General features: G+C 37.6%; 3 protein-coding genes across 3 annotated transcripts; all 3 read left to right on the top strand.

Moving 5' to 3' along the window:
• The first annotated feature begins 1,126 nt into the window (after window positions 1–1,126).
• LOC110727217 lies at window positions 1,127–10,679 on the top strand. Its single transcript, XM_021906782.1, has 2 exons — window positions 1,127–2,041; window positions 9,685–10,679. The coding sequence occupies exons 1-2, from the start codon at window positions 1,484–1,486 to the stop codon at window positions 10,390–10,392; spliced, it is 1,266 nt and encodes a 421-aa protein (XP_021762474.1). The 5' UTR covers window positions 1,127–1,483; the 3' UTR covers window positions 10,393–10,679.
• A 9,530-nt stretch (window positions 10,680–20,209) lies between these two features.
• Window positions 20,210–20,995, top strand: LOC110727269. The gene is made up of 2 exons (XM_021906836.1): window positions 20,210–20,476; window positions 20,585–20,995. The coding sequence occupies exons 1-2, from the start codon at window positions 20,210–20,212 to the stop codon at window positions 20,993–20,995; spliced, it is 678 nt and encodes a 225-aa protein (XP_021762528.1).
• Window positions 20,996–31,131: 10,136 nt separating this feature from the next.
• LOC110727271 lies at window positions 31,132–31,710 on the top strand. The gene has a single exon (XM_021906837.1). The coding sequence runs from the start codon at window positions 31,132–31,134 to the stop codon at window positions 31,708–31,710; it is 579 nt and encodes a 192-aa protein (XP_021762529.1).
• The last annotated feature ends 40,379 nt before the right edge of the window (window positions 31,711–72,089 follow it).

Consider the following 72,089-nt stretch of genomic DNA (forward strand, 5'->3'; position numbering starts at 1 on the left):
CTATATTTCTAAATATTTATATTACCAGTATTCAATTTATTTAGATTTTGTAATTAGAATAAATTCAACATAAATGAACTTATTATACCGTGTAATTGCACGGGTATCCTTAAGGGCTATCTATATCATTACCCTGTAAAAAACGGAGAAAATACTATTACTCCCAAAACAAAAAACAACATGTTTTGTGTGCGGCTTGTCACACCATGTGACCGCTTGTAAAAGAACTAAGTAACCCCTATGACACTAACCAAGTAACTCCTATAATATTGACTTAAAACACCTGTAATACTCACTGAGTAACCTCTATACTCCATATATTGACGAAATAACCCCTATAACACTGACCGAGTAACCCCTATAACACTAACAAAGTAATCCCCATAATGGTTGGCTACACAATGTGACGAGCCTCATATAAAAGTCCCAAACATAATTTTAGAAAACGAACGCAGTTAAAAAATGAGTAATCAATTACTCTATTTAAAGAGTACTCCATCCATTTATATTTAAGTGCCCTAGTTTGACTTTGACTCTATTCATATGCATTGTTTTTTTCTAATGTTTTTGCTTATAAATAAAATTAAATATAGTCATGTGTATACTTGTTAGATCTGTCTTAATACATAGATTCCAAATGTCAACTTATTTTTATTTTTTTATTTTTTTTATGATTTATAGTAATGAATAATCAAAGATATCATTAGTCAAAATTATTTATCGACAAATGTGTCGATTCGAATAGGGCATTTAAATAAAAATAGAGGAAGTGTTAGCTTCGACCTAAATGCCGAACAGGGTTTTAATCAAGTTTTCAGTAAGGTCCTGTTCACTTCATCTTAAAAAAATAATATTAAGTAAAAATAATTTTAGTTCAGTAAAAATAATTTTAGTTCAGTAAAATTCAGTAACTTTAAAGAAGAAATATAATAGAAAATCAGTAAAAATAATTTCAGTTCAGCAAAAATAAATTCAGTTTAAAAAATTTAATTTGAGTTCAGTAAAAATAATTTTAATTCAATAAAAATAATTTTAGTTCACTAAAAATACATTAGACTGAATGGGGCCTAATTATGAGCTGGTCATGCGACTAAAATTGGGAAATTTATCTCAAGTTTTGCACAGTAAACTTTAAATTCAAAGATTCTTCTTACCAATCCACAAACAACAGAATTTCATTGTAAAAGCTCTCATCAGTCATCACATCAGATCTGCCTTTCACTCTTCCTCAATTCCCGGCAATCTATTCACATTCTTTCATCCAGCAAAACCAAACTTCACTACTCCAATTATCAATAATTAAACATAATCATTCAATTTTACAATCCCAATGTTCTAATTCCTCAACTCCCAAAACAAACCCAATAATTCTTGCTTCAAAAACATCACTTGTTCTTGCAATATGCAAATAACCCAGATCATAATCTGACAAAATCAGCCAGATTTCAGCACAATTTCACAATCTAGCTAAAAAAAAATCCAAATGGGTTCCAATCAATCCGTCCAAACTCTAGAAGATGAAGAAGAAGATGATGAAGAAGAAGATGAAAATGGAGTCACAGGACAAGGAGATTCACACACTGTAAAGAAGGTTCTAGAACAAGAACCAGAGATGTTGCCATGTTATGCTTCAGCTTCCCCTCTTTCTCCTCAGCTTTCCTCTCTAGGGACCCCAAGGATGGGACCCTCTATCAAGGTGTGGGACCCTTACAATGTTCTTGCGCCGCCGCCTCCGCTGCCGCCTCCTCCGCCTACTGTGAGTTTCGGTAGGAGTTATTCGTCGGATGGGATGTTATTGATTGAAGATGATAGAGATAGGGGTAGTGTGATGGAGGTTTATTTGATTAGTCATGGAGAAAGTGAGATGAGTTTGAGGCCTGATTTGATTAGTGGGAGATGCCCAAATGCTGGGTTGACTGCTAATGGGAAGAGGCAAGCTAGGGCTTTGGCTGTGTTTTTGAATTCTCAAGGTGTTAGGTTTAATGCTGTTTATACTTCTCCGTTGGATCGAGCTAAAGCTACTGCTGTTTCTGTTTGTCAGGTATAATTTTCGGATTTTGTTTGTTTGTTTAATGTTTTTGCTGCAATTGAGTGTTATTGATCATTGCGGAATCGTTTGCATTATGTTTAGTGTTTAACAATGTGGTATATGGGAGAAGTTGAACTTTTACCATTTGTTGAACTTGAAATTTATGGGTCGAAATATGGTTTTCAAATTTATGTTCGGAGTTAATATAGGCTCTCAAATGGAGCGACGATGCCATATGGTAAAAGGAAGTTTATATGATGAGGATTCTTTGTAGGACTTATTGGAGTTCTTATGTGAGCATTTATTGGCCATCTCTGAATAATCCAAGTATATGCTGTATGCCTGTATGTATTGTATCTGCAAGGGCCTTGGTTGAGTATAACAATAATGAGAGTTTGTCGAGCTAATTGTATTTTGTAGTTAGTGGAGTACTGTACATGGCAGGAAAGGTGGGAATGGGGGTTAAGACTAAAAAGGATTTTCATAGATGTCGTTATAGAATTTTGAAACGAGTTGAAGCGGGTTTCGTCAATTTGTGATGGTGATTGCTTAAGAGCATTGAGCAATAAATTTTAGCTGTGCCTGTATATACACACATACTTCAATAGGGTTTATCTCTCAAATGCTTAAAATTTGGACTTGGGTATATTCCTTAAGATAGTTGGTTTATGACAACTGACAAGGGATCCATATACCTCCTTCCTGTGGACCATGGGTCTTTTCTATCTTGTTTGGTTCTGGAGTTGCATACTGAGTTACTGACTGCTGGCGTGATGTGCACTTAAAGCAGCTAATATTGACTTATTTACAAGCAAGAAGCTGCACTCTTGAGGATATGTTGATGTTATATTGATTAGATTTGCGTAGTAAATGTCAAACCTTGAGGAAAGCAGTAGAAACATTTAAGCAAATATGACAATCAAATATGATCTATCCTAATATGTTCATAGAATAAGGAGGACTATATCTTCTTCTATGCTAATTCTCATGACGAGAATTCCTTTTTTTTAAAGGCATTATGTTGCTAGATTGTTTATGCATTATGTGTTTTAGTTACTCTTACTCAGTTTAATACTTGGATGCTTTAACAGAAACAAAATCAAAAATTTCTAGGAAATCAATGTGAAAAATGTGAGTGTTGTTGTGAAAATATCTTATTATGAGCAATGTAAAGTGCATGCATATAGGTTTTGTGTTTTACTCAAAACGATTTTCTCTTTCACTCTTCGGTACCTCCTCCTTGGTAATAGTTTAGTAGATGACCTCAGATGATCAAATCTATTTGGAGTGATTCTATCATTTCTTGTGACATGTAAAAACCATTGTTCTTAGGTCCTTATTTGAAGGTTTTGCCTTATTATCATTGTGGAATCAAGTCTTCACATTTTACATTCTAAACCAGATTAACCTCTAATGCCTTTTTGGAAAGGGAAGGGGTTGTTTTAGTCCTTCCAGATAATCCAGATAGTGCCTATAATGGAGATTGTTTAACCTTTTTAGTTCCTATGTCTCACGGGCTTAGACAATTATTTGTGTGACATTGGTCGAGTCATAATTATTAGATTCATCGGCAGGCTTCGAAATGTGATTGTGATTTGTGAAATAAAGAAGAGCACAATAATTTTATGTGTGTTTTGTCTAATCAGGGGGTGTGTTTGAGCATTTCATCGCAGTGAAAAAAAAGTAAAATTATCTTTCTTCCACTTTAACTTGGTATTTTTTTGGAAATAGGGATGAAAATTCTTGACATTATTGGATTCTTTCACTTGTTAAACTTTGTTCTTTGGTACCAAATTTGAGCTTTACCTTTCCTTCCAGAATCTAGACACGCAAGACAAATAGTCAAAAACAATCATTGTGAAAAAAACCACTTTGATGCCTTAAACAGGCTAATGAAGTCCAAGTATTATTAAAAAGAAGTCTAAGATCTTAAATTGTCTCAAGTGAAAGTTTACAGGAAGTTTATAGGACAGATTTTAGCACATACATTATTGGCAACTAAATGTTTAGTGATGACCTTGGACTCTACTGAAGCTAAGTCTTTGAGTTGAGAGGCTTTAATAACCAATGAAGGTGTTCCATGTACTTCCTCCGTACCACCAAAATATTTCACACTTTCCTTTTTCTTCTGTCCCAAAAACTCTTTACACTTCTCTTTTGGGATTTGTCCTGCTACTTTTTATAATCAATCTTCCAAAAAAGGAAAAAAAAAGAAAGAAAAGTTATTGGTCAAAATTTATAAATATAGAATAGTCAAAAGATGCCACTCAATAATACCAGTTCATATTTCTGTTAGTTTGTCTAACGGAAAATTACCAACAGTTTCCCGATTTAGCAATCAGAATAAACTCCAATTACATTTGTGTAAAAGATTATTGTGGAAAATACATTATGAGGCTTACATGTTTATAGAGGTTATAATATAATTCGTACTTCCTCCGTTCTAGTAATATTGCAACAATTGGACTTTTGCACTATTCATCATGCTTGTTTGACCCATGGAAAAAAAAAAACGCGATTGCGGTAACGGTCGCGTTGTCGCGAAAACGGCTTGTAACGGTTAAATAAAACGGATCGCGGATTTCGCGGTGTGATTTTTAAAAAAAAATTCACACAAGTAGAATTTTGAGCTTTTTTATTCGTTGTCTTATTATTTATACCATATTATGCTGAAACTATGACAATAACACTTGTTACAAGGTTTTTTTTATTTTTTATTTTTTATTTTTTTTTAAAGGATAAAGATGAAGTACTTAAGTAACTCACCACAAGAGAAATAAATAAAGGGGTAAAAAAAGTGATGGACACAACTGTCACAACTATAAAAAGGGATTTATTTTTTTTTTTATTTTTTTTTTAAAAACCAATAAAAGGGGGGAATACAGCTGTAAAGCACAGACTCTTTGACTTTCTGATTTTTTTTTGTACTGTCTTTCTTCTTCAACCTCCCGCTCCCTCAAATTTCTTACTTATCCATAGCCATGGCGACACTGATGAAGGGCTGTTTATAGCATCTCAACATGTCTAAACCGTTTAGTCGCGAATGTAACGGTTTCCAAATGGCGTTCTACCGTTACGTAACGGCCAACTCGGCAATTTGGGTGTGAATTTCAATTCGGCGTTATATAACGGCCTTTTCCGGATTGGCAAGTTTGAAACCCCCTACAAAGCGGGCGTTACACAACGGAACGGCTGAGTTTTATTTTTCCATGGTTTGACCACAAATTATGATTTACACGTAAAGTAAAATATAGTCATGTGGGCTCTTCTTAGATTCGTCTCGTAAAGTACTTTCACAATATCAACTTTTTATAATTTTTACTCTTATATAATTATAGATATTTAACATATAAAATGTGCTTTGGGATGTGTAATTTCATCCTTGTTGCAATATTTGTGGAACAAAGGAAGTATAAAATAAGGGAAGGAGGAGAAGGGGGAAATTGTATAAGAAAGATTTTAGGGGAACTGTTTTTATAAAGACTTTTGTCGATAACTACATGGAAAGAGTGATTGAATATAGGCCGAGGGCATGCACAAGCATTTCGGATAACCAATTTGGTTTTATGCTTGGGAGATCTACTATGGAAGCAATCCATTTGATAAGACAAATGATGGAGTTTTATAGGGTAAAGAAGAAGGATCTTCATATGGTCTTTATTGATTTAGAGAAGGCATATGTTAAGGTGCCAAGAGAGGTACTTTGGTGGGCAATGTTGAAGAAAGGTATCCCACGAAGGTACGTGGACCTGGTTATGGATATGTATCGGGAACAAGTGTGAGGACATGTAGAGGGTTGACAAAAGATTTTCCTATTACAATTGGATTGCATCAAGGGTCTGCATTAAGCCCTTTTCTTTTTGCAACGGTCCTAGATGAAGTAACTAGATCCATTCAAGATGAAGTTCCATGGTGTATGCTGTTTGCGGATGATATTGTTGTGGTGGATGAAACTAAAGATGTGGTTAATGCCAAGTTGGAGCAATGGAGGCAAAGGACGGAATTTAGAGGGTTTAAGCTAAGTCGGAGTAAGACTGAATATTTGGTATTTCGCTTTGGTACTCAGAGGGGGACAAACAATGATGTGGTGAATTTGGATGGAAAGGACTTGACCATGAGTGAATGTTTTAAATATCTTGGGTCGATCATCCAAAAAAATGGTGACATTGATCAAGACGTGGCCAATAGGATTAAGTCGGGGTGGCTTAAATGGAGAGCGGCCACAGGAGTGTTATGTGACCAAAGCATTTCCTTACAGTTGAAGGGAAAATTCTACAGGACTGTCATAAGACCAGTGTTGCTCTATGGTACAGAATGTTGGGTCTCTAAAAAGGAGCACATTAAAAAGATGGAGGTCACGGAAATGCGCATGTTAAGGTGGATGTGCGGGAACTCTCTAAGAGATAGAATCAGAAATGAGGTTATTCGTAAGAAAGTAGGTGTGACAGGCATTACAAACAAACTAAGGGAAAATCGCCTGCGTTGGTTTGGGCATGTAAGACGGAGACCCCGAGGGTGCACCGATACGAAGAGTGGAAGAGTGGGACCTTGGAGGGGTTAAACGAGGGAGAGGGAGACCGAAAATGACTTGGTTAGAAGGAGTTAGGAAGGATATGAAGTATATGGATTTGTATGAGGATGAGGCATTGGATCGTAAGGGATGGAAGAGGAAGATTTTTGTCGATGAATACACGGAATAATCAAATTTGGTTCATGTAGCCGACCCCACTTATGGGATTAACGCTTTGATTGATTGATTGATTGTCTATGACTACACGGAATAATCACTTTTGGTTCATGTAGCTGACCCCACTTATGGGATTAAGGCTTTGATTGATTGATTGGTTGTTTTTATAAAATCATAAATGTGACTTGTATTTAGAGGATTTTTACTTGTACTTAGGACTCCCAAAAATGAAAAAACCACTGATCCTATCACATCCACCATTCCAATTAAATAACAATTGATAACTGGGGTTGTGATTTATCAAAACTTGGTAGTAGTATGTGGATTTATCAAAACTTGCTGGCTGCAAGGTTCTACTTACTCTACCTTGTCTCCCTTGACTATGTTTGCCCTTTAGATGGGAGATTTTCCCTATGGCTCGTAGGACTTTTGCACTTTTATGTTAATTGTTTTGCAAATTGAAGTTCACAGCCTGCTCATTACTTGGCTACTTGTTGCTCCATCATCCCTGAGACATCACTTGTGAAATTAGGAATGCAGATAGGTGGGGGCTCTTGAGGCCTTGGCATATGAACCTCCCGTCTCTAACTAAAAAGGGCCCTGAATCAAAATTACAAGCAATAAGTCCAGCTGGCAACTTGCTATCTAATAGCCCTAATTGCCATACCACTCTTAACTCTGAAGTCCAATACCCTCCTTTGTAGGACAACCCCCCAATAACATACTTTTCTTATCCACTGTAGAAATGTGTAAGCATTGTGCCCCTGTAGCTTTTAATTTCTCATATATGATACACTCATTGTCTCTTCCTTGACCTTTCACCTGTCAATGATTAGGCTTTAGATTGACTTCTTATCTCTCACCTTCAAGCCTAGTTGTTTGTAAACGGATGCTAGACTCCATTTCAGCCTGATAATATTATCCAGAACCAAACCAGGATTTTAGAAGCTTATTCATGAAAGAGCTTACCTTTTCTATCTTTCTCTGTCTTTTTTTTTTTTTTTTATTTATTTATTTTTTTTTTGGTTATTGTAAGCTGAAAGCCTCACTTATTGACCAATTTTATTGACAACCCAATCATATAGAAGCTAAGAAACCTTTCTGGTTTGAAGACTCCTCAAACAGCAAGGAGTTCCATTCTTAGCTTACATGGAGTCAATATGAAACAGTTGTAACAATTATTCCCTCTGCTCTATAGTGTTTACTATAGTTTATTTAAGGAAGTACTATCAACCACTAATCAATTCTCTATTAAGTAATTAATACCTTGCAAACATTTTCGGACAGTCTGATGTTGTATACGTTGGCTTGTATGGACAAGATGCCCTACCTTCTGTTTTCAATCGCTGTATGCTCTTGTTAAATGTTAATGTACAAATTATAAGTCTATGCTGTGATTTAAGATTCTGAAAAAAGCATTTACCTGACTATTAAGCTGCTTGTGCTGTGTTTGACTCTGTGCCATATTTTATCTATTAGATAAAGGCCCCACTGCTCACTGTCATATGCCTTGAAGAGAAATTTCTGAACTTAAATAAAATAATAAAATAAACATTCAAGTTTAATGTTGGTTGCTAAAGTACTTCCCTTTTGCACAAATTTTAAAGCTTGAGATAGGTTGAATAGATAGAAGTAACTGATGAATTACTTTCAAATTATACATGTATTCTGCTTTATGGTTTTTGGGGTGTATATGTCACAAATGCACTCATCTGATTGTCATGTGTTTGTGATGTGGCCAAAAAACAATTACATTTACTCTCTCCCTCTCCAAATGAAAGTCCCATTTTCCTTTTGCACACATTTTTAAGAAGTTAATAAAAAAAAAAAAAGATTGTGGGGTTTGGTTAATTAAAGGTGATTACAAAAAGAAGTGGGGCTTGATTGATTAAAGTTGAATATAAAAAACTAATTAGTTGGGTTTGTTGATAATAGTGAAAAAATGGGGTTTGGTTGATTGAAGTTGATTTTAAATAATAAAAATAAAATAGTAAGAAAGAAAGTGGAGAAATAAGAATTTTATTTATGGACTGGTCAAATTGGACTTTTATTTAGGGATAGAATGAGTAATTCTTTGAATGTTTTTTTGCTTCTGGAAACCTAGATTTTGCATACAATGGAGTTTTTCAAAATTTATAGTCCAATTACCGGATTTCAGTTAAACATTGTGTGAATACATATTAGTATATGTGGATTATCATTGACCCAAATTAATTGCTTGCTTCATTAAAATCTACCACTAAAGGATGTAATTGAAGTGCCATAAATCATATTTTAATAACTGTGCACTCCATCAGTAAATCATATTTTAAAGGATGTAATTATAGTGCTTCATCTTGGTTTGTTGATCATATTTTATTGCTCTCCATTTTGCATTACTGAAAGCACTCTATAAATAATGCTTGATGGACTATTTCTGTTTTAACTTTTATCACATAGAATAACTGTGCACAATTTCGTGGATATCCAGACAGATCCAAGGATAGTTAGACCGTGTTACAGTATTCTTTAGGAAATATGCTTGCCACATTCTTCATTCCTTGAAACTGGGTGAACTGCATTATTCTACATCTTGATGGCCCTATTTCAATTTATTGAGAGAATCAGACCCTGACCCTGCTTTTCATTCTCAATGTCCTGTATGTCATTCATGGGACCTTTGGGGCATCATATAAAGTGGCAAATCTGGTCAGTTGTACTGCTACAACATCACCTTGTGAGGAACACAATTTATGGCAGTGATATCTGCTTGTAAATTTATGGATCGATTGGCTCAATTAAATACATCTTCAAAATTCTATCTTAACAACTGCATTTGCCGTGAACAAGGTTTTGACTGCTTTATACCAAGAATATCAAGTGACATATAATGCATCTTGGTCTGCTTGTAGTTTTTGTATGCCATTTGAAATATGGCTTTCTGAAAACTCATATTTTTGGAATTTATTTCATCAATGCACCTGTGCAGGAGATGAGTTTTCCTGAACAACAGATACAGTCAGCTGATGCACTCACAGATATGAGCCAGGGCCATTGGGAGGGCTGCCCGCGCTCTGAAATGTATACTCCTGACATACTGAATATACTAGACAGACTTCAGCCAGATTTCGCTGCACCGTCTGGAGAGTCACTCAGGCAAGTGGAATTCCGAATGGTTCAGTTCCTGCATGGGACTTTACTGGTTCTGCCTGAAAAGCTCAGATCAGATTTTCTCTCTCCTCGCACAAATGATGGCGGGTTTTCCCAACAGAGCTCACATGCTTATGCAAACTCTATTAATGATCGAGATGGACAGTCTTACCCTGTACCACAGTGGGATTTGCTTTACAGACACCGACAGTTATCCAGGAAAAAATCTGGAAAAAGCAGACTGCAGGTGGTTATTACAACAGGTGATAAGACTGAAAACTACCATGAGGAGGAGATGTCCCCCAAGGAACCAAGCCGACAAAACTCTATTAGTGATTTAAATGCTCAGAATTCCTTAACTTGCATTGGAGTCTTTAGTCATTCAGCTCCTATCAAGTGCCTATTGCTGGGCATCCTCGGTTGCAGCCCAGTGATGTCACATAAGATTTGTGTAGAGGATTCTTCTGTGACTGTGTTACATCATTCTTGGAAAACTGGTTGGCAGATAAAAAGATTAAACGATACAGCTCACCTGAGGCTTCTTTAGTCCTCTGATGCTTTGGATTTGGAGAAAGCAATATTGCAAGGAGCCACTGTTTTGTTTCATCATTTGCTTCCCAATGTTTTGCATATGTAATTGTATTTTTGTTGTTTATTGTAACCTTATATCCATAATTATTTCCTGGTTCCTTAACCCTAGATTAAGCAATGGATTTGGGGTCAGTTTCTTCAGTAATCCTTGTAATCTGTAAGCATTGACACGAGTTGTACGTTATACAGACATGTATTTTTCTGAATTGAAAATGAGATATTTTCCATTCTTTTTGCGACTGACCCTAAATCGAGTGCTTATTTTTGGATCTTGTTCAGCAGTTCAATTGTTGAATCTCAAAGAAAGATATACATTGGTTACATTATGGAGCTTCTGCCACCTGAAATAAGGTAGCCTCCCCTCAGATTCAATGCAACTCTTATGCTGTATCGAATATTGATCTGGGATAACAGGCCGAGGGATGGACTCAAACTCGATATAAATAGGAGCGGCGATTTTAAGTTGTACATTTCTTAAATGCCCCTGCAGTCAGGCTATTCCATGATTCTATCTAAATCATTTATCATCATCTGTGGTCTGTTCATTGCATTCATACAATTTACTCCGTATCTTATTCCAACTTTGTACCAGGTTTTGTCATAAACTCACAAGTAAACAAATGACAGCATCCAATTCTATTTCAGCTTTAGCCCGCCCATTCAATATTTTTTTTTCTTGTCCAAATAAAAGAAAGTTATTCAACTTCTGGCTCTCAACATACATACACAATGGGTGACTCAAAACCCTGCCCACAACACTCTCTCCTGTTTTGAGGTTGTTCACCATTGTGAATGTTGACTCGTGAGGTGAGGCTTCTTCTTCTTCCAAGTCATTGACTGCCTCGGCACATGAGCCCAGTGACAAAGAAGAAGATGAGAAGTGGCAAAATTTTTGCATTTTCATGTAATTTTATGCCCAAATTTAGCATAAAATATATTTTTAATTGTAATGAGCTAGCTCACCATTGTGGAAAAAATAAAAGGGTGATTCATAATAGTGACTCAAGTTAGTGGAATATGATGTGGAAGAATTAAAAGTGGAGAGAGAAATTGTGAGCTACTCCACTAATGTGGATGGTGAGACCAAGTATAAATAGGGAAAATTTTAGTTTGGCCTCTACATAGATTAATAAATCAGTACATATAGGTAGCTTTTGTTGAGAAAATGCCAAAATGAAGTTCACATAACTTGTAGCATGGTAACTTGTAGCTCATCACATGAATTTATTATGGACAATAATTTGTCTAAAAGTACAATCATGTATAATATTTTAATGGCAATATTTGCCTATAAATAAGTTCACTATCTTGTGAACTATGGAAGAAGATGAAGTAAAAAATAACAACCGACTCTTTTATTTGTTCTTTTGCTCTCTTCTATTTCCACAAACATACAATACCATCCCATAGTTAGAAAGTCATCTTTTAACACGTTATTAGCACCAATTCCTAATCAGGTAGATTTATATCTACTTCTCAAAATTATAACAAATAAATACTATCTACTTCTAAATGTTTTGAGGAGTATGCTCTATAGTTGCCCATATTTTGGGATCCTCTATACCAGAAACTCAAACATTTACTGTATTATATATATCACAAAAAAAAGGAGGCAAAACATCGGTGAAAAATATTCTCTTATAACTTATGAATTCATTACTATCCCCCCTTGTTTTTATTCATGTTGTTATCTCGGTTTTTGTTTGATTCATGCATGCTGATATTACATACTCACCTTTTTTTTTTATGTAAAATTTAATTTTAGTTATTATAATTGCTTAGTAGTAACTTTGCGTACATATTATTAACTAAATTGACAAAAAAGACGCAATGATGAGTGACATTTATGTTACCCTTAGGGGTAGTGTATTGGTCTCTTTTCTCCTGTTTTTCTTAGGGTTTCTACCTCTTTTCTCCTCTTATGGCTTCCTTTTCTTTTATAGATGAAAAGTATGCTTATTTGCGCTTGTTTTGATAATCTTTATGCATAATTTTATCATCCCCATGCTCTCGTGATCTTTGCTATCTTTTGCAGGTTCCATGACGGTCCTAAGCACGGTAGGAGGCCCCTTGGCCAAGTATGGAGGCATGGGCAAAGACTAGAGGAGCAAAAGGGAAGAAGAGGAAGCAAGAAGAGGAATTTCAAGAGGAGGTGTGGCCGAACCTTTAAGAGGTTCGGTCGAACCAAGGTGTGGTCAAACTTTTGAAAAGTTCGACCGAACCTCCAAGGCAGTTTCAACCAAGTTTTCAGCATGTTTACAGGAGGGGTCGAACCAGGAAAGTTCGACCAAATAAGGATTAGGGAGGTTCGACCGAACCTACCCTGAGTTCGGTCGAACCTACCCTGAGTCCGACCGAACCTACACAGAGTTCGGTCGGACCTTTTCCCGTTTCAGCTGACTTTTTGCGGAGCTTCCTAAGCAATTTTGTAAGGGGTATAAATAGATTTTTTTTGCTCATTAAAAAAAAAAGATTTTTCAGTTTTAGAATAGTTTTTAGGTTAGTTTTAGGTTTTAGAGAGAGAAACTCTCAAAATTTTAGAGAGAGAAAGTGAGGAGCACAATGGTTTTCATGGATTTTGGATAATCAAATGAGGAATTTGAAGATCTCCACCTTATATCAATGAGCATTTCTTACTTTCTCTTCTCTTATTGCTTTATTTAGTTGCTTTCATTATGCTTGAGTAGTTTCCCTTCTACTAGGTGTTGAGTGAGACTTTGTAATGATTGTTTGAGTTATTTGAGATAAATTTGATGATAATTGTGTGATTAAATTGATTGAATTGATGTTGGCATGTTGTTTGTTTTAGATTGGATTGATCTCCCATGATAGCACACTTAATTGCATATTGGTTTTAGTTTGACAAGGGATTGTGAATTAGAATTGATATATTTGATTGCATTTTGGGTAATTTTCTTCTATGCACCTAGTCAATGAGGGATCTAGGCTAGGAATTTGAGAGATTACTTTTGAGTTTAGTTAATTCTCATTATAATTCTTTCTTTGCATGATTGATTATCAAATGGATTCTCATTAGCTTATTAATTGTTCTAAGTGGATCTTTTCCCCTAGTAGACTTTATCATACCTTGTTCTTTATATGTGTTTTAGTGTAGTTGTAGTGTCCACTATCCATTAACCGATTTCGGCGTAGCTTAAGCATTAGATCGAGAACAATCCAACATTACCGTTCCTTGTGGTTCGACTCCGAACTTACCACTAGACTTGTTTAGGGGTTAGTTTTAGGATTTACAAATTTATTTGATTGAGTGTGGAATGTGCGACCGTTCTAACGCCCATCAAAATGGCGCCGTTGCCGGGGAACGGTGTCAATGCTTGATTGTTTTTGATTGCTTGAGTCTAGGTCTTTGTGTATACTTTTCTTTTTATTTTATTTTTTTAATTTTTGCTTGTTTTTGTAAAAAAAATGGCAAGTAACTCGTTTCCTCAATATGACAATGAGCCTTTTTGTGAATATTTCAATAGACTTGTGGGATATTTGGATTTTGATTGTTGTAGTCTTTGGGAGGCTTGTGAGATTTGTTATTTTGGTTTGAATGAGCAAACTAGGGATGAAGTTGAATGCATGCATAATGGTGAATTTAGAGCATTATCAATTGATGATGCTTGGGATTTTTATGTTTGGTTTGCTTGTGATGTCTATAATAAGGGTAATCATGATTCTATTATTGATATGCAATGTGTTGATACTTCTAATATTAGCATGAATTCCCATGATTTGTTACATGATCCATTAAGTGAACCTAAAACACATGATTTCAATTCTATTTCCTCTTTTGTTCATGATGATGAGGTACATGCTCAAGTTGATGCTAATGGTGTGTTTCAATATTCTTCATTATTTACCATGCCTTCTTGTGATGTGCTTCGTTCCCTTAATGATGAATCTCATGTGTTTGATTGTGCCCCCACTCCCCAATGTGATGTATATGCTCATGATCTTAATGTTGATTTTTCCAATCTTGGTTGTACTTCTTCTTCTCTTGTTGAGCCTCAACCTTCAACACCTTTTGAATCCCTTATTGCTACTTTTGAATCTCAAATTAGGTGCATTGAGCTTGATAATGAGATTGGGCCTAGTAAGGAAATGATTCTTAATTCTATGAGAGGTCAATTAGAGATAATGAAAAAGAATGAGGAGCGTCTTGAGGAGGGAAGGAGAAGAAAAGAAGAGTTAGAAAGCCAATTGTCACCCTTGATGCTTGTTTGTGAAAAATCCCAATTTAATGTGTGTGTTGAGGATGATGATGATGATTTTGAGCAACCAAGAGAGTGTGAGGATCCCATTGGTGAGCATTTGAGTGATGGTGAAGGAGTTGAGAATGAAGAGAGTGTTGATTTTGAAAATCCTAACCCTTTTTCCCATCTTGATGAGTCTCAAGTGCATGATTGTGATCCTTTTATCCATGAGTATTTGGATTCATTTAAGGTTATGTCTAATGTGTTTATTGAGTGTCAAATGAAAACCCATAGCCTTTTGAGTGAGTTCATTAAGAATGCTTCATGGGAGAGAGACCATTTTGAAATGAATTTGCATCCATTCATGCATGGCTTTGAGATTTTAGGCTTTAAGGAAGTTGAGGGAGTTGTTGTTCATGATTGTAGTGAAGGGGATTATGTAGTTCCTCTTGGAAGTTGGATGTTTGAGGGAGATCATGATCATGAGTGTTCTTCTTTTGAGGATTCTATGATTGATTTTCATGCTCAAATTGGTGATTTGAGGAATGGTGGTGAAGAAGAGACCATTTGTAAGACCATTGCTCCTATCCCCTTCTCTCATGTCCCTTTTTCAAGGAATTTCAACCATATCCCCTACACTCCTATATCCCTTCCTTCCTTTGTTAATGAGCCTATTGGGGACCCCCTTGCCTATGAAGATTTTTATGTCCCTCATTCGTCTTCAATTGAGGAAAAGGGTGATTTTGCCACCCAAAAAGATTTTTGTGAAGAGAGTTTGCCATTCTATTCTTCTTCTTATTTTCTTGAATTTTCTTTTGATTCTTCTTCTTCTTGGAAACTCCCTCTTCACCTTCTTTTGCGTGCACTAATCTTGGTGCATGCCCTTCTTATATCATTTGCTTACTTGTTATCTTATGAGATGTGTAGTAGTGCATTTGACAAGCTCTTGCGATCGTTGCAATATTATTTACTAGAGCGGTCAAGCTTGGACCTTAAGCAAGCCTTTCTCGGGAAGTAACCCGTGTTTTATTGCTTTCATTTTCTTTTCTTTTTAGAATAGTTTTTGGCCTCATGGAAATGTTTGTGTGCTTGGTGCTAGGCACATAACTTAATATACTCTTATGCATTGGTTTGGATCAAGAATCAAGGAAGTTTGACTCCACTTTTGCTAGCACATGGAAAACAAGATTCAATTTTAGAGGTAGTCGGCTTCAAGAAGGTTTAATTGGGTCATTTGCGAGTACTATACCCACCTAATATCCGGTAATATCCTTCCTTGCTCTTCCTCTAATGATTTGTGACTTGTTGGACAAATGTTGGTTGGTTGGATGACTTTCTTTCTTTTCTCCTCCCATGGATTCTTTGGTTTAAAGTTTGAGCATGTTGCCTCATTCAAGCTTGGGGGAGGGTATTCTATCATGTTTGGTGGAATTTTGATTCATATATGCCATGCACATTTGTATATGCTTTTCCATTTTCTATGTCTTGAAAATCACAAAAAGATTTTTGTTTCTATCAAGGCAAATTTGCAATGTATTTTCTTTTGTTCTTGCTTTGGACATAATACTTTTGGACTTGTATTCTTGAATGCCTTTCTTCCTAAATTTTAGAGGTGTGCACGGTTTGAGAATGTGTTAGGTTGACTCTAGGATATGGTATGCTAAGGTAGTTGGCTAAGAACTTTGGGACCATGAAGCTCTAGTTCACTTGCTTGTGGTAAGATGAAGTTGCTCTCTATAGTGGATATGAAATCAAGAGTTAGTTATTGCTATCCCTAGTGATGTATAATTGTTCTAGCCTTCATCATACTTTGTTGAGCGGCATATTTGGATCCTTGGCTATTGCATTCTCATATCTAGAACTTGACTTTTAGCTCCCAAGATCGCGACCGTGCCACTTTAGGGGATGACAAAGGAATTTCTCTTTTTATAGGATAGATTTTCTATTTTTGAGTTTAGTTTATATTTGCCCCTCTTGCTAGCCCTTTTGAGCCATATACCTTCTTTTCTCTAGCCACAATACAAGCCTTGAAGCCTTGGTTTCACTTTAAATCCTACCTTTAGTTTGTGAAGCAATTTTGTTTTGGAGCTTGTTTTATTGTTTATGGTGCAAGTTTAGAATTATAAGTTCATTTGCAAAGCAAGTATGTGTTGTATATAATTTTTTGCATAAAACCAAATACATTTTGAGAAAAAAAGCCGTCCAAAGTTAAAAGAGGCAAGGACATTTAAAAAAAAAAAAAAAAAAAAAGCTTGGAAAAAGGAATTATTGAAAAAAAAGGTAAAGAAGAATGTAAAGCACAAAAAAAAAAGGGGTTTTGTTATTGTTGTTCTCCCTATTTTTGTTATTTTGTGTTAAATAAGCTTGGGGGAAAGTTATTTAATAAGCATACTTGGCACTTTTGTTTTGGAATCGTTTGGATCTTGTGGAAGAAGTTCCACCCGTGCTTCACATAGGTTTACCACCAATTTCAAGAGTTCTCCACACCTTTACTCTCCTAGCTTATATGTTAATACCTTGAAAGTCCTTTTGATCCTAGAGGGTTAAGTCATTCAATGATGGCGGGAAATAGGAATCAAGCCTATAGAGCGAGTTTGCATAACCAAGATGTCGGGTAACCTTCTCAATGTTTTTAATTTCTTATTTATTTTCCGGTTTCTTCGTGGAATCATGAGAAGCTAACTTGAAAGTGGATTTGAAACTAGTAGAGAGAACGTGGTTTGATTGGTTGAAACAAAAGGTGGAATGTGTTTCCTTTAGTTCTCTATGCTTAGCATATGTTATGTTTCAATCAACCTTGGACATCTTAGAACGTGCATACCTTTATTATTTTAGAAATATTGACATTCATTAGTGTTTGTTCCATCATAAAAGTCCACTCTAGAACGCTTGTAACTTTTCTCTTACTTCGATTTATTTTATTTTATTTATTTATTGCCTTGCCTTGATTTTTGTCAAGAGTTATGGGTTAAACTCTTAGGACACCCTTACGAGAGCTTACTCGTCCTTTAGAGCGATCTATGGGGTTTAAAGTGCTTGATGCATGCTCTAAATGCATTCGTGATTCCTACGAAAGTGAGTTAGTGTATATTCTTTCTCTTCTAGTTTTATTTTATTTTATTGTTTTTTTTTAAAAAAATATACATCGTTTTCCGTTGTGTTTGTTTTGTTTTGCTCGAGGATGAGCAAAAGTTAAGCTTGGGGGTGTTTGATGAGTGACATTTATGTTACCCTTAGGGGTAGTGTATTGGTCTCTTTTCTCCTGTTTTTCTTAGGGTTTCTACCTCTTTTCTCCTCTTATGGCTTCCTTTTCTTTTATGGATGAAAAGTATGCTTATTTGCGCTTGTTTTGATAATCTTTATGAATAATTTTATCATCCCCATGCTCTCGTGATCTTTGCTATCTTTTGCAGGTTCCATGACGGTCCTAAGCACGGTAGGAGGCCCCTTGGCCAAGTATGGAGGCATGGGCAAAGACTAGAGGAGCAAAAGGGAAGAAGAGGAAGCAAGAAGAGGAAGTTCAAGAGGAGGTGTGGCCGAACCTTTAAGAGGTTCGGTCGAACCAAGGTGTGGTCAAACTTTTGAAAAGTTCGACCGAACCTCCAAGGCAGTTTCAACCAAGTTTTCAGCATGTTTACAGGAGGGGTCGAACCAGGAAAGTTCGACCAAATAAGGATTAGGGAGGTTCGACCGAACCTACCCTGAGTTCGGTCGAACCTACCCTGAGTCCGACCGAACCTACACAGAGTTCGGTCGGACCTTTTCCCGTTTCAGCTGACTTTTTGCGGAGCTTCCTAAGCAATTTTGTAAGGGGTATAAATAGATTTTTTTTGCTCATTAAAAAAAAAAAGATTTTTCAGTTTTAGAATAGTTTTTAGGTTAGTTTTAGGTTTTAGAGAGAGAAACTCTCAAAATTTTAGAGAGAGAAAGTGAGGAGCACAATGGTTTTCATGGATTTTGGATAATCAAATGAGGAATTTGAAGATCTCCACCTTATATCAATGAGCATTTCTTACTTTCTCTTCTCTTATTGCTTTATTTAGTTGCTTTCATTATGCTTGAGTAGTTTCCCTTCTACTAGGTGTTGAGTGAGACTTTGTAATGATTGTTTGAGTTATTTGAGATAAATTTGATGATAATTGTGTGATTAAATTGATTGAATTGATGTTGGCATGTTGTTTGTTTTAGATTGGATTGATCTCCCATGATAGCACACTTAATTGCATATTGATTTTAGTTTGACAAGGGATTGTGAATTAGAATTGATATATTTGATTGCATTTTGGGTAATTTTCTTCTATGCACCTAGTCAATGAGGGATCTAGGCTAGGAATTTGAGAGATTACTTTTGAGTTTAGTGAATTCTCATTACAATTCTTTCTTTGCATGATTGATTATCAAATGGATTCTCATTAGCTTATTAATTGTTCTAAGTGGATCTTTTCCCCTAGTAGACTTTATCATACCTTGTTCTTTATATGTGTTTTAGTGTAGTTGTAGTGTCCACTATCCATAAACCGATTTCGGCGTAGCTTAAGCATTAGATCGAGAACAATCCAACATTACCGTTCCTTGTGGTTCGACTCCGAACTTACCACTAGACTTGTTTAGGGGTTCGTTTTAGGATTTACAAATTTATTTGATTGAGTGTGGAATGTGCGACCGTTCTAACGCCCATCACGCAACCTTTTTATATTTATTATTTTTCTTTCTTTTACGCATTTTTTGTGTTTCTTTCAGTTTTCGAACCCATGATCTTTTGTAGATATTAGGGCTCTCGGACCACTGTGGCTTGCATTCCCAGCGTGATAACCTTTTACAATTATAAATACTTATATTTGGACCATAATATTGCCAGTACATTAAACTATTATATGATATTTTTACAATTGTACAATACAGTAACAGATAAACCTACCTCTATAAAAGGTAGATTTCCCCCCGATTTTCACCACAAATCCCTTATCCTTTCCCATTTTTTTCCTTTATCCAAAAAATCACCCAAAAAATTTTCACTCCTTCTTCTCCAATATGTTCCCCGACGGCAACCAAAACACTCAAAACACCCACACCTTCACCTTTAAAGAAGATTTAAGGAAAATAAAACAATATCTTCTTCTAATTATGGCGCTTGTAGTTATGTTAGTAGCAATATTAATTTTTGTCATGATGTACAAGTGAAGTTTGTTTATTTTGTCGGTTTAGTAGATTAAAAGCATGTTTTTGTTTTATTATGTTGTTTTGTTGTTAATCATCATCGTATAATATTACCATTATTATTATAATTATAATTACTACTGTTGTTGTTGTTGTTATTGTTGTTGTTGTAGTTGTTGTTGTCGTTTTGCCATTTATGTGACTAATATGATTTATTTTTGCCTAATTATATAATTACTCACAATAATAAACCAAGGGGGAGAAAAGAATTATATTATTTATGGTTTATTATTGTTAAATAAATTTAATTATCACGTGTTTCATTAACAAACTATAAATACGGAAGAATTAAACATATGTGTTGTACATATGATTTATTTTTATAAACTAATCATCACATGATTTGTTGTATTTAAAATGGGAGATCTTATGAAAAGACAATTCAGCATCCTAGATTTATCTGGAAAGAAATTTTTGGAAAGGAAAGTGGATGCCATGATGAATTTAAAAGCTCAAGGGTTGGAGCACACTGTTAAAGATAATAAAAGTCCCTCTGGTCAAACAATTGATACTACCACTTCTACAATGATGGTTGAAAAACCTGTTACTGAACAAGAAAAGGCAAAAGTCTTAGTGTTACTAAGGCATCATTTACATGAAGACCTTAAAACTAAGTACATGATGGTTGAAGATCCCAAATAATTATGGGATTTCCTTAATGAAAGATTTGGACACCACAAAAGGGTGCTCCTTCCTAAGGCATTATTTGACTGGACAAATTTACGGTTCCAGGATTTCAAATCCGTAATTGATTACAGTTCAACCATGCATGAGATAGTATCTATATTGAGATACTGTGATCATTCAGTCATCGATGAACAGATGATTGAAAAAACACTCACTACCTTTCATGCAAGCAACATACTGTTGCAAGAACAATATCGTGAAAGAGGTTTTAAAAAGTTTAATAAATTAATGAGTGTATTGCTTGTTGCGGAACAAAATAGTGATCTTTTGTTGAAAAATCATAATCTTAGACCAACTAGGTCTTTGGCCACTCATCATGAGGCAAATGCAACAAGTTCTTATCCACCCGAGACAAATGCTACACGAAGAGGTGGACGTGGAAATTACAATGGCCGTGGAAATTATCGCGGACGAGGCCAAGGAAAGGAAAAGACACATGTTACAGATGTGTCATGACAGGGCATTGGGGACGTACTTGTCGTACGACCAAACATTTGGTAGACCTTTACCAGGCTTCTGTAAAAGGCAAAGAGAAAAATGCAGAAGCAAATTATGTTACTGAAGAATGCTCCATGTCCTACCCTTGATGTGTCCGATTTCTTCATGGACAATGCTGAAATTGGGAATGATTTCATCTTTGGAGAAAATAACAATGCTTAAATAATCCATCTACTAATGTAATATATACTATGTTTTAATGTATTTTCTGTTATGTACTGTATTTTAAATGACTAGTCATGTACTCTTAATTTCTATCATCAATAAAAGTTTGTATGATATTATTCTAAACTAATCTCATATTTATTTTATGAAGATATGGATATGCCTGAAGTTGGTTCCGAATATCAGTGCCTTTTGGATAGTGGAACAACACACACTATCTTAAAGAATAGGAAATATTTTTCACAACTAAAGTTGTTTCAGGCAAATGTAAAGACTATTTCCGAGTCAGCAAAATTAATTGAAGGATCTGGAAAGGCTTGTATAATGCTTCCAAATGGAATAAAATTGATGATCAATAATGCTTTATACTCGAGTAAATCTCGAAGAAATCTCATAAGCTTTAAAGATGTACGTCAAAAGGGTTATCATTTAGAAACAATGACAACAGGTCAAAAGGAGTATTTATGCCACGGCAGGAAAATATGGCAAGAAACACATTTATGAGAAATTGCCAACATATTCTTCGGGGTTATATCATATAAACATATGACCTGTGGAAATTAATATGATATCTAACTAGAAGTTAGATAACAAACATCTGATTATTTTATGGCATGATCGTTTGGGACATCCAGCAACTGGGATGATGCAAAGAATAATAGCGAATTCAATTGGACATTCAATAAGAAATGTCAAAATTCCTCGATCAAATGAGTTGACATGCTCTGCATGTTCACTTGGCAAATTTATAATAAGACCATCGATGAACAAAATTGCTATTGAATCTCCAAAATTCTTGGAAAGAATTCAGGGAGATATTTGCGGGCCAATTAATCCGGCTTGTGGACCATTTCGATATTTCATGGTTTTAATTGATGCTTCTACACGATGGTCACATGTCAGTCTGCTTTCAAGCAGAAATGTTGCCTTTGCAAAATTACTTGCCCAAATTATCAAATTAAGAGCACAATTCCCAGATCATACAATAAAGAAAATAAGACTCGACAATGCTGGGGAATTTACATCCCAAACATTTAATGATTATTGTATGTCAATCGGAATTGATGTTGAACACCCAGTAGCTCATGTTCACACACAAAATGGTCTAGCTAAATCACTAATTAAGAGATTGCAATTGATTGCAAGACCATTATTATTGAGGTCAAAATTGCCATCATCTGCTTGGGGACATGCTATAATACATGCAGCAGCACTAATTAGATTGAGACCTACAACTTATCATAAATTCTCACCATTACAACTTGTTTGTGGTCGAGAACCAAGTATCTCACATCTAAAAATCTTTGGTTGTGCTGTATATGTTCCCATTGCTCCACCCCAACGAACAAAAATGGGGGTCCACAAAGAAGGATGGGAATTTATGTTGGGTTTGAATCCCCCTCTATAATTAAATATCTTGAACCATTGACTGGTGACTTATTTACGGCTAGATTTGCCGACTGTCACTTTAATGAAGCAGTATTCCCAGCCTTAGGGGGAGAGAAAGTGGACCCACGCAAAACAGAAATAGAACTTATTTGGAATGCAACACAACTGTTGATGTTAGACCCATGAACAAATATGTGTGAACAAGAAGTCAAGAAAATTGTTCACTTACAAAGTGTTGCAAACCAATTGCCTGATGCATTTGTAGACACAAAGAAGGTGACAAAATCACATATACCAGCAGAAAATGTCGCTGCACGTATTGAAATCCCAACTGATAATAAGGCCATTGAGAATGAATCCCAAGCACGCAGAAAGCGTGGGAGACCACTTGCTTCAAAAGATTCTAAACCAAGGAAATTGAAAAGATTGGATGGAATAGAAAATGAGATTAATGATATTTCCCCGTCAGAAGGTCAAGAAAGATCAAATATGGATGAAAGTAAAGAAAATGATGATAATCCAAAAGGGGACGAACACGAAGACAACCCTACAGGGAATGAACAAGATGTTCAAAACGTCGATAACAATGAAATTTCAATGAATTACGTCTCTACCAAGACTCATTCGAATAGGAAATATGTTATCGTGGATGAAATATTTGCAAATTCCATCGCAATCGACATTGTGTCTGATGAAAATGATGTTGAACCAAGAACAGTGGAAGAATGCCGACACATGAGTGATTGGCCAAAGTGGGAGGAGGCAATGCTGGCTAAGTTGAAGTCACTTGAAAAACGAGAAGTTTTTGGAAAAATAACTCTTACACCAGTAGGTGTAAAACCCGTTTGGATACAAATGGGTATTTGTGAGAAAACGTAATGAAAAAAATGAGATAGTTAGATACAAGGCAAGACTTGTAGCCCAAGGATTTTCTTAAATTCCAGGGATCGATTATGAAGAAACATATTCTGCAGTAGTTGATGCAACTACATTAAGATTTCTGGTAAGTTTGACAGTCACAAAAGGACTGCAAATGCGATCAATGGATGTAGTGACTGCGTATTTGTATGAGTCACTCGATACAGAAATTTACGTGAAAGTCCCCGAAGGACTAAAACTACCAGAAAACCACTAACCTAGACAATTACTTTCCATAAAACTAAAAAGGGCACTTTATGGATTGAAACAATCTGGAAGGATGTGGTATAACCGTCTCAGTGAATACCTTATGAGAGAAGGGTTCAAGAACAACCAAATTAGTCCTTGTGTTTTCATAAAGCGATCACAATCAGGATTTGCTATTATTGCAGTTTATGTTGATGATCTGAATATCATCGGGACCCCAAATGAACTCGAGAAAACTGCAAAATACTTGATGAAAGAATTTGAGATGAAAGACCTTGGAAAAACTAAATTTTGCCTTGGATTGCAAATTGAGCATTTGAGTCATGGTATTTTTGTCCATCAATCAAACTATACAGAAAGAGTTTTGAAAAGATTTTTCATGGACAAAGCAACCCCAATCAACTTCCCAATGGTTGTTCGTTCTTTGAATATGAAAAACGATCCATTCAGACCCCGAGAAGAAAATGAAGAAATTCTTGGTCCAGAAGTACCATACTTAAGTGCAATTGGAGCCTTAATGAACTTAGCTAACAACACTAGACCCGACATAGCTTTCTCTGTGAACTTGTTAGCCAGGTACAACAATGCACCGACATACAGACATTGGAAAGGAGTTCGACACTTACTCCGGTACCTACGAGGGACACAAGACCTTGGTTTATATTATGAACCGAAACAAGATGCTGCACTCATTGGATATGCAGACGCTGGATACTTATCAGATCCTCAAAATGCCAAGTCACAAAATGGATATATGTTCACTTATGGCGGCACAACAATATCATGGAAATCAACAAAACAGACATTGACCGCGACATCCTCAAATCATGCAGAGTTGATAGCCCTTTATGAAGCAGGACGAGAATGTGAATGGCTGAGGTCGAAGATTAGTAATTTCCAAAAGGAGTGTGGAATGAAAGCAATAGCAGAAAATCCAACCACCATCTTTGAAGACAATACTGCATGCATCGTTCAAGTAACTGAAGGATATATTAAGGGAGATAGAACAAAACATATATCCCTAAAACTATTCTTCACACATGATCTGCAAAAGGATGAGGAAATAGATATCCAGCAAATTCAGTCTTGTGACAACCTTGCCGACCTGTTCACCAAATCACTTCCTTCTAAGAAATTTGAGCAATTAGTTCACAAAATTGGAATGCGTCATCTTCGTGAACTAAGTTGAAATCAGGGTGAGTATTATATACATTGCACTCTTTTTTCCTTCGATCAGGTTTTTATCCCACTGGGTTTTTCCTGACAAGGTTTTTAATGAGGCAGTATATCAAAGCATATAATATTTTTCTTTAAGGCAACCCATACCCCATTTCATGCGAACTTCAAGAGGGAGTATTGAGAAAATGCCAAAATGAAGTTCACATAACTTGTAGCTCATCACATGAATTTATTATGGACAATAATTTGTCTAAAAGTACAATCATGTATAATATTTTAATGACAATATTTGCCTATAAATAAGTTCACTATCTTGTGAACTATGGAAGAAGATGAAGTAAAAAATAACAACCGACTCTTTTATTTGTTCTTTTTCTCTCTTCTATTTCCACAAACATACGATACCATCCCATAGTTAGAAAGTCATCTTTTAACAGCTTTAGTGTTTTTTATTTTTTATTTTTTATTTTTTTAAACAATCAATTCTTAGATACAGGAAACTAGACTATTTTGACCCCTTTTTCTTTCTTTAAACTATACTGTTAATAGTGTAGATTTTCCTGTATCCTATGGTGGAGTTGGTGGTGCCGTGGTGGTTGATGTAGAGACTAGAGAGTAGTTTTTTGTTCCCTTGGCAAATTATTGTGGGTAAGGATTTATATATAAAAAAAAAACTATCATCTTATGCCTTCGTGGTAAAGATTTGTACAAGATATCAAAGTTTGTCAAATTTTCAAGTACGTTCATATGAATCAAATGGAATTCATTTTCTTGTACAAGGAATAGTTAGACCATCTCTGTGAAAAACCTGCATGTTCAAGCGATGTGTGCGAGGGTCGAGGGATGCACCACAGTGTAAGACTTATTCAATAGTTGTAGTTTTAATGAAGGAAACCTTTGTCTGACTCAATGTTTTTGTACTTGGTAAATTTAGATTTTATGAGTAAATGTCATATGCATTTTTATATATGAGTAGAGTGTTAATGAGTCTAGCTAGTTCATGAGTAGTTTAAGCCCAATTGAAAATATTCATGAATTTAAAATCTACCTAAGTATTTCAATTGGTCTAAGTTGCACCCTTGTGCAGCTATTCTAGCTGCAACACCAGCCCACAAGCCCAATTTCAAACGCGCCCCATTAAAAAAAGCCCCAAACCAAAACGAGCCCACCCAAAAAACTGAACATATCTTTAAAATGCAGCCCATCCAATTGTTATTTATACAAAACCGTCACTTTCAACAATTATTTTTTTTAAAAAATATAATTTTTTTTTAAAAAAATCATCACTCTCAAACTTAAATTTTTGAAATTTATTACTGCTCTCTTTGATTTTCTCTCTCTTACAATCAAACACAATTCACTCTCTCTCCTCCAAAACAACTATGGATATTTGAGATGAGATGAAAATCAAACGGATTCTCCCAATGCAAAAAAGGTAATTTTATGTAAATTTCACTTAATTTTGTTTGAATATTGTTCGATACTTTGTTTTTCAAAATTTTTATTGGAATTGTTAAAAAATTTAGTGAAATCAAACGGATACCTTATGTTCATGAAATGTTTTGAAATGTTCATAATATTATTATTTGTTGTTCATATGATAAAATATTCTTAATAATAATAAAATGTTCTCATTTTGTCTATTGTGTCTGTTTATGCTTATGTTCATATTTTGAATGCTTATGTTCACTTTCTGAAATGCATATGTTCATATTTTTTATGCATATGTTCACTTTCGTTCTTAAATTGCTTATGTTCATACTTTGAATCCTTTTGTAAACTTTCTAAAATGCTGATGTAAACTTTCTTAAATGCATATGTTCACTTTCTGAAATCCATATGTTCATATTTTTTATGTATATGTTCACCTTTTAAAATGCTTAATTATGTTCATACGCATTCAAAAAATGAACCATGCATATGTTCATATTTTGAAGGAAATATTGCCCAGAATAATCCCACCTTTGGGTTATTTTTAAATAATCCGACCTTTATACCCAATCCGCTCTAAATGGTTCCAACCGGTCATGTAACTTGTTATAACAAGTTACCTTACATGTGGCGGCCTGTGATTGGTCAAAAAAAAAAAATTCAAAAAAAGTTAGATTTTTTAAAAGAAAAAAAAAATTTAAAAAACCACCCACCACCCACCAGGTGCCTGAGCCTGTTCCCTCCCGCAGCTCCGGCCACCCAGCCCCCAACCATAGCACCAGCGCCGACGTCGCGACCGATCCCCTCCCCTGAACCACCAACCCCTTCCCTCCCTCCCTCCCTCACGCGGCGTCCCCTTGCCCTCGAAAACCCCTTTCCCTTCCCGATCCCAGCCCCCTCCCTATCCCCCGTCCCTTAACAGGCCACACCAACCTTCCCTGTCCCCCATTCCGACCGCGTCGTCCTCCCCCGACGTCGATTCTTGCCGCGCCGACCTCCCCAACCAGTTTCATGGGGTCTAGTTTGGTGGGTTTTTGATTTTTCGAAGGGGGTTTTGGGGTTGGCTTAGTTGGGGTCTGGTTTGGTGGCGGTAGTTCCAGGGTCTGGTTTTGGGTCTGGTGTGGTGGCGGTGGTTCCTAGGTTGGCTAGGGTCTGGTTTGGTGGCAGTGGTGGTTCCGAGGTCTGGGTTTGGGTGGTGGCGGGGATGATGGTGGTGGTTATTTTTTGTTATTTGATTTTACTTTTATTTTTTATTTTTTTTATTTTGGACAAATCAAATTGTGACACGTGTAAATTAAATTTTATAAAAATAAAATTTCTTCTTCAATCGGTTACTGGTCACTTGGACCATTTAGAGCAGATTGGTTATAAAGGTCGGATTATTTAAAAATAACTCATAGGTGGGATTATTTTTAGCGGACGACCTAAAGATGAGATTATTCCAGGCAATTTTTCCTATTTTGAATGCGTATGTTTATTTTCTAAAATGCATATATTCATATTTTTAGTTCATATGTTCATATTTTTAATACTTATAATGCGTATGTTTCATAATCATTTTATTTTTTATTTCTTCAATTTTCTTATATTCATAATTAAAGGCCATAAATTCAATTCATATGAATTGCATGTTCACAAACCTAATCAAACTGATCAAAATTCATTACAAAATCACCACAAAAAAAAAATCGAAATTCATACATAGATCATATTGATAGAAAACAAAATACAATTACAATTGAATATAACCTAAAAATAAACCTAATTACAATCAACAAAACAAAACACTAACCTGCATTGACGATCTCTTAAGGAATAACAACTAATTCCATAGTAAGCAACAAAATCAATTCGAAAAAGTGAAACAAAAGAGAAAAATAAAGAAAACAGAGGAGAGAGAAAATGAAGAACAAAAGAGGAAAAACAAAGAAGAATAAATTTTGATGAAAATTATGATCGAAATTTTGATGAAAACTTTGATTCAAATTATTATAGGAAAGAAAAGTGAAAAGAAAAGTACTACAATCAATTTGTGTTCATCACCTATTATAAATTGGCAAATTACCCAAAAATTATATATGCAATATCAATCACAAATTCAGAAAATATAACCAATTAAACTAAATTACAAATCAATAACATAAACTAACTTATATCAACAATCTTTTCATGATTCCAATTAAATCCATCATGAATCAACGAAAATACAAAAAATAGAGAAAAGAGAAAATGTTAAAAGAAGAAGATAATGCCAAACATAGTGGAAGAGAAAATTTCAACCAAAATTAAGAATTTAGTAAAAAAATTTGGAAAAAAGAGAAAAATTTATGTAAAAATTAAGAAATAAGGAAAGAAATAAAATAGGAAGAAGATTGAGGGAAGGAGATGAAGTAATATATACCAGTAGTCCAGTAGTACAAAGTATATATGCGTGTTTGGAGTATAAAAAGGGGTATTTGATTAATGGTGCAGCCAGCTTAGTTGCACAAGGGTGCATCTAAGAATATGCGTATTAAAAATGGGATAGTTTTCCAATGGCTACAATAAAATTATGGTCATAATATTAAATCAAATTGCAACCATTCATTTTATATTGACTAATATGAACCGTTGATAGGGTCAACTTTTTTATTTTTTGTATAACAAATTTTGAAAAAAAAAGAACTGTCAGATTCTCTTGATTTCAAGTAGTTATTTTTTGGTTTTTCTCCTCAATCTTAATGAAATGGAGAATAAGATTTCCCGCAAAATTTGTTCTGCAAATTCTTTACTTTACTAGTTTGTATACAAATTACGGAAAGAATTGAAATCTATCTATAATACATGGAAGAAGATGAAGTTAGTTTTCCCCAAATTGATTGATTCGGAATACATACACCTGCATAATAGTTTCCATCATAATGCTGAGAAGATTAACTAACAAATCATGAACCTACTGTAAACAAAAGATTGAGAAGCAAAACCTACTGTAAACAAAAGAAACTAACAAATCATGAACCTATTTTTCTGTTTTTTTTTTTTAAAATAAATGGTAATCTATATCAACCATTCACATTAGTCAACATAAATGAAAAGTTGTGATCAAATTTAATATAATGATTACAATTATATTGTAGCCACTCAAAAGTCATCCTTAAAATTGCCCTCATCACCTTAATGTTTAAATGACTTAAAAAATTATAACAAAATAATATAAATATATATATATATATATATATATTATTTAAAAAAAAAAATTTTGTGTGTATGTGCGCGTGTGAGACTATCCCGAATTTAGTAAGAACAAATCAATTAATCAAACACATAAATATTGTCATTTTAAAAAGGGGAGAGCGTCCCTGGCATTCTGGCAAGAGTCATGCATGCCCTAAGAGCACCCACAATGGTGGACATTAAGTTTGCTCATGGGCATTTTGGTGGGCAATCATGTCAAAAATTAGGTCACATTGGTGGGCTAAGTATTAGTTGCCCATGGGCATGTCTAAAAATGTCTTAAGATGGTGGGCCACACATATTGCTGATTTAAAATTAAAAATTTCGGTGGAGGCAGCATCAAAACGATGCGTTTAATGGTGTAGTGAAGAAGAAGGCAAATCAAAACGCTGTGTTTTGACCAAGGGGTTCTGAAAAAAAAAATAAAAAAGTTGACTAACGCGCGTCAGTCAATGGACGAATGCTGGAGTGCCACGTGGCAGGTGCAGGAAGCTGGCCAATAGGAAAATTCTGGCTGTTGCCAACAGTAATAATGTTTGTAATGTAATTTCTGAAATAAATATTTATTAAAAAAAAAAAAAAATTACCAACGGTAATAAAATTTAATTCTCTATAAATAGACATGCATTTTGGTATATTTTGGTATAATTTCAAAAATACCAAAAATCCTTCATATACTTTATTCTTCTAAATATTCCGAAATTAGAAGAAGATTTTTGCTGTATTTCATCGATTTTCAGGTAAATATTAATTTTTTTTTTTGCAAAATTCAGTTATTTATTAAAATTAGTATATATGTGATTTTTTTGCAAATTAAAAAATGTAGTTCATGTAATGTAATTGCAATTATATATATAACTGTATTTAGAAAGATGTTGCTATTTTGTTCATACATTAATAAATTTGAAGTTAATGTAATCTGAATTTATTTGCTAAGTTTTTGGAAATTGGGTTGTTATTTTGTATATGTGAAGTAATTTGTTATGCTAAATTATTTATATGTTATTTTTGTATAGGTAGTTAATTTCGTTACATTATATTATGTATTATATGTTTTGTTGATATATTGTTGAACGTGAATGTTGTATATTTAATAAATTAAGTGGTATTAGATTATATTTTTTGATTTGTTGTCATTTTAATTGTTGTTTGAATGTAGTTAAAATTGTTGCAAGTTGTATATTAGTAAATTAAGTGTTGTGAAAGTTAGGTTATGTACAAATGTTACAAAAATTGGCTAAAATAATGTTGTGAATGTCATGTCTTATTACAATCTTTTTAAACATATTTATTTTTTGTTTTGTGATGTAGAATCTTTTAATGGATCCGAACAACCCAAATTTCCATCAACAATTTTCTGGTTTTAGTGATGATTTCCTAACTAATCCCGAGTTTCAATTGTTCTTGCAAAGAATGGGAAATACGTCTTTGCAACCACCTCCACAACATAAGACACCCACTGAATTTCCCCTAGAAAGCTATGATAATGAAGAACGTTCACCTATAACTGATCATGGTAGCAACACCCAATTCGATGATAGTCAAGAGGAAAACGTACCAGAGACGCGCAGTATCCTCCACAAGTTCCCAGAATGCAGGGCAACCAGGTTGCTGCACAAGCGACTCGTGTTTGGTTCTTTACGGAAGATGGCGCTCTGATTGAGTTGTACTTGCAGATTAGCGAAGATGCTATTAAAGGTACGGACCAGAAAGCAACTGACCTATGGCGCAATGTACACGCAGCATATCAAATGGCTCAGGCGGAGAAGCCGCATATACTTCCGCGAAGAAATATGAAGAGTATGTCGTTGCACTGGAGAAGGTTGGCAGCAGACACACTACAGTGGATATCTTGCTATGATGAAGCGGGTAGACTTCCGGAGGGAGGGAGGGGTTACAACGAAGCTGACCGTGTAAAAAGTGCATTAAAGCTTTTTCATCTGGCCACCGTTCACAATTTCAGTTTTCCTCACGCAGTTGAAATGCTTAATAAAGATCCAAAGTGGAGGCCAAAGCTGGGATGGTCCTTGTCAAAGGAGGAAACAAAAGCTGTTTGTGATGTTGAGGAGCAAGGTAGTGCTGGAAGTAGGAAGAGGTCGAGAGATGATGTAGGGGATGAAACCCCTACAGATGGTTTTTCATTGGAGGAATACGACGACCCGATGGTGTGAAGAAAGCAAAGGCCAAGCGTAAAGGGAAAGCAGTGGCTACAGAAAGTGGTTCGTCAGACCTTGGCGAAAGAATAAAGGAATTCGCTACAATTTGCGAAAGGGAGGCCATTCTGAAGGAAGAGAGGATAAAAATTGAAAAGGATAAGGAACAGAGGAAACGGGAGGAACTTGACATTCATAAGATGAGAACCATGTTTGATATGTTGCAAACTCTGAAGAATTCGCATACGCCACTCACTTCACAAGAAGAGGCGTACAAGAATTTTTTACTTGGTAAATTACAAGGCTTTTAAGCATGTTATTGTTGTTGGTCTACGTTTGTATTACTCAAGTTTTTAATTATGCTATTGTAGTTGGTCCATTTTTGTATTAGTTAAGTTTTTAATTATGCACAATGTAGTCTTTTATTTTTAACTTGTATTAGTGGTGTGTTTAATTTCAATGTCAGATGTAAACTTGTATTCTGATTTTCCAATATTGAATGACAAGTTGTTTAACAAGTTGATTTCAATTGTCATTGTTACCGACATAATTGCATTCACTTTTTTCATTGTGTAGTCACTTTTTTCTGAATTCACTTTGTCAGAATGCTTTAACTTTTTATCATTGTTACCGACATAATTGCACTCAAGATTTGTCATTGTCAACTAGCATAGTATACCTATTCCGCGGCTGAAAATTTGATTCCTTCAATTGGTGTGGTCATTCAGATTTGTAACCACATATTCATTTGATATATTTTCTATATATAGTAAGCATGGCACATATCCACAACCACACCAATTCATAAACTTACATTATTAATACAAGATGTATTCCAGACCATCATCAAGTTCAAGTTCAAGTTCATCTTCTACAAATACTGAAGAATATGATCAACTCGTTGATGAACTCTTCACATTCCAACCCCCAACTTTCCTCATGCCCCAAACACAATCCCAACCCACTACAGAAACACCCAAAAGGGGTACGAATAGAAGAGATAGGGAAATGGGACATGCCAGGGTGTTTAATGATTATTTTTCCACTACAAGAAAACAGCTGATTTCCGACGGAAAAATTCCGTCGAAATCATAGGAAATTCCGTTGGAATCAGGCTTTCTGACGGAATTCCGTCGGAGAATGTCTATCGTAACAACCCTTGTCGGATATTGGACCTTTTCCGGTGGAAATTCCGTCGGAAGGCCTTATTCTGACAAAAATTTTCCAACGGATATAATTCTGTCGGCGTTATTTCTGACTTTATTTGAAATTCCGTCGCAAATTTCCGACAGAAATTTCCGTCGGCATATTCCTCTTCCGACGGAATTTTCCGTCGGAAAAGTCAGTAAAAAAAAAAAAAAACAGCCCCCACCCCACCTTCCCAGACCCCCCACCCCCTCCCACACCACCCACCCAGACCACCCACCCCCCACCCACACCACCCACCCAGACTACCCACCCCCCACCCACACCACCCACCCGCACCCACCTAGACCACCCCCACCGACACCCACACAGACCACCCAAACCCTCACCTACCCAGACCACCCAGACCCACCCTAGACCACCCCCACCCACACCCACCCCTGACTACCCCGACCACCCCAAACCACCGTATCGATCTCCAAAAACCAAAAAAAAAAATAACAAAATCGAAAAATGCAAACAAAAACCGATACTTCAAAAATAAAAAAAAAACGAAATCAAAACCATAAAATCGAAACAAAACCACAAAATTAAAATAAACAATTATATATTACAATGTCCAAAAATCCGAAAAATTACAAACTTATAATACAAAATTTAAAAACTTATATTACAATTTCATCATAAAAATTAATTATAAGCATAAATTTGTGATAAATAAACCTAGATCTACAAACTAACCCATATTTATTCTATATTTCCAACCTTCTACGGCGGTTGACGGCGGACGACGCAACGACTGGTGGTTGAAGGAGGTGTTGAGCGGCGGTGGTTGTTGCGGCTGTGCTTGTTGTTGTTGCGATTGTTGATGTGGTTAATGCGATTGTTGATGTTAAGAAGGAGAAAGAGGAGAAGGAAAAGGAAAGAGAAAGGAATGAAAAGAACGAGAAGAGAGGAGATGGAGAAGGAAAGAGAAAGGAATGAAAAGAAGAAGGAGAAGAGAGGAGAGAGAAGGAGAAGAGAGGAAAGAGAAGAGGAAGAGTGGCGGAGAGGAGAGAGAAATGAGAAGGAAAGGGGGATCCGGGTTATGTTTAGGGTTTTATGGGTTAGTTTTTTTTTATTATTTAATTATTTTTCGACGGAATATTCCGTCGGAAACTTTAAATTCCGATGGATTATATTTCTGTCGGAAATTTAATGTTTCGACGGAATATTCCGTCGGAACCTTCCGACGGATTTTATTTCCGTCAGAATATAGATTTTTCGACGGAATATTCCGTCGGAATGTCCATATATTCCGGCGGATGTTTATTCCGTAGGAAATCCGTCGGAAATTTCCGACGGAATATAAATCCGCCGGAATATATGGACATTCCGACGGATTTTTGTTTCCGTCGGAAGATGTCCGTCGGAATCTGGCCTTTTTCTTGTAGTGTTTGATAATCTCGTGTACAACACCAACCAATTTAGAAGAAGATTTCGAATGCAACGACCTTTGTTTTTACGTATAATGAACAAGGTCGTTGAAGGTGATGTTTACTTCCAACAGCGTAGGGATGCAGCTGGAAGGTTAGGCTTATCACCTCTGCAAAAATGCACAACCGCGATAAGAATGTTAGCCTACGGCTTGGTTGCAGACTGTAGGGTTTCGTAGTGACCCGACACTATGCGGAAGGAAACCCACCAAGACCCGCCCCTTAATTAAAACAATTAACAAGCATATTAACTTAATCAAACAAGATTAAGAACAAGAATTACACCTTTGTCGCGTGCTTCGCTCCCAAAGAGCTCTTACTTCAAAATCCCGAAAACACGAGATCTCCGACGGATCGTACCCTCGACCCGACCCGAGCGTCCTAAGTCTTGAAGGTTAGTCAAGACCCGGACAAAATAACTATGAGTTTTACGAATCAAAGGTTTACTCTTACTTAGAGTTGCCTTTTTAATTCCACTCAAGGTTGTATTCTCAAAATCCCAACCAAGTGGGTATTTATAGAGAATGGGGACTTGAACCCCCTTTTCATGATCAATGTGGGATCATGTGCAAATGCAATAATTTATTTAATTCCAAAATAAATAATTAAGCAAAAGCAATCACAAGGCAACAAGTTGCAAAAGGGTAGAGAGAGTTAGGTGAGGAACATGAACCTTGGGGGGGGGGGGACCATTGCCTTGCTCCCCAAGGCATGGCTCTAAGCCTTGGTCCCCACTATCTTCACAAAACCGCCACTAAGGGCTGTTGGGCTGGCAGCCAGCTAGCGTGCCAGCTAGCACTGCCAGCCAGCCCAACCAGCTAGCACAAGGCTGCCTAGCAGCTTCCTCGCATGCACAGCACGCCTAGCGCTGCTGCTTGCTAGCTAGCCAAGCGATGCAGCCTGCTAGCTAGTGCTGGCTCCTGGCACGCATCACCCTCGCCATCGCACACACGCTAGCAAAGCCAGCATGCGTGCTACTAGCAAGCCACGCATGCTGGCCCCTTGCCTTGCCAGCCATGCGCGCCAGCCTCGCACACACTTGCATGCTTCTGCTGCTGCGATGCCCTCCACGCACATGCACACGCACACAAGGCTTACCATGGTGCTGTGCTTGTGCGTGGTTCCTAGCACCCAAGCACGCATGCTGCGATGTAGTTCCATAGCCAGTGTGGTGCTAGGGCTATGTTCATACTTGTTGCTTTGTGATTTCGCGACACTCGGTCTCGACGCCCTAGGCTCAATATCCGACGTCTGTATTCGTAAAACCCTGCTGACTCATTAAATCCTTTCGGATTAATTCGTCGTCTCGGATCGGTGATTCGATTGGGTTTGACCCGAAGGTTTCAGTTAAGATTAAGCTGTAACATCAATTATACATTGATAATACTGATCGGAAGTGGCCTCCACCTAGGCATTGCGATCACTTGACCTTACTGAAGAATTAGCTCCGTAATAATTCTGAACCCTCTATCGGAAGAATACACTTGTTGGAAGGACACCATTCCTTTCTCAGACGCCGTGGATGAATACGTTCAAATCAGTCAGTCAACCGCTCGTGTTGCCCTTCAACGTTTTTGTGCCGGGGTCATTGATCAGTTCGGAACCGAGTACCTGTGAAACCCTACAACTGATGATTTGGCCCGAATACTGCATCAAAATGAACAGCGTGGTTTTCCAGGCATGATAGGCAGCATTGATTGCATGCACTGAGAATGGAAGAACTGTCCAACGGCTTGGAAAGCGCAGTACGCCGGTAGAAGTAAGAAAGCAACACTAATATTGGAAGCCGTTGCGGATCAAGATTTATGGATCTGGCATTCCTTCTTTGGTATTCCCGGATCTTGTAATGATCTTAATGTGTTGTACCGTTCACCAGTGTTCGATGAGGTTCTGCATGGTCGAGCTCCTCCGGTAAATTTTACAGTTAACGGCCATGAATACAACATGGCTTATTACTTAGCCGACGGGTGACATTTATCCAAAGTGGGCAACTTTTATTCAGGGTATCACATATCCTCAAGTTTAGAAGGATAAAATGTTCGCTGACCATCAGGCTGTTGCTCGGAAGGACGTTGAAAGAGCTTTCGGTGTATTGCAAGCTCGATTTGTAATAATACGAAAACCGTCACTGGCGTACAATGAGGACATACTGCGGGACATAATGAAAGCATCTATCATTATGCACAACATGATTTTTGAAGATGAGCGCCACAACTACACTCGAGCCGAAGTTCTGAGAAGCTTCTACGGAGAAGATCAACAAGATTAAACAACAACATCAACGTCTACAACGCCCTCGTTTGAATTCAACGTAGGCCGACCTACCAACTTTGACTTTAACTCATTTCTACAACGAAAAGCTTCCCTCCGTGATAGAGAAACTCATCTATCTCTGAAAAGTGATTTAGTCGAACATATTTGGTTACAATACGGGCCAACTAATTAGGGAAAAATTAGCACGACTTAAATAAGGCCAACTACTATGGCCTACCTACTGTTCCGTACGCAGTCGTGTTTTTTTTAATTGTTTTGTTTATTTTATTCCCTAAGTTTAATTACGCATGACGTTTCAAATGTAATCGGTTTTTAGTACTGTACCGCTTTTTAAAATAAATAAAAACATTTACGAATTTTTTAGCGTTTTGTTACAATTATTTCATCTAACGTATATAATTTAACGACATATTTTACCGATAAAAACGACACAAATAAAAAAAATAAGTTACACAAATTTAGACTAGTTTTTATTTATTTGGAGTAATATTGTTAAAATATAAATGAAATTAATAAATAAAGAAGTGTTGTGTAGGAGAGAGAAAGTAATAGTGGGGTATTGAAAAAGTAAGAGAGAGAGTGGTGGACAATCATTATTTTTGTTCACCGTTGGGAGAGAAATTGTGAAAAAAAATTGCCCATGGGCAAAATTGATTTGTTGAGAGAGAAAGTGGATAGAGAGATATGGGGCAAGCATTATTTTTGCCCACCATTGAAAGTGGTCTAAACGAAGGAAAAAAGAAAAAATATGAGCAAATTCAAGTTTATCAATATGAGAAACACGTGAAGTTTATCAAGGGACTTTATTGTACTTTCATTGAAAAGTGATGGGCATTAGTGATATTTTCGCTGAGTTAAAACACGACGACGTTAGAAGGCTTTACTCTTGTTTAACCATATCAAAGAATTAACATTTTCTCTCTCCTCCTTTAATTTTACCCATAGCAGCCATGACTCCATGAGTGCCTTTCAATTGCCATAGCAGCATTCTTGTTCCACCATAGCAATCGACCATTGCAGCTGGGCAATTAGTCTACCATAGCAGCAATTTATTCTTTGTTTACTTGGTAGAAGCTTTGGCAGAATCTAAGAACGGCAAGCTCATTCACAGTGAAGTCGGCTTTCATCTTCCTCAACTTTAATAGAGAAGGAAGCATACACATACTCTCAAGCATCTTTGATGGAGGAGAATGGTAAACCTTACCCTTTAGGGTTAACCATACCCTTAATTTCTCTTAGGGTTTTCGTTTAATCAGAAACATGGTGGTGGAAATGGTGGTTGAGTTCACAAGCAACTTCAATGGAGGAGATGGATGGATTAGAGAATGTGGGAATGGTGGTTGTCCAACATTGTTTGTCACAACTGAAAAAGTAACTCTTGGTTTCTAGAGTCAACAAAACGACGTTTGGTTGCCGTTAACAAGGGTATGTGACTGCTAACTTGCAATGTAGCGAAAATAATATATTTTTAAAGCTATTACACGGAAAACAAAGCAAAATAATTACAGAATTGCCGTTTGATAAACGAAACAAGTTTATCAACATGATAAACTTGAGCTCCCTCAAAAAATATATTCAATTAAAATTCTTTTTAATATCTCATATTCTAATATTTGATTCTCAAACAATGATCTTATACTCTCTTTGTATCTTAATTTTTTTTAATATCTCGTATTTTAATATTTGATTCTTAAATAATGATCTTATACTCTCTTCGTATCTAAATAAGTTGTATATCGATACGTGTTCTAATCGAGTTGATACACTTATTTAGATACAAAGGAAGTATAATTCTACTCCATAGTAAACCTTCACGCGAAATCTAGTGTGTCACTAAACTATGAAACCGAAGGAATAGATGTTAACAAGTCGAGCCGAGATCAAGCCTTGGTAGGCTAGGGTCGAGCTTGGAGCTTGTTGAGCCTGGAAAATCTCGAGTTCGATACTCGACTAAAGGTTCAAAGCTCGATCATGGCTTGTCAATCCCAAAATCAGCCAAGCATATAATGGTGCCCATAGGCCGTAGCCATTGTTTCATAGACAATTAAATTTTGCTTTTATAACTCTTACTCTCTCCATGTTTTTATAAATGTTACACTTTGACCAAACACGCATGTCAAGACACGACTTTGACTATTAATTTATCTAATTATATGTTAGTAAAATTATAGGAAAAATGATATTATGAAAGTATACATTATAATGTATCCAACAATGTATTATACAATAACATTTTTTATTTATTTTATATTTTAGTAAATTAATTGAGTCAAAACGATTATTTGAATAGTAAAAAAAGTTAAAGTATAACAACTATTAAAACACAGAGAAAGTATATTCTATCACTTGCTCTTATCTTTTGATGTGAGACTATTTACTCTCTTTCTTTTGTTAGTTCTTCTTCTACCTAAACAATAACAAAAACCAAGTACCAAAGCTCCAACACTTAGCGTGATCGTAAACTAGAGTTTTGAAAATTATTTTTAATTCCTAAGTCCAAATATGAAACAAAGTTAATATTATTTTGATTTATTACAAAAAAATTTAATAATATACAAAAAAAACTCGAGCTTGATCATGACCTTTCAAGCTGAATCAAAGATAGCTCAGACTTGGCTCGTTAAGATCTCGAGTCGAGCCTATACTGAGCCAAGTATCGAACAGTTCACTAGCAGCTCTGCTCGTTAACAACCTAGGAAGGAGAATCATACAAAGTACATTAAACCGCCCATGTGACTAGCTGGTAATCCAACCATGTGTCTGAAACAAAATTGTTTGTTAAACCTGCCAACTGAGTACCCATTGGATCCCACATCAAGAAAAGACATCACTAAAAACCAAAGAATCTCTAAATGCAGAGCCCAACACCGCACACCAAACCAAAATCTTACCACAATTTGTGGGGAACACACCAACTCAATACATGCTACACTACTCTACACACTACACTACACTACAGTTTCTCGTGATACCAAAATCAAATTTCTACTCAAAAATATTATTCATCCATCTCCCATAAAATTTTGCATCTAAATCTACATTATTTATTTATATAAGTGTAAGCAAAGCAAATTGCATGTTATAACTTAGAAGTAGTCAAGCACCAAAAATAAACAATACTAAGCATAAAATGGCAACTAGTATGACCAAAGTAACAAGTGTTTTGGCAATCCAAGCTATCATACTAGTAATGACTATCATGGTAATTGGTATGAAGGTGGAGGCTGTAGCTACTAAATCATCAATAAACATGATTTCGGCGTCACCGGCTGTGCTTCCGTACCCAACTACTACACCATCGGATTCCACTTCTTCAGCATCACCCACTATTTCCTCATTTTTCCCTAAGGCAAATTCGCCGAGTGGTCAAGCGGAGTCTCCCTACGGCCCTAGTGTGATGGCATATGGTCCGGCACCAAGCTCCGGTGAGATTATTGGGAGGGCTACTTCATCTACTAGTCATTCTGCTAGTGTAAGCTTGTGTTATACTGTTGTCTCATTTTTGCATCTTGTTGTAGTATTATTTTATGTAGCGAATTAAGTAAGGTCCTTTAGTCTACTTTATCACTTGAAGTAAAAAATCAATTCCTAGCTATTTCCTTAATGTGATATTGTGATGTAATATAGATTTGTCATATTGGTTTTTTTTTTTTTTTTTTTTTTTTTTTTTTTTTTTTCCTTTAATTTTTTTTTATTTTTTATTTTTATTGGGGTGAACTTTACCTTTAGTTACTCTTACAAACAAAATAATTAATCCTGGGCACCGTGTCGGGCCGTGCCGCCGCGGGCCGTGCCTGGCGGGCCACGGGCTGGTTCGTGTCGTGCCGGTCGTGCCGGCGGGTCCAGGATTTCGTGCCGTGCCGTGCCGGCCATTTTCACAGGCCACCCCACGGCACGGCACAACCCTCGTGCCTGGCGGGCTCGTGCCGTGCCGGCCACGTGCCGGCCTGCGGGCTGGTGCAGTTTTCAATTTTTTTTTTTTTTTTTATATATGACAACATTATAAATTAATAAGTTTATAATGTATATAAGTTATAAAATTATAATTATAAGTTTTATAAGGTTATAACTTATAAGTTTATAACTTATAAGTTATAAGTTATTAAGTTATGAATTTTATAATTATAAGTTGAATATTTATGTTTTATAATTTGTATATTCAATATTTATATTTATATATTTACTTTATACTATTACTTTAAAATTTAATGTTTATGATTTATTAGTAATTGGTATAATTTTATTTTTTTTTAATATGAATTTACAAATTGTAACAAAACGGGGAAAAAAGGCAAATTGGACTTTGGATGTGAATAATGCGTACTTTATATTATTATTACTTGAGTTGAGAAAATTGTACAATGATAACAATGATAAAAATCATACAATGATGGTATTAAACAAAAATTGGAAAATGATAAAATTGATATTTTTAAAATCGTACAATATACAATAATTGTCTATTCTTCTTCTCCTTCTTCTTGCTCGTCTTCGTCTTCGTCTTCGCCTTCGCCTTCAAGGTCATCGGCTAGTTGCATAGATTGGGAACTAGCCGAACCCGAACCGGAAGCGGAGGTTCCTTCTTCGTTGTCGTTGCGGTCGTAAGAACGGTCTTGTGAGCGATTTTCCGCATCCAACCAATCTTTGAAACACACGCACATTTCTAGTGTTTCGGGTTTTAGACTTGTTCTTCTATCGTCTAAAACCCTTCCGGATGCGCTGAAAGCTCGTTCGGAGGCGACGGAGGAAACTTGGATAGCAAGAATGTCTCGTGCCATTGCCGCCAAAGTTGGATGCTTCGAGCTTTGTTGTTTCCACCATGCAAGGAGGTCGAGGCTGTTTATCTCATCGTCGTCCATGCCTTTGGTGAAGTCGTAACTCAGGTACATCTGCAACTCCGAGACGTCGCTTTGCGTTCTCCTGATTGATGAATCACCTGAAAACCTTGAAATCAAGTTAGTAGCTTGTGAAAATAAATGTTTGGCCTTCTTACTTACGTTTTTGGATGGTTGGGAAGGCCCTGAGCGAGGAACGGTGCCATATTTGGCTTCATAGACTCTATATAAAGCAAAAAACTGATCCTTCACATTAGTCTTATAGTTTTCTACATCATCGTCAAGAAACATGCATTGAAAGTAAATGTCAACTAACATAAATGTGTTTTCATACTTTTGCCTAGGATCTAATATGGAAGCAAAAATATAAATCAAAGGAATCTCACTATAATATTTACGCCACTTTTTTTCCATTGCTAGAAGATACTGATCATAATCACTTTGATGGCGATGATCAGCGAAAAGTTGGGCGAGTAAGCATGCATTAGAAAGAAAGTTTTGAGCACAAGGATTGTAAACAGTAGAAAAACAATACGTCATGTTATATAATAACTGTAAAAATTGCATATATCTTTCACAGTTTTTCCAATCATCATCATACAAAGCATTTTGTGGAAATTTTTGGTTGTAAAATAATGTTAACGGGCCCTTGTACTGAATTGCCTTTGTTAACATGTCATAGGTGGAATTCCACCTAGTTGGGCAATCGGTTCTATTTTTTATTACCCTTATCTTTTGTTGTTGTAGAAAACTCTTCCATTCTTGGTATCTCATGTTAGAGCTATTAATAGACATAATAGCATCTCTGATTTATCTGTAGTATGGGCCAATTGCCCGAACTCCATCCTGTACACATAAGTTAAGTACATGGCAAACACATCTAGTATGAAGAGCTTCACCGTCTAATAGTACATCGGTTAAGTTTTGTTTGATAAGATTAGCTGTGTATGTCATAGAGGTTGCATTATCAAAAGTCATAGACATCATTTTATCTCGAAGGTTGTATTCGTATATTGCTTGCATTAAATGGTGAGCAATGTTAATGCCGGTGTGTGGGTATTCCAGCATTTTGAAATGTATTATTCTTTTTTGTAACATCCATTGATCATCTACCCAATGGCAAGTCACACATAAATAGTGATATTTATAACCACTATCCCAAGAATCGGCTGTTAAAGATACTCTACAGTTAAGGTTACTCAATTCGGCTTGTAACCGGACTTTGTATTCTAGGAAATTTTTCATTGCGGCGGAACGAACGGTTTTCCTAGAGATTCTTTTATGTTGGGGTTGTAGTGCTTTGTTAATGTAGGTGTTGAATGCGTCACTTTCCGAGAAAAGAAAAGGTTGTTCGGCGTGTACTATCATTTTTCCTAGTTCATCCCTATCCCTCTCATAGTTGTATGTAAAGCCGTATGGATGGAATTGGGAAATTTTGGGCTGGGTTGGATCACTAGCTGGTTTTGCACAAGCTTTCATGTGTCTAGATAAGTGTCCCGTCCCGTTTTTGGTAACTGCCGTGAATACACTGTTACATGTTTTACATTTTGCCCATTGTTCACCATCTTTACTTAGGACAAAATAACGCCATACCTCACTCCTTCGGTTTTTCAAAAGTAGCATCTCAGTTTCGGTTAACCATTCATGATGTGTGTGATGGTTAGTAGTGAGACTAGTGGGAGTGGCAGTAGAAGGGGTAGAACCGGAGGGAATTCGGGTACTTTCTTGGCTACCTTGGCTAGAACAATAGTTTTGTTGATCACCGATATAATTAGGTGGAAATTGGTATAGTGGTAGTGGAAATTGGTTTAGTGGTGGTGCTGGAAATCCCGACGTATTATATGGCTCATAGCCCGGGGGAAAGTAAATGGGGTCATTGGTTTGACTCGTAATTTGGGGGCTCGTTGTATTTGGTGGTTCCCAAGAACTACTATTACGGATAAGTCGGCCTTTCCCCCTAGACCTAGATGATGGGTTGTTCGATGCCATAATTAACAATTAATTTTTTAATAAAAAGTGGTTAACTATAATAATAATAATTAATAACAACAATTTTAACAATAAAAATATCAATAATATTAATTAATAACAACAACTATAACAATAACAACAAAAATAAATAATAACAACAATTGTAACAATAATAATAATTAATAACAACAATTATAACAACAACAATAACAATTAACAACAATAATAATTAAACAAGATTATTCTAATAATAACAATAAAACAATAATAAATTTAAGATTAGTTTAGATCTTACAACCGTGCTTCAACGCTCCACTAATTACGATTACGAACTTTTTAATTTTTTCCGATATTAAGAAAATAATTAGAGAATTTAAGAGAATAATTAGAGAATTTAAGTAAATAAGGATTATTAGAGATTTAGAGAATATAAGAGATAAGAAGAAGAGATTGTGATTTTGTGATTTGGGAATGAAATGGAGGTGAGTATTTATAGAATTTTTGGGGAGCAAATTGGCAAAAAAACTAGCCGTTTTTTAGCCGTTTTTTTGGCTTATTATGGAGCTAGAATAAACGGTAACATTACTGTTAGCCCGCGGGCCGTGCCTGCGGGCCAGCACGGCGGGCCATGCCCGTGCTTGTGCCGGGCCGTGCCTGGGACTTCTCAACCCTGTCCGTGGCACGGCCCGTGGCACGGGAGTTGAACTTCGTGCCGTGCCGTGCTTGAATTCGGGCCGTGCCGGCGGCACGCGGGCCAACCCGGCCCGTGCCCAGGTTTAAAAATAATATTGCATGACACCGACACATAATTCTCTCGCTATAGTTTTAATTAGGAAAAATTGAAAAATAAAATCCCATATTTGTTGCTTCTGCTCAAAACAATCCCACCATTAAACAATTCGGAAACAATGTCATCTTTGCCTTCTATCTGCTCTTAACAGTCCTTTGACCAATTTGTTAACTTGTTTTAGAAGGTGACTTGCCACGTGTCACCTTCTGATTGGTTTTTTTTTTTAAAAAATAATTAAAAAAATCAAAAATCAAAATAAATCAAAATAATCATATAAAATAAATAATATTAAAAAATAAAAAGAACGCTTCCCCTTCCCTCTTCCCCGACCTTAACCACCCACCCTTCCCTGCCGGAGCTTGCCCTACCCCCACCTCTTTCCCTGATCCTCCACCCCCTTCACTTTGATAAATTGGTCTCTAATTTGAATGAAATTCGTGAATTAGGCTCTGAACATGAAATGTTGGTTGCAAAAAGTCAACGAAAGGTAGATCAATCATTTATTCATATTGATTATTGAATCAGAACATAATCAAAATCGGAAAAGTCAATGACAATTGGGGTTTACAGGGAGGGGGTTACATTTTCTAGGCGGGGTGGCATTTTCGAGGTGGGGTGGAGCCTTGGAGTTTCTGGCCAGGCTGGGGTGTTCGAGGTGGCTGGCCTGGCTGGTTGGAGTGTTCGGGGCGGCTGGGGATAGTTGAGGGGGTCAGGGAGGATGTGGTGGCCAGGTGATAATGGTGGTTATGGAGGAGTGGTGGTGGTGGTGATAATGGTGGTTATCATAGGAGGTGGGAGGAGAGATTTAAGAGGGTGTTTGGTTCATCAAGTTGGAATAAATTGGTATGAAATCTCATTCTAGAGATGTATGGATTTCAAAACTCATACTAGTCCAAAGTTGTTTGGTTTTAATGTTAGAATGAATTCTATCATTCATTAATAAAGTGGATTGTGAATTATAGGGGGTGGGTATGAGATTCCATGGGTATGGAGAGAATTAGATCCCTTTAGGTATGAGATTCCATTACTAAAAACCTCAACCAAACAAAAAACTATCCAGCCCATTTCAAATGATCTAACCAAACGACCCCTAAGAAAAAGTAAAAATAATAAAAATTAACTTGTTAAATAGGTTGGAGGTAAAAATGATCATTTTGAGTAGATGTGTAGTTAAGGTGGGATTGTTTCCATATTAATTCAAGGTGATATTTGTTTTGAGGAGAAGTGATAAAGGTGCGATTGTTCTTTTCATTTTTTTTTTAATCATATGCATAAACTGTTTGTGAATATTTTCTATTGTACATACATGAAATCATAAGAAAGAAAACAGAAAAGATAAAAAAAAGGAAAAATGGAAATTAAAAATCCAACCTTTGCACTTTCTTCTCTTAAAAATCCAAACTTTTGTTTATCCCACAAAAATCCAACCTTTACCCCCATCTTCACCAACAGATCCATTTGACCTTTTACCAGTTAAACAGGTTAAAAAGATTTTTATTTTTATTTTTTTTCTTAATTCTCTCACTTTCCCTTCTCACTCCTCCTCTTTCTCTCCCTTTTCTCCTCAAAAATTGAAACAACACGACAGCACGCACCTCCGCCGCCACCACCTCTGCAACCACTTACCCCACCCTACCTAAACCCAGAACCGATACCCTTCTCCCACTCCTACCTAAGCTCAAAACCACAAGCCCCATTGTAGACACCTGATCGTGTCTCCCCAAAACCAAACCCATTGATGAGTACCTTTCACGTCTTTGATTATCGAGTTACGTGAAGAGCTGAAGAGATGAAGAGCTGAAGAGTCTCGTGAAGTTTCCTTTAGTCTTAACCATTTCTAACCTTTCGATAAATGTTTTAACCCAAAATCATTCATTTCGTGCCTTTAAACCCAAAATAGTTCATTTCGTGTCTTTGAAAAACATTCTTTTCGTGTCCTTTTTATAAAAACGTCCAAACCAGTTTATTTTGGTCCATAATTTGGGTCCAATAATTGTGTAGTTGGATGGGGCTTGAAAATATATTATAAGCCCAAATCCAAGTTAAGATGAAGATGTTTTGGCCAAAATACTAAACCAAGCCCAAACCAAACCTAGGTCCACCTTACCTACGACCTAATGATCATGTGGAGGGTCCATTAATCTTAATCCCAATCCTAAACCAATTAGGATTCATTAGGAGCTTCTAGAAGTCTCTAGAAGGTTCTAATCTATCCTTTCCAAAAGATAAAGATCAAAGAGTTTGAAATTGAATAAAACTCCTCTTTTTGAAAGTCCTAATCCCATTCAAGTTCAAAGATATTCAGATATGATTTTCGTGCTTCATAATTTTTATCCAAATCTTAAATGTTTGGATATCCTTTGAAATTATCTTTCCAATGATATATTATAATACCAATTCCGAGCTATAACGAAAAAGATATGAATGAAATACCAAACTCTATCCAAAACTGACACCCTTCGACTCTTTCGATCCCATCTTTATTCTACTAAAGATTTATATCTGATGTCAATTGGGTTGGAAAGTAGACTTCAAGAGCTTTCCAACTACACATTGTTTATCTTATTTTGATTTCTTGATAAAAACTTATAATAAAAACAAAAACCGTAAAAATTGTTTTTTATCGCGCCGCGATAAACTCTGTCATGTTGCAATATTTCTATCGTTGCGCGATGAAAGGAGTTTTATTCCGATTCAAATTCCGACTCTTTCCTGATCTTTCAACCCTCTTTTTTCTTATGAATAGAGGTCATTTCACCTTGTTTTCAATCATTGACAAGCTTGATCACCAACAATCATCATCTTAATCCTCTCTCTAAGCTATGAGCTTCTCTCTCTCTCTTTCTTAGCCTTAGCCTAAACACATCACACCATAAGACCTTTGCGAGACTTGAATACTCCAAGCCCTTCTCGTAGTTGCCTTCGACCTCGACGTGAAAGGTTGATATTTCTGAGGGTTTGGTCCCTAATCTATATTTCAATTCTTATTTGATTTGTTTGATTTAATATTTCTTGAAGTTACTAACGTGTGTGTTATTTTAATAGAAAGAGATACGAGACATCAAAGTGAATAGATATACTATCTATATTCCTTGCTTTTGATATAGAAATCATGCTTAAAATATTGTTTTAATCCCTAATATGAAGTTAGGATGTCTTTATGATTTCTAGTATCATGTTAGGATGCTTAATTAATATTTCTAATATTATCATGCTTGCTAGTATCATGTTTAGGGTGTTAGCTAATATTTCTAATATCATGCTTTTTAGTATGATGTTTAGGCTAAAACTTTGATTTTTATGATTGAGTAACATGCTAGGGTTTGTTATTAATCCGTTTAGTATCATGCCTAGGATCTTGCTAATGGTTATTTTGAAGATATTGCTTTATTATTATGATGATTTGTTGTGTCAATTAATAATTATTACTTTGCTTGATTATTTATTATTCATTGTTATTGCTTGATCACGCCCCTTGCTTGCAGGTTTAAAGGGAAGTTGTACTTGAATCACGCCTAATAAGATAATTAATAATTTGTTTTAGGCTTAATATGATTTTAATTCAAGTGATTTCCAATCATAGATTTATTTGTGCATTAATAATCAACCAACATAGAATAAAAAGGTTTAGGGTTAACTTGTTGTATGTATGTTAATCGGAAAGCGCACATGAATATCATAAGAATTAAGGAGAGGCTGATTTAGGGCGGTTTCAATTTCTTTTAGGTTGGATTCGTACCATCATCCTCGAATATCCAGTTATGGTTCTGGACCACTATGGAGTTAGCGATCTCCGTGATCGTGAATGGGGTTTAACCTTCATACCCGTGAATGGTTTACAAGTTCCTAAAACTTGTTGGCGACTTTTTTTTATCTCTAACTTCTTTCCCTTTAGACGCCACTATGCTTAAGTGCATGATCACAGTGGGCCTCCAAGTTGAGTGTTGAAATATTCCCTACACCCACGTAGTCGAAACCACCAACCCCACTCCTACCTAGGCTCGACGTCTTCTCCATCTCCTCCTCTTCCTCCGGCGACATCTCTGGTGACAAGTCCGAAACCGTAGCCCCGACCTCGAAAATTACACCCCTATCCCCGAAAACCTAGCCACCACTACGAAACCTCAAATTCACCCCGAATTCACTAACCCCATCCCATCAAAGCCCCACATCTCCATTTTGGCAGTTCGATCGACTAGTGGGTTGGTGATTGTGATTGGTGGCGATTGCGAGGCAATAATGGTTGTGGAGGTTGCCTTAGGGTTGGTGAATTGTTGCGTGAGGTAAAAGGTGGTTTGGAGTTGGTGGTTACGGTTTGCGGGGCTGTTGAAATGGAGGGTGGAAACGGAGATTGGGCGGTGGTGCGAACTGGATTTGTTGATTGGTGAGTGGTTTTGATTGGTGTGGGTTTTGCAGGAAGAAGAGATGCGTGTGGGCTGGTGTGGATTGTTGGGCGGCGACTAGTGGTAAGGTAGGTGGTTTGCGGTTGAGGTGAGGCGGTGAAGTATTGGGTTGTTGGATGAGATTGCGGGTAGTGTGTGTTGCTACAGTGTAGAGGAGGTTGGCCGACGGGAGGAGTGGTGTGGGTTTTCCGTGGAGAGGGGAATGGGGTTGTTGGGTTCCAATGGCTGGTGGGCGATGGGGATGGGATGGTCAGGGAAGGAGGGTGGGGCTGGGTTTTCTGAATTTTTTTTGTTTATTTTTTTTTTAATTTTTTTAATTATTTGTGTTTTTAATAAATAAAAAAAATAATTGACCTATTAATAGCTGACATCTGGCATATAACTTACAAAAACCGGTCATCAAGGGGTAATGGATCTTTAGATGAAGATAGGGGGTAAAGGTTGGAGTTTTGTGGGATAAATGAAATGTTGGATTTTTAAGGGAAGAAAGTGCAAAGGTTGGATTTTTTAATTTCCATTTTTCCTAAAAAAACTTCTTATAACTTACAAAACATTGCCAATTTTGCATTATAATATTATTAACTAAAAAAAATTGCCAAATTTGCATTATTATTAAGAAATTTTGTCTAAAACCACCTGCTAAAATACTTCTTTATCTAAAACCACCCATAAAAAAAATATGTTGTCAGGACCACCCATTTATTAAAATTTGTTGTCAAATGCCACCAAACGCCACATTCCAGCGTTGACCCAAAATTCCGACATTGACCTACCCCACGTGACTTGCACGTGACTTTTAATAAACCCCCCCCCCCTTTTTTATCCTTCGAAAAATTTGGAATTCCCTCCAATATCTCTCTTCTCTTTCCTCTCTCTGTTCTTTCTCTCTCCTCCATGCATTAAACCATATGCAAATTGAAAAAGGATAAGACATCCTCCTTAATTGTGATGGTGAATCGATTAATTGCAAGCAGTTGAAATGTGAAGTGAAGATTAAAAATGTAATTTTTTTTTTCTATTTTTGACCTAATTTTTAAGGGGTTTTTTTTTGCTTCTTTTTGGTTGTTTGTTTTCTGGGAAAATTTCTGATCAAGCTGAGTCATAATCAATGGGTAAAGGTACATATGGAAAATGCAAGACAAAATCAGAGAGGGGGACCAAATGGGAGATAGTGCAAAAGGCAAGGTACGTTTTTTTGACTAGAATAATGTGTTAATGGTGTGTTTTATGGGTGATTAAAATATTGAATTATTCCCCTGTACCACTAATTATGCCCATGTACCACTAATTATTTGATTAATTAAAAATTATGCAAAGTCAATTGTGTGTATTGATGTCATAATTTGCAGTAATTGAATATTGTAAAACTATGCTATGCTGTTGGTATTTGAAGCAATTTGATTTTAGTTTTTTAAATTAGTTGGTAATTGGTGCATGTTGATTATTTAATTAGGAGTGTGGTTATCCTTTTTATGGTAGTTGTAAATTCAAGTTAGTGTGGTAATTAAAGTAGTGAGTGCTGTTGTTTGTTGTTGTGTATCAGGTTTAATGGCCAAAAATTTGTAGGTGTACCTAGGTATAGATTAAAAATTGGGAAAATGAATTTTAGATTGTACTATGGTCGGGTTTTTGTGACTAATAAGAAGAAATGGCAAACCACTTATGAACCAGGACCTACTGGTTATCATGGCCTTAGTTTACACCCAAATGTAGAGGAGGCTTATTACTTTGAGTTTGCCTACTGAATTAGGAATGATTTGATGTATGAGGATGTTGGTGAGACTTGGTTTAGGAAGAAGAATTGTAATTTATTTACCGGGAGGAAGAAGTTAGAGAGTGACAAAGAGATTCTTGAGCTGTTGGAATCTCCTAAAAGTGATGGCTGATACAATTTGTATGTTGTACATTATGAAAGAGTGGATAACGTTTGGGGAGGGAAAAGCCAAGAGGAGGGGACATCTTTGTGTGATGAGTATGATGAAGGTGAGTATGATGATGAGGATTGTGAGGAGGGTGTGCCCGTCGTTGGGGATCCTTCTCCTCTATGCCCATGGCCCTTTAAAAGTCTAGGACTTTACACCGTTTTAAGGCATGTTAGGATTTAAATTCCTGACTGTTTAGGGGCCTTGAATTAGAGTTGATCCTATCATTATGCTTTTTTTGTAAGAAACTAGTAAGGAGTCGCCAATGAGTTTTAGGAAAAACCCATAAACCTCGTTCATGCCTTTCTCCTAACTAGAGTTCAAAGGATATTTAGCATGAATCATAAGTTTACCCATGCCCAAATTGGTCTACTTGTACCATAAATGAGTTCGGGAGCGAGGGTACTAAAATAACGTTCCTTTTAGGGAGGAATCGCTATTCTAGCCCAAGTGCGGCCTCTACTAGCTCTTCCTCTTTCACAAAATCATTACCAAACAATATATGTAACGTGATACCTAAAACTAAGTTAGTTGATTTTTTTACAAGCATTAATCATGTAGGAATTACATCGCAAATGTCGTTATTCTTATTTATTCAATTTTGTGAAAGTACAAAAAGTAAACAAGATTCGCCTTGGCTTAAGTGATAAAACAATAAATTAATTATTCAAATTCTAGTCTTGATTAACGAAAGAACACTATGTGATTTAATTGATTAAAGCTTGTTTAGAGTGACCAAACAACACTAATTAGTTGATTAAAGGTTTGTTTAAGCAAGAAAAGAAAAGGTGGTTTATCTAAGTGCTAGGGATTTTACCACTTTTCCGTGCTAGATCTTTGTTTAGAACACTTATGGACTCCTTTTTCGGGAACCTCCACCGTAAGAACAATGGTTAAGGGGGTAAGTGTTTTAGACAAGGGGAAATGATTAGTGCATAAGATCACAAGGTCTCTGCTGACTTTTTGGGTTCATTTCTGTGTGTTCAAAGCTTCGTATTGCAACCCTATTTATAGGGAATGGATGAATTTAGGGTTTTGGACATTTTGCCGCAGCAGGTGGCACGCACATCTCGAAAGGTCGCGTGCGGCTGCTTCGCGCAAGTGGTTGAGTTGCGCCGATGAGGGAATTGTCCTGCACATGGCTTCATGGTAAGATTCCATTCAGTATTTTTATAAAATTCTGAATCTTCTGCAAGCGCACCACTGGAGGTTGCGCTGGATGTCATGTGCAACCTTGTGGGTTGTACACGCCAGGCCAGCGTGACTCCTTGAGTTGCGCGCAGTTTTTACTGCGGCAGCCTCGGATTTTAACCTAAGCACCTCTAAATCCGTCAAAATTAGGTTTAATCTTTGGGATTAGGCCTAATTACTGATCAGACTTAGTTTTAGTTAGCTTTAGTTCATTTTGTATTGGGTTAAGCTAGTTGTTTTATGTGTTTAAGCCTTAATTAGCGATCCATAAGAATTCTTCATGTTGATCCAACACAAAGATTGTTTTATTTATCATCATAGCACTTCCAGTCGGGACAAGGGTCCAAAAGTAGATGTTTACAAGTATGAGGAACATGAGAATATTTCTAAGTGAGAGGCCCCACATTGTGCACATGATAGCCCTAGATCTGATAAAACAATCTCACTCATTTCTTCAACTGCTAACCACCCTTGTACCTCTTCCTTAAGCTAAAAACAGCTCAAAAATATCCCTCTTCACGCATTAAAGGAAAAGAAATTGTGAGATATAAGAAATGGAAAGCTTGTGAGGATCTTGTGAATGAAGAGACTGTGGTTGAAAAAGAGGTTGGGAATGAGCAGGAGGGTTATTTCATTGATTCTGATGATGGGAGTGATGTGGAGTTAAGTGATGAAGATAGGAAGATCAGGAAGATGATGATTTGTTTGCAGCAAATGTAGATGAAACCATCAATGAGAGAGTGACAAGGAGTTTGGGTGGAAGTCAGTCACTACAAATTATCCTGCCTCAAAGTGAGCAGACATTTGTTGAGGAAGAACAGGGTTTAGTGGACTTGGGGTTACAAGATGATGTTGATTTATGTGAATTTGATGATGATGATGTTGAAAGCTTGCCTGACTCAGATGATGAGAGGGGGATACATTATCCAGTTTTTAACCTAGAAGTAGACTTTAAGGATAAGATATAGCTGAGGTTGGGGTTAAAATTTCCATCTGTATACATATTTAGGAAGGCTTTGAGGTATCGTGCAGTGGAAAATAGGTACAATTACTATTTCCTACATAATGACAGTAAGAAAGTGACTGTTTTTTGTGTGAATAAGTGTGACTGTAATGGGAAGCATTCAAGGATTGTATTATGCAAATGTGAGAGCAAGAGAAAATGCAGATTTAAAGTGCACTGCAAAAAGATTAAAGGTGAGGCTACAGTTCAAATCAGAATCATTAACTTGATTCATGTGTGTGGGAGGCAACATCAAAACAACAAAGTTAGTGCCTTGTACTTGGAATAGAAATTTTTAGATGAATATAGAGACACACCTACTTGGAAGCTTAGAGACTTCATGGTCAGAGCTAGGAGAGTGACTGGTGTTAGTCTTGGGTATTACAAATGTTATAATGCTAGGCAAAATGCAACGAAAATGATTCATGGTGATGCTGCAGATCAGTATAGGAGGGTGTGGGATTATGTTAAAGCCATTAGACAATATAATCTAGGGAATACAGCTGTAGTGAAGTGTATTGGAATAGAGAATCCACCACCCCTTGTTTCAGAGAATGTATGTATGTTTGCAATCATGTAAAGAGGTTTTATAGCTTGGTGTAGGCCTATTTTGGGTGTGGATGTGTAGGAAATTTTCAAACTCAACCTTTTGAGCCCCACTGTGATCATGCTTTTAGGCATGGCAGCGCTCCAAGGGAAGGAAGCTATAAATAGAAGAGTCACCAACAAGTTTTAGGAACTTGTAATCCGTTCACAGGTGCGAAGGTTACACCCCATACACAATCACAAAGATGGCTAACTCCATAGTCCTCCGGAACCATGACTTGATATTTGAGGATGATGGTACGAATCCAACCTAAAAGAGATTGAATCTGCCCTAAATTAGCATACACTTAATTCATATGATATTCACGTGCGCTTTCCGATCAACATACATACATTAAATTAATCCTAAGCAGATTTAATCTACGTTGGTTGATTACTAATGCACAATCAAATCTATTATTGGTGATCACTTGAATTAAAAATCATATTAGCCTAAATCAAATCATTAATTATCTTATTAGCCGTGATTTCAAGTACTAATTCCCTTTAAACCTGCAAGAAGGGGCGTGATCAAGCAATAACAATCAATCATGAATTATCAAGAAATGTATAATTGACACAACAATCATCATCATAATCAAAATCATCAAAACATCATTAATAGTAAGATCCTAGGCATGATACTAAACGGATATATAACAAAGCCTAACATGTCACTAACAATAATCATAATCAAAGCATCAACCTAATCATGTTACTAGAAATCAAAATCAACATACTAAACATGATACTTGAAATCATAAAAACATCCTAATATGATACTAGGAATAACATTGTAAACCATGATTTCTACTCCAAAATCAAAGAATAAAGGTAGTAGATCTACTCACTTTGATGCCTCGGTTTTCTTGTTATTAAAACAATAAACACGTTAGTAATTTCAAGAAAGATTAAATTAACAAAGTAAATAAATCAAATAATAATTGAAATAGAGATTTGGGAACAAACCCTCAAAATTATCAACCTTTCCTGCTGAGGTCGAAGGCAATGTCGAGGATGACTAGGAGTATTCGAATCTCGTGAAGGAAGTATGGTGTTTGATCGAGGAGAGTATTAAGGATGTGTGTTTGGGATGTGTTTAGGCTACGCTAAGAATATGAAGAATTAAGAGAGAGAGAGAGAGAGAGAGAGAGAATATTAGAAAGGGTATTGATGATGATTGTTGGTGAATGAAAACGGGGTGATACGACCTCTATTTATAGGGAAAAAAGAGAGTCTAAACGATCAGAAAAGAGTCAGAATTCAAATCAAAGTAAAACAGGTCTCACCGCAGCGCGATATGTCCATCACGGCGCGATAGTGTTGTTACTCAGCGATGGTTTTGAAAAAGATAGAATGCATACAAAGTAAGATTCCAACCGGATTGGGTTAACCAAATATCCGTACGTATTCTATTTTGACCGGGATTAGGATCATTGAAAAACAAATGTTTTATCCGATATAAAATTCTTAAATCTTTATCTTTCCGAAAATAGGATAAATTAGAACCTTTTAGAGGATTCTAGAAACTTATAATTAATCCTAATGGATTTAGGAATGGGATTATGGTAAATGGACCCTCCCCATGATCATTGGGTTGCAGGCAAGGCTTGGTTTGGGCTCGATTTAGTATTTTGGCCATAACTTATTTGTTATAAGTCGGATTTGGGTTTATAATATATCGTCGGAAAGATCTTTTCAAGCCCCATCCAACTAAACAATAATTAGATTAAGATCATGGACTAAAATTGACTGGTTTGGATGTTTTCATGAATTGGACACGAAATGAATGTTTTTAAAAGACACGAAATAAATGATTTTGATTTAAAACATTCAAAGAAAGGTTAGAAATGGTTAAGGCTAAAAGGAAATTCACGAGACTCTTCAACTCTTCACCTAAATTGATAATCAAAGGCGTGAAAGGTACTCATCACTGGGTTTGGTTTTTGGGGAGACACAATCAGGTGTCTATAGAAGCCCCCACTTTGATTGAGTTTTGAGAAACGTAAGTTTCAAAAACAAAAGTCAAAGTAGATCAATAGGGACAGAGAATTATTTAGAAAGTTCTGCGATCCTAAATCATCCTTTTTAACGTCGATACCTGTAGAAAGCGTTAGTTCTACAAATAAAGGAGCTAAGAGGAAAGAAACGCGTATCTGGGTTTTGCCGAGCACACGCCTCTGGGTAACATCAAGTTTGTTGAATCAAAGTTGTTTTTCTTGACAATATCCACATCTTAGGGAGCGTCATCGAAGATCGCTGTGCTTCGCCATCTTCAAATCAAAGTGACAAACATCGTCAAAGATCGTAGTGCTTCGCCATCTTCAAATCAAAGGGGGACAACCTCCACATCCTAGGGAATGTTGTTGAAGACCACTGCTCCTTGAGCGGTCTTCTAATCAAAAGGGGACAACTTCCACATCCTAGGGAATGTTGTCGAAGACCACTACTCCTTGAGCCGTCTTCAAATCTTCTTGCCTTCACTCCTTAGAAGTGGTAGCTTCTCTCTCCTTGGAAAATCTACCGTAAAACCTCATTCCTCAAGGTCTTACCGAGTTTTAAATTGATTTCCATATAAATCTTCCATCATAGGAATTCTTTGTGATTATGATCAATCAAAAATCAATTAATGCTCTTAATCAATCCTCAAATATGCTTAATCAATTCTCAAGTGTACTCAATCAATCAATAAGGTGATCGTCATCAGGCCGATCATCAATCAAATTTGTAATCGGGCCGATTACCAGTCAAATCAAATCAAATCAAATATTTATTAGTTGCTCATCATGAGGCTCAAAAGAATCAAATACGCATCACGTAGCTCAAATGGATAAACATGAACCAACAAATCAAATTGTGGGACCCTCAAATGTTGATGCAGGCAAAAATCTGAACCATTGCGTGGCGACAGGCTCGATAGACCCGTCGCGCCGCGATGAATTCGTGAAATTCCGGATTTAAACCTTTCTTCTTCCTCTTTTCGCTGATGATGCTCATTTTCGACGTTCGCTCGCGGAACTTCAACTTGCTCAATCTTGGTCGTTTCTTAACCAAATTTGCTCAAATTTGTCTCAAATCGTTGCATTTTCACTCAACCACATCGATCTATGTAAGTTTTGCTTAACCTTTTCTTATTTCGAGTGGATTTCGAGCATTTGTTTTGCGTTTTTTTCGTAAAATCCGAAATATATCTTCCTTGTTTGCTCAATTTTTATCAAAATTCTTATCATGAAATTACTTGTATGTGTTTGTATGTTGCTTTGTGAGCAATTTGGACTAGAATTGTTTGATTTGGTGAACAAACGAGCATTTTACCATTGTTGAACACTCTAGGTTTTTGAGGACAATGTAGCTTGTTCTTGCTGATTCTTCTTGCTCTTTGTGCTTAATTTGTCGCAATATTTGTCATAAACTTGCAAGAAATTATTTTGATGCTCAAAATCTTTATTATTGTGCGAATCAAAATCATGCTCTGTTTTGAAAGGAATAGTGTCCTTCCAACAAGTGTATTATTCTGATAGAGGGTTCAGAATTATTACAGAGCTAATTCTTCAGTAAGGTTAAGTGATCGGAATGCCTAGGTGAAGGCCGCTTCCGATCAGTAATATTAAGGTACAGTTAATATTACAGCTTAATCTTAACTAAACCCTTCAGGTCAAACCCAATCGAACAACCGATCCGAGACGACGAGTCAATCCGAAGGATTCAATGAGTCGTCGGAGTTTTACGAATACAGACGTCGGATATCAATCCTAGGGCGTCGAGACCGAGCGTCGCAAAATCACAAGCAACAAGTACGAGCATAGTCGTAGCATCACATTGGCCTAGCCATGTGAGTGCTAGGCTAGGCTAGTTCATAGCAAGCCTAGGCGCACCATGTGTGTGCTAGGGGCGCCATGCGTGCTGGCAGCACCATCGCAGCAGCGTGCTTGCGTGTGTGCGTGCCTTCGAATGGCACAACATCACCGCAGCATGCGTGCTTACATGCCTTGGTGCTATCGTAGCCCTTCGCACAACATAGCACCATCGCAAGTGCTAGGCACTAGCGTGTGTGCCTTCGCACAACACAACACCATCGCAGTGATAGGCACTGGCGTGTGTGTGCGTGCGTGTGTGCCTTCGCGCAGCTCACCATCGCAGCATACAACACAACACAGGGCACCGTAGCCATGTGCGTGTGCATCGCTAGCACAACACCAAGCATGGCATGCTTGTGCGCGTGGCTGGCAAGGCAATGCCCAGCATGCGTGGCTCACTAGCAGCACGCATGCTGGCTATGCGAGTGTGTGTGCGAGAAGGGCTAGGAAGCAGCACTATGCACCAGCTAGGAAGGCTGTGCGTGTGCGTGTCCTTTGGCTAGGCAGCAGTACCACGCTAGCAGCACCCAACGCCCAGCAGCCCAGCAGCATGTTAGGGCCAGTGTGGTTGGCAGTGCGTGTTGGGGCTAGCTTGCTGGTGTGTTGGCGTGCTAGCTGGCAGCCAGCCCAGCTGCCTTGCTTGGTGCCGGTTTGTGAGAGGTGGGGACCAATGCTTGGAGCATGCCAAATTGATCATGATTAATTATTTAATTTAGAATTAAATAAATTTTTCACAATTGCACATGATCCTACATTGATCATGTGCAAGGGGTTCAAGTCCCCATTCCATATAAATACCCCTTGAGTGGGATTTTGGGAATACACACTTCAGTGGAGCTATAAAGGCATCTCCATTGCTGAGAATACCTTAAGTTCGTAAAACTCCAAAGTTTATATTTTGTTCGGGTCCCGACTAACCTTCGGGACTTAGGACGATCGGGTCTGGTTCGAGGGTACGAGCCATCGGAGACCTTGCGTTTGCGGGGTTCAAGTAAGAGCTCTTTTAGCGAGCGAAGCACGCGTGTAGGGTATAATTTTTTATCCCTTTTTCTCTAAATTACGTATTAATTATGTTTTGCATGCTTTAATTGCTTTAGTTATCGGGACGGGTCTTGGTGGGTTTCTTTCTGCATAGAGTGGGTCTCTACGAAACCTTACAGCGGTATCAGAGCCGCGCTCCTTTTAATTATTGCAATTATTTATTAATTATGGTGTTTTAAAGTAGATTTAAATGGTTTTGCTTTTTTTAATTGGATTAGAAGCTCGTTTTAAAATAGTTTTAAAACTCGTATTTTTCTCTTTTTGGCTGTCGCACCCAGATTTTGGCTCAAAAATAGTGTTTTTTGGGTGGAATTGACGTTCTTAATCATTTTCAACCCTTTTTGAGGGCTAATTTTAAGTTTCTTGTATGTTAAAGATCTAATCTTTAAATGTTTATATCATTGGAACTTTAACCCTAAATTCCATGTAGAACTAATTTTGGATTTTTCATATTTGGTAGATTAAAATCCTTAAAGTTCAAATGCTTGTGATTATTTTGATAAATCTTCATATTGGAAGATGTAATCTTGTTATTTTACACAAGTACAAAAGTTGGAAAATTTTATCATTGGATGATTAGTTTATTTTTCCAACTTCCTATTTGTCAAATCCATTATTAATTTGCATATTGGTTAAATTAATTATGGACATAGCTTTTTAAATTTTAAGCATCAAGAAAGACCTAAAATGTTCCAAGGTGATTTTGGAAAATTAGGCTTGTGCACCATTAAAATTTGAATATAATTAAGTTGGACTTATTTTATTTTCATTTTGCCCTAAATTAATTCTAAAAATAAATTTAGATTTATTTTACGTCGCACGTAAATCGGAATTAAAATCCCGAGAAAAATGCACGCAAATAGAGGCAAAACTCCAAGCGTCACCAAGGCTAGCCAGGCTGCCCAGCAGCCCGCATGTAGGCTGCCTATGGTGCGCACAGGGGCCAAGCCATGATGCTGCTATGGAATGTGTGGCGAGGGCTGCTGTTGCGTGCTGCCGTATTGCTGGATGCGTGGCCTTAGGCTGCTGAAGACTTGTGTGTGCTGCTGGGCAGCGAGGCAGCAAGCCCCAACCAGCCAGCCCACTGCTGCCTGCGCCAACAAGCAGCTAGCATGCGTAGCGTGCTGCTGGTGCTAGCTAGCAGAGCATGCTGCGCTAGGCGTGCTTGCAAGCAGCCAACACCACACACAACACTAGGCTGCCTAGCAGCCATGGTGCACAGGCCGCTAGGATACGAGTGGGCGTTTTTGGCTTAATTTTGGGCTATGTGTTTGCGAAAATTTTTGCCGTTTTAAAATATTTATGTAATTATTTTAACGAGGTTAGACCTCGATTTTTCCAGCTCTTGCAAAAATTTTTGATTTTGAAAAATTTGGGTTAACCGGCTTAATTAATTGGATTGATTAAGTTGGATGCGGAATTTAGTGGGAGCTTAGCTAATTACGTGAACTAATTGCACCTTAATAATACATAATTTATTGAACAACTTTGACTAGTTTTAATTAGGCGCGTTAATCGGATTAACCACCTAAGTTAGTTACTAGTTTTGCGTGTTTACTTGTATTATCTCGTAAAATGCATGGGCCATCCACAAATAGTGAATGGGTGAATGAAAGATTGTTTCAAAACAGGTTATTGAGAAAAATGGCAACTAGTGGGACCCGACTAGGATAGAAAATACGGAGTGCGTTCCGTTATGTATTTTTGTAAATCTAAATACGGTCTGCGTACCGTTAAGTATTTTTGTACTTTAGATTTATCTCAGTCATAGTAGCTAGTAATTTTATTTTGGCCAAGATGTCTCAAGAGGGCGTTTCGATGAGGACGAGCCAAGATGAAGACCCTTGAAGAAATTGAAGATTTCAAGGGGTCATGCTAGTTGCCAAATGCATCAAATTTATGCCTTATATATATTGTTGTTATATATATATTTGAATGTTAGATGCATGTCTAGGATTTCAAATGTTGCGATGATTAGTTTAGTTCACTTAAATCAACCAACATAGAAACCCTAAGTCACTTAAAATATTGAGCTAAAATTTGTCGTTCCAAGAACAACACTTACCAAACTAATGCGCGTATGTGATGGTACGCCAAAGCGAGGCATCACTACTTCCCTAGGAACGTAAGGTGTACTAGGTATATAAGTTGTCTTGGTTAAGCTCAACGATATCAGTAAGGAGTCCTTAGATGTCGTGGCAAAAGAGATAAAATGTCAAGAATGCATTAGAAGCGACGTTTTATCAAACCGAGAGTAGCTTAGAGCTATTAGCAATTGGATTGCTTACCTTAAGATATTTAATGTTAAGACATGCCAAATAATTCTTAACCATTTCTTGATCTTTAGGATCTCGTAATCATTTTATTCTCGCCTAAAAGGGACAAATTATTAATGCGTGGATAAAATGCTCAATAAGATTGAAAATTTGCATGAACGCTTTTAAATTTCAAACTTATTGATTATATGAATGGTTTTTCATTTCAAATTCTTTCAATTGTAGAATAATGTCTGCAAGTAACTTAAACAACAACCCTATGTGCCTGGATCTCCCCGATAAGTTGGCTATCAAGTTTAACTTGACAAACTTTGAAGAATGGGAAGAGGAACTCAGGAAAACTCTTCGGAGTTGTTCCAAGGAGTATGTTCTGGATACTTCCCTCCCAACCCTCTTCACCAAGAAAGACTTGAGTGACGAAACTTATTATGCATGGTCCAACGATTGCAAAATAGTGTCACAACTCATGGCTAACTCCATCCCGGAAGAATAGAAAGAAAAACTTCCATTCTCTTTTCCGGACTTATTCCTTGGAGGACTAAGGGATGTTGTCGGTGTGAGATTCTCTAAGAGTTTCAACGACAACAATGATGGACTATTGTTTGAGGTGACTAGGTCACTTACAGACATAAATGTGAAGCCATCAGATTAAGGTTGTCTTGCTAAAGAGAGGTACCATCTTCGGTCTACAGTCTGCAACACCAAGTTGAAACAGGGTATGCCCCTCCGTCCCCATGTGGCAAGAATGACTAGGCTCTTCAAGCAAATGGAACTCCTCGGAATTTCATTAGAGGATGGAATGGCTGGTCATATTATGCTCTCTTTACTCCACTCAGGATATGATGCACTAAGGACATATATTTCTGAAAGAAAGGAGACACGCTCCTTAATGGAGGTGGTGCAACTACTTAGCCGGGCCACCGCCTACGGAGTGACCGAGAGGCCCTTGAGAGCAAGGAGAAGGGAGTTCAAGAAGGTCAAGGAAAAGATGCGATGCTTCTATTGTGGTGGGCAAGGCCACTACAAGAGAGAATGCAAGCTCTTTCAAGAAGAGGAGGAGAGGAATGTAGCATCTGCCTCAGGTATCTTCCTTAAACACTTATGAATTAAGCTTATCATAGGTATTAGATACCAAGTATGACTCAATTTATGTTGCCTTTTCAAGGACCAAGTGAGAAGCTTATCGAGTGTTCGTGCAAGGACAAGTAGACGACGAAGATGGTTTTTTGGTCGTGCTTGCATGCACTATTTTGTCTATGACATATAATTAAACTAATCTTAGTTTCATCATGCTTTTGAACATACTATGATCGATGGTGTTGGACACCTAGTTATTTTGAATGTATGACTTTGACAATGGTTGTTTCAAAATTGTCTTGCAAATATATGATCAATGGAAATTGCATGATTTTGACATATGATTAGACAAAAGTTGATACCACTACTTAAACTAAGAACGCTAAGAATTCACCTTCGTTAACAAACATTAGTAGATATGGATATGTCTACCTAATTTCGAATAAATCTGAATCTTTTGAGAAATTCAAAGAATTTCAAAAAGAAGTTAAGAATCAACTTGGCAAGAAAATTAAAGCACTTCGATCGGATCGAGGTGGCGAATATTTGAGCTGAGCCATGAATTCGACGATCACTTGAAAGAAAATGGTATTCTTTCAGAGTTGACACCTCCCGGAACTCCTCAATGGAACAGAGTGTCCGAACGGAGGAATCGAACCTTGTTAGACATGGTTCGATCAATGATGGGTCTTAGTGAACTTCCTATCTCTTTCTGGGGACACACATTACTAACCGCGGCACTAACACTGAACAGAGCTCTGTCAAAAGCTGTTGAAAAGACTCCATATGAATTATGGACTAAGAAACCTCTTAGGTTGTCTTTTCTCAAGATTTGGGGATGCGAAACATATGTCAAACGATTAATTTCGGACAAACTTCACCCCAAATCAGACAAGTGTTTCTTTGTGGGATACCCAAAAGAAACCAAAGGGTATTAGTTCTACAATAAAACCGAGAACAAAGTGTTTGTTGCTCGTGATGGTGTCTTTTTGGAGAAGGAACACCTTTCCAAAATGACAAGTGGGAGAAAAATCGAACTCGATGAAGTTCGAGAGGACGAGCAACAATGTCAACCTGATAAAACTGACAATCTAAGTTCTTTGGAAGCAGCTGAGAAGATTTGTCAGAATCAAACAAACAATGTAAATGTTCAACCCATTACCCTTCGTAGGTCGCAACGACCAAGATCTCAACCAGACAGATACCTTGGTATTGTCTTAACCGATGATCAGGACATCCTAGTTATGGATGATGATGAGCCAGCGAAATACAAACAAGATATGACGAGCCCCGACTTTGCTAAATGGCAAGAGGCCATGAAATCCGAGATGGACTCCATGTCTGAAAATAAAGTCTGGGACTTGGTGAATTAGCTTGAGGGTTACACACCCATCGGTTGCAAATGGATCTTCAAACTGAAGACAGACAAAGATGGAAATGTATCAATATACAACGCTAGACTGGTGGCAAAAGATTATAGACAAATCCACGGGATTGACTATGATGAAACCTTTTCACCAGTTGCAATGCTAAAGACTGTCCGGATTATCCTAGCGATTGCTGCATATTACGATTTATATGGCAGATGGAAGTCAAAACCGCCTTCCTGAATGGGATTTTGGAAGAAACTGTGTATATGACACAGCCAGAAGGTTTTGTTGGTCCAAGCAACGCTGGAAAGGTATGCAAGCTGAAGAAGTCCATTTATGGACTATTTATGGACTAAAGCAGGCAAGCAGAAGTTGGAATCTGCGATTTTATGAAGCCATCAACAAGTTTGTTTTTATCAAGAATCCAGATGAGTCTTATGTCTACAAGAAGGTCAGTGGGAGTGATATCGCATTCCTAGTCCTATATGTTGATGACATATTGCTCATTGGAAACAACACAAAATTACTAGAGTCCGTAAAGGGCTGGTTGGGAAAGTGCTTTTCAATGAAGAACTTAGGAGAGGCAAAGTACATATTGGGCATCAAGATCTGTAGGGATAGATCTAAGAGGATGATTGGATTGAGCTAGAGTACTTACATTGATAAAGTACTGGCACAATTCAACATGGAGAATGCCAAAAGAGGGCACCTACCCATGTCCCATGGCATGACTCTCAGCAAGAAACAGTGTCCACAGACACCTATTGAGCGAGAGAGAATGGATCAGATTCCATATGCTTCGCTAATTGGGTCGATCATGTATGCCATGATATCTACCAGGCCAGATGTATCGTATGCTTTAAGCGCTACGAGCCGATACCAATCAAACCCAAGAGAGGCGCATTGGAATGCGACCAAGAATATCCTGAAGTACCTGAAAAGGAACAAGGATAAATTCCTGGTTTATGGTGGCCTCAAAGACCTGGTTGTTGAAGGTTACACAAACGCTAGCTTCCAGACTGACAGAGACGACTTGAAGTCACAGTCAGGGTACATATTTTTCCTAAATAGAGAAGCGTTTAGCTGGAAGAGTGCCAAGCAGAGCACCACTACAGACTCTACAACTAAAGCCGAATACTTGTCTGCTTCAGAAGCCGCTAAGGAGGCTGTTTCGATTCATAAGTTCATCAGTGAACTTGGTGTTGTACCCTCCATCAAGGGTCCAATAGATCTCTACTGTGACAACAATGGAGCTATCACTTAGGCTAGAGAGCCAAGAGAGCACCAGAAGGTCAAACATGTCCAGAGGCGATTTCACATGATAAGGGAATGGAAATCCGAAGGTGAAATCAGAATTTGCAAGATCGGAACGGATGATAATGTGGCCGATCCTTTGACTAAACCTCTGCCTCAAGTGAAACACAACAAGCACGTTGAGGCAATGGGAATCAAGCACGTTGGAGATTGGCTCTAAAATTCTCTGTACATGTGTTTTAATTAAACTAGATGTCTTAATGTAAAACACTAAGTAGAAACCATTCATTTATGGAGTAATTAATTTTTCATGAAAAATTATTGTTCACTCCATTGCTATTTAATTGTGGTTTAGAATTAAATAATGAGTCCATTCGATTTATGGAAATATTCAAAACAGGGTATCAAGACCATGTCTTGGATAAAGAAACACCTGTTAAGTGAACATTGAATATTCAAATCGAAAATTATCCCTAATCGAGGTCACTTAACTGATGGACAATTGATGACCACCAGAGATTAGTGTGTAGTATGATTTACAACACCGTTTCTTGTGCTGCAAGGACATGATGGTCATAAATCATTTGCACAGGTGCTAGTTTGGAACTTCACTGGATCGACCTATGAGAGTACTTTAAGAGATTCAAAATTGTCATAAGTACATTTCTCATTATAGCTATCGGAACTCGTTTCCTCGACCATGAGTGTTATGAAGTTTTCTTGTTTGAGTGCTAGTCTCTTTGATGTTGCCTAACGTCTGCAGTAACTGGGGATCATAACGGGAACAATCGAGAGATTAGGTCCTCTTAGTAATAGAAACTTACAGTACAACACTGGGAATGTCCCCCTATTAACAATGGGGAACATGTCCTTGTTTTTTACAAGGCCGCTCGAAGAGCGAGGCCGTGAAAATGCATGGCCGTGCTCATATGGATTTTAGAAATCATCTGCTTATTGACAGTCAAACTCGGAGATCTAGAAACACTTCTGAACGTAATAAGGATGACGATGAATCTTACCTTATAGTTCACGAAGAGAAATTAATTGACATAGGAAATGGGCTATACACTGTATGCACACTTATCCGGAAAGACAAGTGGGAGATTGAAAGGAATGATGTCCTTCCAACAAGTGTATTATTCTGATAGAGGGTTTAGAATTATTATAGAGCTAATTCTTCAATAAGGTCAAGTGATCGGAATGCCTAGGTGGAGGCCGCTTCCGATCAGTAATATTAAGGTACAATCTTAACTGAACCCTTCGGGTCGAACCCAATCGAACAACCGATCTGAGACGACGAATCAATCCGAAGGATTCAATGAGTTGTCGGAGTTTTACGAACACAGACGTCGGATATCGAGCCTAGGGCGTCGAGATCGAGCGTCGCAAAATCATAAGCAACAAGTACGAGCATAGCCGTAGCAACACATTGGCCTATCCATGTGAGTGCTAGGCTAGTCTAGTTCATCGCAAACTTAGGCGCACCATGTGTGTGCTAGGGGCGCCATGCGTGCCGGCAGCACCATCGCAGCAGGGTGCTTGCGTGTGTGCGTGCCTTCGCATGGCACAACATCACTGCAGCATGTGTGCTTGCGTGCCTAGGTGCTATCGTAGCCCTTCGCACAGCACAGCACCATCGCAAGTACTAGGCACTAGGTGTGTGCCTTCGCATAGCACAACACCATCGCAGTGCTAGGCATTGGCGTGTGTGCCTTCGCATAGCTCACCATCGCAGCACACAACACAACACTAGGCAGCGTAGCCATGTGCATGTGCATCTCTAGCACAGCACCAAGCATGGCATGCTTGTGCGTGTGGCTGGCAAGGCAATGCCCAGCATGCGTGGCTCACTAGCAACACGCATGCTGGCTATGCGAGTGTGTGTGCGAGAAGGGCTAGGCAGCAACACTGCGTATCAGCTAGCAAGGCTATGCGCGTGCGTTGGCTAGGCAGCAGCACCACGCTAGCAGCCCCCAGCGCCCAGCAGCCCAGCAACATGTTAGGGCCAGTGCGTGCTGGGGCTAGCTTGCTGGTGTGCTAGCGTGTTAGCTGGCAGCCAGCCTAGCTGCCTTGCTTGGTGCCTGTTTGTGAAAGGTGGGGACTAATGCTTGGAGCATGCCTTGGGGAGCAAGGCAATGGTCCCCCCCATGGACATGGTCCTCACCTAACTCTCTCTCTCCCCTTGACTATTGCATGGTGATTGCTTTTGATTAATTATTTAATTAGAATTAAACAAATTTTTCACAATTGCACATGGTCCCACATTGATCATGTGCAAGGGGTTAAAGTCCCCATTCCCTATAAATACCCCTTGAGTGGGATTTTGGGAATACACACTTGAGTGGAGCTATAAAGGCATCTCCATTGTTGAGAATACCTTAAGTTCGTAAAACTCCAAAGTTTATATTTTATTCGGGTCCCGACTAACCTTCGGGACTTAGGACGATTGGGTCGGGTTCGAGGGTACGAGCCGTCAGAGACCTTGCGTTTGCGGGGTTCAAGTAAGAGCTCTTTTAGCGAGCGAAGCACGCGTCTAGGGTATAATTCTTTATCCCGTTTTTCTTAATTACGTATTAATTACGTTTTGCATGCTTTAATTGCTTTAGTTATCGGGGCGGGTCTTGGTGGGTTTCTTTCCGCATAGAGTGGGTCTCTACGAAACCTTACATGTTTTTGAATTTTTATACTTTGTTTTTGACGAACATAGTATCATGCGGCTAGGCGAATTTAAATACTATAGACCATTTAATTTACTATTTTTATGGCAACAATAAATAGTATGGCTCAACGTCGAGGTTCTTGCTTACGTTCCCGCTCGTCTCACCGAGAAGACGAGCCTGTACAAGAGGGAGACGTCGCCTTTACCAGCCAGGCGTGGTCTCTCCCTCAGTGGGATGAGCACACCTTGACCTTTCAGCCGGTTCACCACATCTCCCAGCGCGTTTTGCTGGGTCTTACTGAGGAGCATGTGCGTTGTCATGGTTTGGGAAACGACACTATTCTGTCTTTGTACCGCCAGCACATTGCTGGGAACGAGGGGATAAGAGTGCTTTGGGAGTCCTGTGGGTTGACTCCCCTTTTACGAGTTGCTGATGCCTTCTAGTCCTTTAGGGAAAGCCGGTTCATTGTTTGGGGTGCCCTGGAGTTCTTCTAGGATACCACGAACACCTTTCATTTCCCGTAGGGTGAGATGACTATCACCCCACTCGACTTTTCTATTATTAGTGGACTTGGGTTTCACCCGGCTCGAGTTTTCGCGGACGAGCTGTTACTGCTGGCTTCTCTAGAGACTGTAGATCTTTTAAGTCTGATTGTATTTAGGGCCGCTCCCGAGGCTAGAGATATTAACTCGAGTATGAGGTCGTTTCGTACTCGACTATTGGCAGATGCTTTTGTTGATGATGTGACTATGTTGGAGTAGTGGGTTCACATTTTTGTTCTTATTCTCCTGTCGGGGACTATGTCTCATGTTAGGGGAAGCCGTGTTTTGCTGCACTATCTGCATGTGCTACGTGACCTGTAGCGGGTTAGTATGTTTGACCGGGCCAGCATTGGCTACGCTTACCTCCTTCTGGGGCTGCGACTGGGATGCGCCAAGGACACTACGGAGCGGAGATCTCCGTTTCTGGCCTTTAGAAGGTCGTAGAGGTACATCTTCCTCTAACCTTGTGATTTTATTTCAAGTTTTGATTTTCCATAAGCTCTAAGCCTTCTTGGCTTTTTTGCAGGTCTAGCTCTACTAGTATGTTCCTTCACTGGCTTCAGCGAGGCCTAGGGCTAGAGGGCTCCCGGCGGCTGTGAGCTGGTAGGACTGTTGTGCTGGTCTGTTTTCCGCAGCTGCTGTCAAGGCTGCTATCCTTGATGTAAGGACTTTTCTTGATTTTTAGTTCTCTAGGTTTTATCATGAGTGTTTGACATATATCTCTTGTTTCAGTGCCCTGCCGTTCGATATCGTCCATGAACCGACTTAGATGATTTTCGGCTGGCTTTCCAGTACACAGCCGAGAGACGTTTCTTTTGGGGTACCTACGACGTAGTGTGGTACCTGGGTGAGAGAGTGGCTATTAAGCACTCCTCAGATGTTCCTCTAATCTAGTTCTTGGGGATCCTCCTACTTCGATGATGAGTCAGGAAAGATTCTGGCTGCATTCTATGGATGGTGCCATAAGTGAGGACTTTTCGAAGGCATATCTACCCCGACCGATCTTATGAGGAGGAGCTGCTCCTTCGACAATCTCGTTCACCCTACTGCGAGTAGGTTTGTAGATTATTCATCATTTAGTTCATCTTTTCTGTAGCCCCCAACGGTGCTAATTATTAGGTTATCTTGTAGGAGGAGAGAGATCCTGAGGTGTTTGAGCCCCCGCGCATGTTCATTCGTTACTAGGGGGTTCACGGTCCTATTGAGGAGACGATCCTTCTAGCCTCAAAGTAGTGGCGACTGGTGGAACGATCCATCCCTCGCTCTCAGAAATGTGTGAGTCTTTATACGTTCTTAAGTTTCGTGCATATATCATTATGTTTTCTAATTCTATCTGCCTTTTCTAGTTCTCTCTAGAGGTGATGGTGCTGGTGGCAGTTGTTCTTGACGCCTATCAGCTAGTGAAATGGAGGCACCGGGCGTCATGTCGATGTACGGAGGATGTCGCGTCGGTAAGTCTTTGTGCACTTGTTTTTATCCATCTTTTTTGGCTATTGATGATGAACTTGCATTTCTTTGTCTTTGTTACAGCCTGGTCCCTGGCCACATACTTTTTCGAGGCCAGAGGGCTCGAGAGAGCCGGGAGCGAGGCGTCGACGCACCTCGTTGGAGATCTCAGGCGGGCAGGAGGTTTCTGGCTAGGCAGAGGGCGATCATGATGATAGCCATAGTCATGGGTCCTCGTCGACGGATATGATCCCACCTAGATGCCATCTCCGATCAGTGAGATTAATTATATTAATCTCACAGCTTTCCTTCTACTGAACCTAACGGGTCAAACCCAAACGTGCAACCAAACTAAGGAGACGAATTAAGCCGAAGGCCTTAATTCATCAAACAAAAGGATACATACTCCGAAGTTTAGATTCCGAGCTTAGAGCGTCGAAGACCAACATCGAACGTCAAATGTAGAGTTAAATCTAGGAATCAACGAGACGAGCAAATAAGTCAAACAACATGTCACAAGTCAAAACCCCGAGCTGTAGCCTCGCAATGGCCTAACAAAGTGCTAGCCATGCGAGGGCTAGGCTCGTGGGAGTTCGGCTATCGCATGGCTTAGTAGCCGGGCAAGCGTGCTAGGCATGCTGACCATGCGGGGTAAGCTTCGCTGCAGTGAGAGTATGCTTACGGGGTTGGCAGCGCTGCTAGCACAAGCCCGCTAGTGAGCTCGTACAAGCAGCAAGCAGCAGCGCAACATCTAGCAGAATGCTAGCGTGTTAATGTGCACCAGCCCAACCCATTAGCCAGCAGCGAGCAATGTCCGCATAGGCTTGTTGCGGCTAGCAGGCCCAGCTGAGGCACAAGGTTGCCACCTTGGCAAGCCTTGTTACCGAAGGCCTTGACCGGTCATGTGTGATTGTGATTGGTGGAGGTTTTGGCTTAGGGAGCAAGGAGACCATGTGGTCCTCCTTGTGGTCCTCACCTAACCACTCCCATGTGATTGCCACTTGTTGGTTGACTATTTGTTCTAGTTATTTAATTTATTTTAGAATTAAATTAAATACTAGCTTTTCTCAACTTTGCAAAAGTCCCACATTGATTGAAAATCAAGGGGATGGAGATGCTTCTCCTATTAATACCGAAGGCCTCCCTTGGGAATTCTTTGCAAGAGTTGAACTCTATAAAAGGCATCTCCATTGAGAAAACCTTATAAAGAGATCCTCTTGTTTAGTAGTGTTAATATTGCCCTACCCGGTAATATAAGCCAAGTTTAGGCGCGTGGGTGGACCACGTTGGAGGGGTCGCGTTTGAGGCTCTTTCTTCGTTCGTGAGTTCGTGTTCGTGCTAGTGGAAAACACGCATCAAGGGTATGATCGTCTTTTCCTATCTCTCTCTCTCCCTCTTATTATGTGTTTATTGTGTGCTTCATTTAATGCATGTTTAGTTGCTTTAATTTATGCATGGATCTTTGGGTGGGTTTTGTTTCCGCGCAGTGTTGGACACCACAAAACCCAACAGCGGTATCATGAGCCGTGTGCATTTAATTATTGTGACTAATAATTAATTAAGGTGATTTAAAATGGATTTAAGTTTCTAGTTTAGCATCCTAATTAAATTAGGAACTCGTTTTTAAATGGATTAAAATCGTAGTTATGCTAATTTTGGATTGCGAACTTCGATTTTGACTCAAAAATAGTGAATTTTGGGTGGAATCGACGTTCTAAATTAGACTGTACGCACTTTGTGTTTATAAAGGGCTTTCTAGAAGCCAAAATCCACCCAAACAGTGGTTTTTCGAGGGTTTTTTCGTTTTTGACGAAAATTTTAAATTTTTAAACCTTGATTAATTATGGCATGCAATTGTTGCATTATGTGTTTTATTATACCATTAATACTCTGCAATTTTAACCCTCATTAAGTATGTTTATGAAGTCATATTTGGTGATTAATTTGGTTAGCTCTTCTTTTCACAGAAACTTGCAATTTCACATTTTTACAAATTAATTGCTAGAAGTGTGAATTGTTTATGGTGAAAATGTATTTTTGAAGCCCCTAAAATGTTAAAGATTCAATCTTCAATTGTTTATTTGGTTGGATCTTAACCTTTTAAAATTCATAATGAACAAATTTTTGGTTTTAATCATTTATGAGTTGATTAAAATCTTAAAATGATCATACTTGTGCTTGAAAAATTATTGTTCTTCATATTGGACGATTACAATATTCAAATGTGCATAAGTGAGTGTTGGACAACATTTTTTCATTAGATGAATGATTTTTTATTCAACTACTTTGTCAAATCTCTTTATTAATTTACGTTGGTTAAATTAATTGTGAGAATAACCCTCAATTTTTGTAGCATCAAGTTGAGCTAAAAATAATTTAAAGAATGATTCTTGAATTAATTTTGGTTTGTGCACTAAAATTAAATTTATTTATGTTGGACTTGTTTTATTTTCATATTGCTCAATATTAGTTCAAAAATAATTTAGAATTAATTTTTATGTCACACATAAAATCGAAATAAAATACCGAGGCGCAAGCACGTAAAATGAGGCCCCAAGCATGCATGTGGTGCGGGAGTGCTGCTGCTAGGCAGTGTGCAGCTCACTTAGCGTAGCCTACGGGCAAGCACAAGAATGCGTGCAAGCACACTGCTATCGCCAGCGTAATGCAAGATGCGACGCTGTCAGCGACCAGAAGGTCTCTTGACGCTGTTGTGCTTGTGCGAGCAGCACCCACGCATGACAGCGGGGCCTTGGTGCCTAGCAAGCCAAGCCTCGTAGCTTGGATATAAGGCACTCGGTTTTTCCGGCATTTACAAAATACTTTGGCAAAATTTTGGGTTAACTGGCTTAATTAATTTTTAATTGGATTAATTTTAATTAAGTTAGATGTGGAATTTATTGGGAGCTTCATTAATCATTTGAGGTATTATTATTGCATTAATTCACATAATTGGATAACAACTTTGACTAGTTTTAATTAGGCGCGTTAATTGGATCAACCACCTAAGCTAGTTACTAGTTTTGCGCTCGTTTTGAATTGTTGCTTGAATTATTTATAAGATGCATGGGTGATAAGTGGCATTTATGCCACTATTCGGGATTCATTTCCTTACCGTTTCCCTCCATTTATCGCTTATTTAGCCCTATTTTGCCGTGCTTCCCCATATATAGCACAACAATGCCATTTCCCTCGTACTTCCCCTGTACTTTACCTTTTTGTACTATTTTTGGGTGTTTTCCTGTGTTTTGCAGGTAAACCGATCGATATGTGAAGTAG

Source organism: Chenopodium quinoa, unplaced genomic scaffold (genome assembly GCF_001683475.1).
Source record: "Chenopodium quinoa cultivar QQ74 unplaced genomic scaffold, ASM168347v1, whole genome shotgun sequence".
Lineage (NCBI taxonomy): Eukaryota > Viridiplantae > Streptophyta > Magnoliopsida > Caryophyllales > Amaranthaceae > Chenopodium > Chenopodium quinoa.

Excerpts from the sequence above, each read along its gene's own strand:
- LOC110727217 (XM_021906782.1), top strand. The coding sequence starts at position 1,484 with ATGGGTTCCAATCAATCCGTCCAAACTCTAGAAGATGAAGAAGAAGAT. Across the intron at positions 2,042-9,684 it reads CTGCTGTTTCTGTTTGTCAG|GAGATGAGTTTTCCTGAACA; the intron begins GTATAATTTTCG and ends GCACCTGTGCAG.
- LOC110727269 (XM_021906836.1), top strand. The coding sequence starts at position 20,210 with ATGGGAGATCTTATGAAAAGACAATTCAGCATCCTAGATTTATCTGGA. Across the intron at positions 20,477-20,584 it reads TTAAAACTAAGTACATGATG|GATTTCAAATCCGTAATTGA; the intron begins GTTGAAGATCCC and ends TTACGGTTCCAG.
- LOC110727271 (XM_021906837.1), top strand. The coding sequence starts at position 31,132 with ATGCAGGGCAACCAGGTTGCTGCACAAGCGACTCGTGTTTGGTTCTTT.